We start from the raw sequence: 68,141 nt of genomic DNA on the forward strand, positions 1-68,141 counted from the left end.
TGTACACAGCAAGACTGGGAGAAATAAAAGAAAACCAGGGTATATCAAGATTGCTTGGGCTCTTAAGGAACACCTTATAATACCTGCCTGTTCCCATAATCTCAGGAGCCTGTAGAGATGAAGGCCGCTCCATTTACCCACCAGTCATCCAGATTTCAAAGGCAAACTCCACGAACAGAAGGCCCTAAACGCAAGTGCTCCGAGACACCCGACATGAATGAGCTCTCAGTACTGAAATCCATGACACAAGCAGTGAGATTCACCTTCAACAAAGAAGTTGAAGACTGAATTCTACTTATTAACAGTAATTTTCCCCTTCAGCTTCTTAGAGACAGGGGAAAAGGGGGTGGATAGCAGGATTATTTAGCATTATAGACAAGAACATGATTGTACTGAGCAGAGCAGAGTCATTTGTGGTGACAGTCAGATACACAGCTTAAAAAAGCCCACCAACATGGTGCTCTGGAGGTTCACACAGAACCAGCGTTCAAAGATTCAATGGCGTTCCTGTCCTGGAAGAAGTTTGTCCATTACATTGGGAGCACAGAATTAACTTGCTAGTATTTATTTCCAACAAATAACATACTTGTACATATTCTGATCTCAAGGAATTCTAGAATCACATGACCTATTAGTTTCCTGTTTCAAGAAATAAGGATAAGTCTCTCATTGCTCATAATTGATACAGCAAGTGGCTGGTGCTGGCCATTGGTTTTTGCAGTATGCAAAACCTTTGTTTGGCAAAGACAGGTTCTTCCAGACTAAAGAGGGTATTCAACAGGATTTAAATGCTTACAGTTCGGCTACACACCTACGACATCATCAGGTCCAGCTCCCCTACCTGAGTCACTTCAACATCAACATAAACAAGTCGAAGTCTATATAAACAGCGAGTATTCACAATGCAGTGGAATTTCAAATAGGTTCTGTGTATTTTGAGGTTAGCATCTATTTTTGAAAGCTTGAAACCTAGAGAATTATCTGTGCTCACTGGATTCCAGCTGGCACCAACAGAACATAGCTTTTAACTATCATTTTCCTCTATGAGGAATCAGAAAGCTGTCTGAATTTGGTTATTGAAGCAGCCTGAGCCAGCACGAGATAACACAGCACCTGCTACTCTACAGAGACATAACAGCCCCAGTACATTTTTCAAAGACTATCCTGTTGAGCTGAGACTGTTCTTTTGTCTTTTCATATGACCACTGTGCAAAGAATTTCCACTCACTGGAAACAATATGCTGTTTTTGCAAAAAGAGAAGGACCTGCACTTCGAGCACCGCAGATACCAGAGACTACAGAAGAGGGTGGTCAGCTCAGAGGGGCATCTCCTATTTCAGAGCAGGAAAAAGGTTTGGAGTAAACCAGCACCTGACCACAAGTACCAGAGTGTTCTGGACACTAAACATTCACGTGAACAGCTGTCAGTGTCTTAAGTCACAGATTTATCCAATTTTGTCTCAAACTTAAGACCAAAAGCTGTAAGATCTTGGGGCATTAAGGCTCCCAGGTGCTACAAAACAAGATCCTAAGATACATTAAACCAAAAGCAAGTGCTTTGCCTTTGGAATCAGTAATTTGAGCTTCAGACCACAAAACAAGAGTCTAAAGTGGTGATAATAATGTAGCACAGCAGAGTTTGACAAAACACAGCATGGGAATGAAGGAAATTACTATTTATTCTTCAACATGTATACAGCATATGCTATTTTACAGCAAGTCACCACTGGCATGGTGAAATGGAAGAGAAATACTCACTTTAGTCGATGAAAGTTGGAAGGCATTGGAGAAAAACACCACAGTTAGGACTGTTAATGACTTACACATTGTTGATACAGGACTGAATTTGAAAACATGCTTTAACATTTACCGTAATAATGAAGGTGGTTAGTGCCACATTAAAATAAAAATAGTTCTATACAATATGTTCAATTTGGTCATGTGCTATTTACAGATTTTACAAAAAACACACACGAGCTTGTTACTTCAAGTCAGGCTACCAACAGGCCAGCAGAGTAACTCCATGTATACAACTGATCATTAGTGCCCTAAGTGTAGGAAATCCAATTTCTAGCTATGCAGTGCAAGTTATTTTTCCAGGTCTCATTACAAGTTTTGATCTTAAGGGGGGGTGGGGTGGGGTGGGGGAAAAAAAAGAAAGGATCCAACACATGTAAATAAAGTATTAAAAGCCAACTTAAACCCTCTATGGAATTAAAACAGATTGTCTTTGTTAAAAAGGCTCGGGTTAGACTGAAGTAGACAGAAATACCCCTCCCTATCCCTACATAATGGGCAACTGGCAAAATAAGATCTGTTACAGTAAAATACAATAGACAAATAAATAATCTTAAAAAAACAACCCTACGTGTGTTGAGAGTATGGAAGAACCCCAGCAGGCCGCACCTGGAATGGTATTCTCTGCACGAGCAAGATTAGGCATACCTCATACAGAAACTGGTGTAAACAAGGACAGTAAAGAACCAAGAGAGAGGGAACAGGAATAGGGGAAACCAAGAAGAAATCCTGACCAAGGTAGCAGGACTCTCTACCCAGTGCAGAAAGTTCTGCTTATTAATAAAACCTGACTTTATGACAAATTAAGTTTGGATGATCATGCAGAAGACAAACAGTTACATGCTTTTTTAGTTTTAGACGACACACATTCATTCCCTAAAATCTGCTGCCAATTTAGTTTGATAGTGTCCGCTGGCTCAAAAAAAAAAAAAATCTACTTTTTTACATGATGAATAGACTATTGAACAGAACACTGTACATGCTTTTCATCTACAAAAAAATATTTGCATAAAATAGTGTTAGTTCTCTGTACATGTCAATGGACACTTTAACTGTGTATAAAAGAGGAATATATTGCCCCCACTGAAGTCAGAAAAAGCAAAAAACCAAAATCTAGATTATGAAACCTCCATCACCGGCAAATATGTTCATGTGAAAATTCAGCAGAAATAGACAGTTGCTCTAAACAATAAAAAAATTAAGTTAAACTTTTTCTTTGAATGTAAAACTTGTCACCATGTCAGTCAAGACCAGAACATATCACTAAAGTTAGTGTCTGTGCTGTAAAGCCAGATAACCAAAGGCATAGTAATGAACACAAACGGCCAGGAAACTCCTTCGGTGCATGCTGACAAAGAACATGGTTTGGTGGCAGGCCGCACACTATCTTTACCAGGTTCCAGGTAGTTACGGGCCACATATTTAAGTGTTTCATCCAGCAGAATGACAGGTAGTGAGATTTTCAATACCATCAGCCATTGCGTCACATTCAAAGGCGTGATCTGGAAGATAATCTGAAAGAGAAGCCAAGCATTACATCTTTTCTCTGACTCCATCCCTTGCCTTAAGCTCCAGACAAGTTTTTGCTCTATTTCCAATTTCAGGGATGGGTGTTCGATACATGCACTTACTGGCAGTGGTTCCACATAAAGGATAAGGAAGTGGAGTGACATGGACAAGCAAATAGCGCCCACCAGCCAGATATTTTCCCACGGGGGCATCCTCATCAAGGATTGATTTTCTGATAAACTGCAACAGAAACATGGTATGTATGTGTAAGTAAGACACCAATAGGAAATTCAGCATATCAGAAAACTAGCTGGAAAGAAAAGCAGCATGGCAACTCACAATTATCCCACTAACAAAGGAAATATATATAAACCATATCTTGGTATCTTTATGTTGCAACTTTAAACTACCTTGGAAGTCTGCTTAGCAAAGCAGTCTCAGTTCAGCCTCACATTTATTCTTGAAAGCTTTTGTGAGTTCTGCTCATTCCTGATCTAGTCTACTTATTTTGTTAAGACCCCAACATTCTCTCCATGGGGTAGAGGGGTGGGGGGTAAGGGAAAGACAGGCACAGCAGCATAAGGCAGAATCCTCCCCAGTCTGTTGTATGCCTGGAGACCTACTGCACCCTCTCCTGAAGTTCACGTAAAGACTGGCTATACAGAGGTCAAGTACTTGCACCTTCTTAATGCCTGTTCTTTAATTCTGCTCTTCCGATTCAATCTGCATTTAGGCTATGCTGTAGAAGAGGCTGAGATCCAGAACATCAGATGTAGATCAGTATCTTACTATGTAGGACTATGGCAGTACACTTGTATTTAAAGTTTATTTGTTTTTAAATTAACTGACCTCTAAGCTATTTGAAGAAAAATACCCTTGACATTGTGCTATTTAGTGGTTTCCATTTATAATCTGATATTAATTGGCTAAACCTACACTCCCTTAGGGCAGGAAAAACTATTTTCCATATCTTCAGCATTCTTATTTTAGTTCTCCTTGATATCACTTTATACCAACATAGGAGGGATAATCTGATTGATTAAGCTTAGATTAGAAATAATGGAAAATATTTCAGTTGCTCGCGCTTAGTAAAATACCAGAGTGAATTGGCAGACTTAAAAATAAAGCTTATGATAAGAGATCTCAAATGTTATCTAAGAGAGTCATTTTGTTTGCACTACCAGGATTCAGAAAGGAAATATGACTCATTCTTCATTAGTTGAGCTGTCCATACGCTAAGAAACAAATTGCACAAAAGGTGGGATTTTGGATAAGCTATGCAGAAGCTTTGCTTTCCTATTTGGATATACAAACCTGTTGAGAGCATTGCACATCTCTATGGTGACAAGTACAGAAAGAGCCATTGTCATTGGATATGGAGACTCAAAAACCACACAGTCGACACCAGAGAAGTCTGGGTTGTCTTCTTTGCACTGCAGAAAATGGCTCTAGAACAGAACAACATGAACTCACTTCCACAGCTTGTTAACTTTTAAGATGTAAAATAGGCAGTTATAAAATAAGCACTGACTATTACGAGAACTTTCTAATATGACTCCTATAAGCACTGGTTTTAAGCTTCTAAACAGTTTGAAGGACTAATTGTTGTTTTTTTCTAAAACTGGTGAAAGTTTAGGTATCCCACCTCCACACCCGAGTTTTAAGACTAATCAATCATAATCAAGTTTTACCGTAAAACAAGTCTGAAAATATAAAGTTATATAGCTTTACTGTAACCTACTGTTTTTCTACAGTCATTTCAAGTAACAAATATGAAAGAAGCATCTCCCTCCCCCCTCCCCCAAAGATATTAAACTGCGCAAATACCAGCTGATAAAAGGTAACTCTTGGACCACCATCAGCAGCGATAAACCACCAAGCAGCAGCACCCACTGTGGCAGCACCAACATAACCTTAAAGAAAACAAAGTGCTTTTTTCAGTGTTGTGAACTTCAAGCAAGAAAATCTCACTTGCCACATTTGAACTTCTAGCTCAAGATCTCCAGTACTGTAAAAAAAATAGATTGTAATTAATCTATCTCCTGTGCAAGAAATCTGCTCTACCAGTTGTAACTTAAATAACAATTAAATACTGTACTAATATCTCCTTACGGAAGTTGACAGCTAGAACTTAAGGCATACAATGAAATCATTTGGAATGATCAACCTGCAATCTTTCTTTTTACCTCTCAGAATGAAACGTGTCTGTACTTACACTAACTAATACTGAGATTTACTTACTTTAAAGATCTATGAAGTCAGGTAGGAAAATTAAGGTCACAACTTTTGGCATGAAGACAGTGTGCATTAAGTATCCATATAGATACTTATTCTAGCTTTACAGTACTATAGATTTAAACCTTAAATATAGCTATGTCTACTGCTTTCACAAACTTATATTCCTTTATTTTCCCCTATTATAGCCATGCCAGCAAACCTGCTGTGTTCTTCTACTTAAGCACAAAAACGATAGATTAGAACTACTTCTAAATCTAAAAGTGACAACTGTCATGTATCTACATATGACCTCAACAGCATGTTCACTAATTGCTGGTCTTGGTTCTTCAATCCCAGTCCCACAACATGCTCATCTTCCTAAGGCTGAGAGTTATTGCATGGACAAGCTAAAATCTGCTGTCTCAATGATTTGAGCTAAAAGCATTTCAGCCCGGAATAAGCCAAATGGGAAAAGGCAAGTAGGCAGCTTCTTGAGAACAGAGGTCAGACTCAGCCCTAAATTAACCTGTTCCTGAAGGGCTTCTCTCATAAGGACTGTTACACCATCCACTACAAGACAATTTTGAAGGCCTAATCCAGTGAATGTCACACTGATGTTATGCAACCTGTTATGGTGCCTCAGTTGCTACCAATAAAAAAAAATTAAAAAAACCTCACTTTACTGTTCTTATCGCAGCACTGCCTGCAAATGTGCAAAACAAAGTGTGAATCTTGAAACAAAATAAAGTAAGAATACCAGTTCCACAGAACATCTAGTGCTTGCTTTCAAGATTTCAGCATACAAAGAGATTAGACAAACTGCTTTCAAGTCTCAAAAAAACATACCTGCTTAAGTTTACTTAAGAAAAAAAATAAAAGAGCTATTACTACTTACATCCAATAGCTAGGTAACGGAAGAAGAGCCATCCACTGATCAGTGGCTCTTTAGGGTTGCGTGGAGGCTTATTCATGATATCAAGATCCGGAGGATTAAAGCCCAGAGCAGTAGCAGGGAGACCATCCGTCACAAGGTTTACCCATAACAGTTGGACAGGAATTAGAGCTTCAGGAAAACCCAGGGCAGCAGTCAAGAAGATACTATAAAAAAACCCCACCAATTATAAGCTTATTCTTGTGCATGTAAATAAGTCCTTTTAACACTTAAGCTTAAGCCTGCAGCATCACTTCTGTTCTTTCATACAGAGTTATCCACAAGCTGAACATTCACATTCAGAAAACTAAAACATATCCAAGAGCAAACACTTCTAACCACTGGCGTAAGTTTTGAAGCATTATTTTTCTTCTGGTAACTTCAGAAATTTAGAAGAGTTTCTGCTTTAGCCTTATTTTTTCCCCCACTCTACTTGTATGTATATATTTACCTATACAGACATGCATGCATAAAGGCTTGCAAGCCATTTTTTAAAGAGATACTAAAACTTTTACAGACATAATAGCATTTTAGCTCAAATGACTAAGCTTCATTTAGCTAGATTACTGCTAGTCCCTGCAACAATTTAATGAGCATGTAGCTTTTGTGGCTCCAAGCCTGTGTGAATAAATAGAACAAACAGGGGCTGCAGCAAGAGCCATATGAAGGACAGCTTTAAAAGTTTACAAGAAATAAGGCAAGACAATTGCTGTGTTATATTGCACTCCGGGAGAAAGTATGCTTTGATATAAGCAACTCTTAGGAGATCCATATTTACATTCTGTTACCAGAAATGCATCCTGTGGCATTGGGTCACCATTCCTTCCAAAGACACAGAAGACACATTCTTCTGTAACTTGAGGTTAAACAAACATCTAAGTTATACCTGTGGTGAAGTTATCTGAAACACCAGATCTTGTAACATTTGATTAAGGTTTTTATTTTCCTATGCTAGAGAATTATTCCAATGAGAAATAATTGTAAAGCATTTAGCCACCTACTGAGCTAGAATATTATATGCAATGCAATGTGAATCTTTGGTATTATGCTAAAATTCTCCAGTAAAGACTAGGCTAGAAGTATGCAGACTTCCAATCACAATGACCAATGACACCTGGAGAACCTGTTTCTCTGGTTTTAGTGAGAAATACTGGAAGTAATAATTAACAAAAAAGACTCCATCATCATTACTCTAGTTCAAAGAAAAAAAAATTTAAACCCACCAAACAACTTCTCCAACATTGGAAGAGATCAAGTAACGGATGAACTGTTTCATGTTGTTATAAATTGCACGTCCTTCTTCCACAGCAGCTACAATAGTTGAGAAATTATCATCTGCTAAAACCATTTCAGAAGCAGTTTTAGCCACTGCAGTACCAGAACCCATAGCAATTCCAATTTCTGCTTTCTTCAATGCAGGAGCATCATTGACACCATCACCAGTCTAAAACAACAATTTAAAGTTGGAAAAAAAATAAAAAAACAAGGTGGGCAATTACACATAGGACCATAAAGGAATTTTGCATTAAGTGAGGTTTTGGATCTCAAAAAAAAAAAAAAAAATCATTTCAGTGCAGAGCTATTCTGAGGTTTTGAGTTCAGGGAAACATAGAAGTGTTTTCCAGAACAAGGCATTAGCCTGAGAAAGCATAATTTGGGTTTAAACACAGTGTCTGCTTTTCAAACCACGTAAAAATTCAATTACTCACCATAGCTGTAATCTCATCAAAAGACTGAAGAAACTCAACAATTTTAGATTTGTGGGAAGGCTCTACACGAGCAAAGCAACGGGCATGGTGGCAAGCATCTCTTTGGGCAGCAAGTGAAAGTTCGTCAAATTCACGACCAGTAAAGGCTTTTGTAGAAACGTCTTCATCTTCCACAAAGATACCGATGCGACGGCAAATAGCTACTGCTGTGCCTTTATTATCACCAGTAATCATAATAACTCTAATACCAGCTTGTTTGCAGAGCTTTATAGATGAAGCTACTTCAATTCTTGGGGGATCCAGCATACCCACACAGCCGACGAAGGTCAAGTTAGTCTGAAACAAGATAACACCAAGTTTTTGCGCAAGATCCCATAGACTTCTCATCTGACACTAGTGAAATAATCATTCTTCCTGCATGCTAAATATGTCTCAGAGTAGTGACATTTGTCTTCACTCCTGTCCACAATATTCTGTGGTGCTACATTGAGCAATTAGGACACCAAGGCCTATGTCATCCTGCCATTTGGTAAAAACCAGTGTATTATGCATTATACACTTGCTCTTGTGTCAGTTTTTCTTTCCTGAAAGGGTTACTTCAAAGTGTTATCTGTTTCACCATATTAAGTCTTCACAGCACTTTAGCTCTGACACTGAATTCAGACAGCTAGAGAAGAACCGAAAGGTCACAAATCTATATGCACATTAACAAGTAAGAGGATGTAAATGAGAATTTTTAATGCTTTTGGAATCGCAATGCTACGTGGTACCATCTACATGATGGGCATATATATGGGAGGACGCAGTTAATTCCCAGAGTATGACCACACTCTGAAATGGGATCCTACTTTTTCAAACATATCTTGCTTCAAACACATTTAAAAGCGTGCTCTAGTTGTCAGCCTTGCAAATTCAACCTCCAAGCAGTCAAGTCTTTCTTTTTCGTAATTGGCGCCAGGAGCACAGTACACAAGCCATAAATGCTAACACAACTGTTGTCGTTTCTCCCCTCTAAATCCTCGATACAGATTTCATCGGAAAATTACAGAGTAGCCAAGATAATAATCATGGACAGAGCTTTTGCAGCTGACAGCACGGAGGAAGGGAAGTGAACTTGACCCTCAGAGCACAAAATGGCAGGTATGTTTCATCACAAAATCCCCAAAGAGGTTTTGCAGTTGAGCAATGTCAAACTGAAAATCATTGAAGTTGAAACCACAATGCAATTTTCGGAATATTTTTCAGTCAGTCTCTGAAAACAGCTTAAGGTGTTATCATCCTGAGGACCTCATGTATGTACATGAAATTATACTATTTGCAGGTGCCTGTTTTTTTTCTTACACTTTTATCCAAACAGCAGCATGTATAACAGCCACCACAAACACATATTAAGTGTTTTTCTTTTAAACCCAAAAGAATCTAGGGGAATGAAGTCGGCATGACAGGTGTTTTATCCCTTAAGTTTCTTTAAAGAGACATACAGTCTGTTCTTAAACTGGGCACTCCCTCCACACATGTGGCTAACTATTGTGTCGACATCAAAAACACCCAGAAAGAAAAAATTCTCAGACCTAACTGCCTCAAGGAAGAACCAAACATAAGGAGTCACTGTTCTCCAGCTTGGGAGAGGGAGAAGCATCTTAAAAGGGTATTTTACTAAACTTACCTCATAGCTAATGAAATTTGAGGAGTCCTCAAGATTCATTTCCTCTTTTCTGGGTGGATTGTCATGGGTCGCCAGAGCCAAGCAACGCAATGTGTCTCTACCAGTTCCCCATTCTCTAATGACAGACATTATTTTCTGCTTAATTCCTGAGGTTAATGGTATTTTAGCATTTCCAACACGCACGTGCGTACATCTGTCAATTACACCTTCAGGAGCACCCTGCAGAAGCAAAAGAAAAAAAAAAGTAATTTAGCTTAATAAAACCCTTTTCATTATAACATTTGCTCAAATTACCAAGTCCTTCCTTCATCTTCAAGCTGGAGTTAGTTGTGCTTTTTTAGTATTGTGCCACCTCTGCAGCCATTCCATAACTATACTTTCTCAAGTGAGGAACTGACCTTAACAAACATCTTACTCATGGATGTGCGGCTTGGTTTGTTCGGTGTACAATATACAGACATAGACTTCCTGTCTCTTGAGAATTCCAGAGTGAATTCTTTCTTCATGAGTTGTTTTATTACCTTTTTAAAAAAAACACACACACGTAAAAATGCATTAAGATAATACATACTACAAAACTCACTCCCCAGTTAATTCCAGATAAAAGAGTACTGACCGAGTTGCAAGCATTTGCACGTTCAATTCTAGAAAGTCCTTTCAAGTCTGTGTCAAATACATTCATCTTTTCAACCAGACAGGTAAGCGCCGTTTCTGTGGCTTCACCAACTTTTTCATATACTCCCTTAGCCTTTAGTTAACACAAAGCAAACAAAAGACACAGGAGTTTAGTTTAAGCCTCACCTGGAACCTACCAGAGACAAAAGTTCAAGTTTCATGATGGAATAAAAGCTTAAGACTTACTATGGCTTATGAAACAAGCAAAATTTTTTTTTTTTTTTAAAAAAAAAAAAGCAACTTTCCAGAGGAAAATCTCAAGCCTTTACTCTCAAGACCAGCAGAGAAGAATGTCAGTACGTTATCATCAAGCATTAAGTCATTATGAGATGCAGCAACCTTAAGGAGGTGAGGGAAAGGAAGAAAGAAGTACATTCTACACAACAGACCTCCAGCTTCCAGATTACACTTGCTGCCTAGCTTTAGTTTTCTCAGTTAATAATTAAGAGGAGCTAAATACTCTCCCCCCTTGACTAGAAGGGGATTTGCCACTAAAAGGCATAGACAGATGAGAACAAACATTTATCCTCATTCTCACACTCTCCTCTGTTCCAGGATATGTACTTACTTCATTGTAATCCAAAGAGGAATCATTACAGAGCGCACAGATCGTTGCAAGTTCCACAAGGCCATCATACTGGCTACATTTAATAAGTTTGTCATCTTTATGCCTTTCCAAAGGAAGAAAAGGGGGAGATTTAAGTTAGTTATTTAGTATTAGCATGTCACCTTTTCCCCTTCTTTAATCCCTTTACTGTATTTCCATTTAGTACAATGCTTATTAGTTATGGACTTGGAACTACGGGACCAGAAATTGTTGAGAAGAGCAGGTTTGACCAAGGTGAGTTCTAAAGTTTAGATCAAAGAGTCAGGAAAGGAATGACATGATTATCAATGAAATCACTGCCCGAGTTACAAAACCTTAATTCCTCCAGTGACAGTCATACAGCAGTGTAGAGAAGTAAAGAACTCAGTGAAGAGGTATATGAAAGCAGCATTAGAGTAAGCATAGGACTTGTGGGAGAGTTCCAAGTAGAAGAGGGATATTGTTGGGATACCTCAGGAGCTTGGCTTCCTTAGTCTTACCACATATTTTGCAGATTTACTGCCGTGCACGAAATGCACGCACTGGGCAGGCATAAAAGCAGACCTGGCCTCTTTAATTTCTTAAAAATTAATCCATACTACCCGTGAACCTCCTAAGCCAATGAAAAGCTAAGTCATTTCACAATACCAATTCCACTAGAAAAGAAATACTCTTTTCTAGTAGTTATATACACCTAATGATGAATATCTGACCTCTTTAGAAAGAGGGAAGGTACATTTTCCCCAGAGTAATGCACCATTTAGACATCACAAATAAGCAGCAACTTCTCTGCTTTCACATTTGGAAACAGACAGTAAATTAATTCATCTTCTGGATGATTAGCATACTTCTACCGTATACATAAAAGAACCAAGACAGTATTCAATACTGTTATTTCCCCCCTTATCAAGATTAGCAAGACATACCTCATATATAACACCTTTTGATTAAAGCCCTCAAGGAGGGGGAAAAAAAAAAAAACCACTGATGTCTGGTGGTACAAAGACATGGATCACTACTCCATAAAAATTCGTAACAGACTATGACATGTCCGATTACGTAAGCTTTTGTTCAGTCTCTTGTAGTACTGCAAACAAATTCCAAATGTTGTATAACACAGCATGTGAACAAAATGCATCTTAAAAATAAGCATGTTTTTAAAGTTTCATTTTGCATATAATTTTGCACAGCCATAAGCAGTGGCTTTAAACGCTGAACTCAAGTTCACAGCAGCTCTGTCACCTCCTCTGTCACAGTTAATTCCTGTTTTCACCTGTTCTGAACTCGAAGACAACTAGCATATCTGAATACCTGTAATTTGTTACACCAGGGTTTTTCCCCCTGCCTTGCCTGCATGTTCCTCATCAACAACTTCTGAAGAACAGCATGTGCCTATGGAGTCTAAGTTGCTGGGGTCAGGTCTGGATAAAGGCGGGTTTTTTTCTTTTCTTAAAACTACAGTTTTTTTGACTAAAGACCCTTGACCATTGAAGGTCAAATGCAATCTGCTAGCTTTTGCCACAGTTCTCAGTAGTTATTGTTAGTTTTACACTCCCAGTTTGCAAGTAAGCATGCACATTGCACCTGCTGAGACCTGACAAAACCACTCCAAACTGTTTGACAATCTCCTAACACCCCTGGGAAATCAATCAGTATGAAATTTTAGTTTTTCAGTAAGAAACAGTTGTAATTTTATACTCTGAATGTATCTTAGAGGAAATTTATGTATCAAATACTTTGAGAGTAAGTGAAAAATTATTGATTTATTGCAAAAACACTTAATGGTTACGAAATAGAGTAGGCTGCCTATACAGCTGTTGAAGACAACAATATCTGAAGTTAAGTACAAAGAAACATTTGTCAGAAACGGCTCATATCTAGAGCAGGTCCTGCTTTGGGGCAGTGCAATGGACTAGACTGCCTCTTAAGGTCCCCATCAAACTTTGCTTTCAGTGACAGCTGGTGAAGTCAGTCACCTTAAAACCCTTACAAAGCCACTGATTTAAAAAAAAAAAAACAACACAGAACTGTCCATAAATGCAGAAATAAGTCAGCCCTAAAGGTTTGAGAATGTAGCTATTTGTTTCCTTATGCTCCAATAACAGCCTTTCTGTGGTAATTTCCCTTTCACAGAATGTTCTCTATTCTATGTACGTGAATGCACTGCAATTAACAAGCTTGTCCACATTTCCCCAATTTCAGCAAGTAAAAAATAGAACATTAACATACATTGGTGACTGTCGTCTTATACTCGACATCTGTCACCACACTATATTTTATTATTTTGTTTAATCTAGAGTTCTTGTGAGACCAGCTAAAGCATATTAGCTGGATGCTTTACAAGATCTAGAATGTCACCTTGTCTAAGTAAACATCTCCTGAAATGAAAACACAAGCTATTGACAACAATTAGCTCTGAAACAAAAGAGAATTGGGGAATTAAGATTTCCAGCTGCTGAGAACACCATGGACTTAACTGCTATGAAAATTAAACTGAGATAATCACTATTGAGATCAGTTAAGATCGCATGGAGTCAGAGGCATGCATGTGAAACTCCACAAGGTCGAGATGTTCACAACAATTGAATCTTAATTCAACTTCATACTTGCAGAATAGAATTCTACTATGTAAAACTGAAGTGATGGGATGAAAAACACACGGAAGAATCGCCAAGTAGAAGAAGCTGTAACAAGCCAGTAAGAAGATGCTCTCCTTCCAGAAGGAGAACCCTAAAAATTCCTAAAGTAGTCAGGATGAACCAACTACCCCACTACTAGAGACTTGCAACTAATAAAGTAAACCAAACAAATCATTCCTTTCCTAAGAGAGTGAGTTTAACACCAGCTCAAATACCGAAGGCTGAGACAAACACACATCTATTCAAGGACAGATGCACCAAGCCCAATAAACTACTGAGGGCAGAGGACAGGAATTTACAGTAAGTTTAAGAATTTAAAAATCAACTCCAACATATTCATAAGATGCTTCAGAAAAAAAAAACCTCCTACCTTCTAAGGCAGGGGTATTGGAAACACTGAGTTCAGATTAACAGAGGCTCACCTGTTCAGATTTATGCAGTTTTATTAAAATAAAAAAGTAAACCTCATCTTGAAGCCTGGGATAGCTAATCTCAGTCCACTAAAATTTCAGTAAAATAAACCCTCTCCATCTACACCTAATGTATTCTTTGATTATCAAACATTGCAACAATGGAGACTATTATTTAAAGTGTCATGAAGGTTTACTTCTCTAGAATTTAACTTCCTTTTACTATTAATTACTTTCCCCCCAGCCCTTCAGTATACCTTGTCACTGGTTGAGCTTTCATTTATTAACAATCACTATTGAATGTCACGTGCATCGCTTTTCAAGCCTAAAGTAACAGTCAATGCATAAACAGACAAATATTTAACTTCAACAGAACACTTACACTTCTCCCATGGGAGCATATGTTGAACCCGTTACAGTAAATTCGTTCAGAGAACAGCTATCTCCTTCTACTCTGTCCAGGATAAACATCTGAAATTAGATTTAGAAGTGTTACTACCTTTGAACAATAATTAATGCAAGAGATTTAAACAGGCTTTAAGCAAGCAGGTATAAGAGGCAAGTTCAGGTTGAATAAACAAATTAGACAAAACCAGACACACTACTCTGGACTTTGATCCCATATATATTTGAACAGCTCCCTATACTGAAGCATGAAGTACAGAGAACAACACTTTTGCTTACCAGATTTCATTTGAAAATTAAGCTGTGGCACAAGTATATCAAAGAGTTGAAACACACGAACTATGTACACTTAATTTCAGCTGCGAAGACTACTCACATCCACTTGACAATCCTGACTATACCCAAGCTCCTCCTAGGCTTCAGACTTGTGAAAGCGTCTCCTGTCCTGGTTTTCCAGTTCTAAGTCACTTTTCCATCCAGTACACTGGTAGTTTAGAAACAGACAGCTCAACCCTCCTACTAGCACAGACTGAAATATTACTTTCAAATAAAGACACTAATTTGAAGGATACAGCTCTAACCCCATAAGACACCTGCATCTCAGTCTTTCCTTTGTTTCTGTTTCCATTCTAGGAGAGCTGCAGGCAGAACCAAATCTGGGAGGATGGAGATAAAAACACAGTGCCTGAAGCCATCATACTCTTATGACTTGCTGGAGTGGTAGTAGAGAAGAAAGTTTCTCATTGATAGACAGTATATCTTAATGGAACTTCTGACCCATTGGTTAGTATAAACCATTTTGCCATACCACATTTTAGCAATGTCTTACTTTCCCCTCATTGTGCCGCCTTATGTTTTAGGCAAGCATCTTCACAAAATACAGCCTAATAATTAGGTGTTCTTCAACTGATCTGCAGTGTCTGGAGACCCTATAATCTTTAAAGTGATTTTAAAAATCAAAAAGCTAGACAAGCTGATAAATTAAAAGTCCACAAAGCAGAGTAAGTGCATTCTCAGAGGGAGATACCACAGGAAGACATTAAACAATCCCTCAAATCTCCTCCAAAAGCAGTATCATTTCTGACTGAAACATTTTAATATAGAGTTCCTTTGGACACTCAGGAGTTACTACTTAACATGAAAACTGAATTACAAATGGAATTACTGTTGTAAATCAGACTTCTTAAAAAGCTAAGCAATCTCTCTGCTTAGAGTGAAACCAAGAATAAGCGTATTGTTTGCAGGTATTAGGATTTTGCTCTGTTTTGGAAAGTCTTGCAATTAAAGCTATTCTGTAGCTGTCAGAGGTTAACTAGGAACCAAGCTGTACTGCACAAGATCTAAAACATTTAGCCCTCTAAATATGAGTAGAGCATTTTGAGCTTTTAAATAAACACAACTTAAATGATGAGTTAACTAGGAAGCCTTCTGCTTTTGGCATCTGCATGAAGAAAAAAATCCCTGCAAAGACTAGGGCAGTTATGCAACTCTACTGCAAGTAACCTCCTCTGGAATACTGATGAGCAGCTGCTTTGTGTCTCTTAGGTATAAATACTACAATACTTAAGGAAGTAGAACAAGTCAACTACCAATTAGAAAGTAAAAGCCATCAATCACATGAGGATAAAGTGCTTAAGGCTTACAAACTTTTGCTAAAAAATACCGGTGTGTAGTGCTCAACATTTACACATTTGGAATTCTAACCCAATGTAATGACTCTGAACATTTGATGTCATAGAGTTGCTACGACACTGAACACCTACAGTGATTAAACAGGAGAACTTAACATTTTCTCCATAAAATTCCTACACAGAATATCAAGCATATGGGAAGGACAGAGAGCTGGCCATACGTTATGTTAAGTGAATAGCTACAAAAGTCCGAAATTAAACACTAGAAAGAATACTGGGGAAGGGAGGAGGGGCACATAACTTAGGCTTACCTAAGAATCTGCCATACATTGAAGATGACCCTGGCAATGCTGCAAATAGGGTCAACTGCATCTCCAAGTTGCCAGATTAGTCATATTAGTATTGCACTTGGAAAACACTACTGTGATCTACATCAGACCAGTAAGAGCTACTGAAGATAACCAAATAAAGGTGGAACCACTAGTGAAAACACCTTAAACTATCCAAGTTGCCATAGTAAATCCCGTACCTTTTCCCCATTGCTAAGTTTCTCCACCATTGTCATCTTGCTAAATTAAAGAGTGAAGTGTTTTACACTTACACCCTGCTTCCACAGTGTTACTATCCTACCTTTCTGAAACAGGGGATAAAATCATACTAAATAATCACCAGTAGAGTGAATGGCTTACAGGCAAGTCAATGGAAAGCTGCTTGCAAACAACTTTCTCTTCCATCAAGTGCGGGTGCAGCTATTTTTGGCCATGACTAAATAAGGGAAGAGATAAAAGCCTTAAACACTGCACAGTGGAAAACTGAATTAAAAGTGGAAGCTTATCTTAGGAAAATAAGGCAAAATCTTGATGATATGAGAACCAAAAGACTCGCGATCAAAAGAATTCGAGTAATGCTGACTATTCAAACAGAGTGGCTTTGGAGAAAAGAGAAAAATAGAAGCAGCTAGTTCAACGTACCCTGCAGACTGACATTTGATTTGTGGTCAGAGTACCAGTCTTGTCTGAACAAATAACTGAGGTGCAACCCAAGGTTTCCACAGAGGGAAGACTTCTAACAATAGCGTTCTTCTTGGCCATTCTCCGGGTTCCAAGAGCCAAGCAGGTGGTAATGACAGCAGGCAGACCCTCAGGAATAGCAGCAACAGCAAGAGCAACAGCAATTTTAAAGTAATAGATAGCACCTCGAATCCAGGAGCCACCGTGAACTGGATCATTGAAGTGACCAATGTTTATTATCCAAACAGCGATGCAGATAAGAGAGATGACTTTAGACAGCTGCTCTCCAAACTCATCCAGTTTCTGTTGCAGCGGGGTTCTCTCTTGTTCAGTAGCCACCATCTCATCACGAATTTTGCCAATTTCAGTGTTTACTCCTGTTGCAATAACCACTCCCATAGCTTTACCAGCAGCAATATTAGTACCCTAATGTAAATAAAGAAAAGGGAAGAGAACAGTTACAGTCAATCTATAAACAGGTTTTGGTGGTGGGTTTTTTGTTGTTGGTTTCCCCCCCACCTAAAATTAAAAACCACCTTATACAAGTCCAGACTGTTTCAGCTAGTACATGGAAAAAGGTGAAGAGGAAGAGAATGACATTCCCCCAGTATCTGTAAGAGATTACTCCAGTGTAGGATTTCTGCTTACAGAATAGGCTCAAAATGGATCGGTATTGATCTATTATATGCAGCATAGTCAAACTCAGCTTCTTAATAAGCAGTACATATTTCAACTAGAATCTTAAGCATGTTTTTCTTTTCTTTTTTAATTATGGTTATATTTTGCCAGATTTAATGTTACTTACTATGAGTAACAGATGTGTTCTGTGGGGCTCCTTGTGGTTATCTGAAATGCATTGAATGCTTCCTTTAAACAAATTTGAATAAACTGTTTCATTCTCATATAGAAAGCTAGCTCTCCATTTCAGCCACACAATATCACAATTCATGTGGGCATTTTTATCAGTCTTAAGAACTGTTACTTTAGAAATGTAGTGTAGAAGCATGTGCTCCAGCCTTCCTCATATAAACTGTTTCAACAAGCACCTTCCCTGAGGACAGCTTTTATTAAAAGCTATTTCGAATCTTTAATTTATTCGATGTACACGAAGACATCCACATAGATGTGTGTGGAGAATACAGCAAAGTCACACAGCTTTTAGGTGAAGACCTGGAATTCTGCACATTTTTGTTTATCAGCTTCAGCTTTTCATAAAAAAGTTTTGAAAATTTCAAAACAAATAACTCACAGAAAAAAGCATGTTCTTCTTGTCTTGGTTTACAGCACGAGGATCAGGCACAGGGTCAGTGTGCTTAATAACAGACACAGATTCACCTAAAATAAAGATAATAGTCTTAAGAGATTATACATGTATCATCTTGAGTCCTGTAGGGAATCAAAAAGTTACAATCCTCTGTCCTAAAATTTTCTAGGATGTCAAATTTCTTTCATCATCTCAAATGATTTTATTTAATTGCTTAAGTGAAACAGGAAATATTTCAGCTGACCAGAAAATCTGAATGCCTGGCTTTTAATGAAAATTAAAAAGGAAAGGATTTAAATTAAATTAAAAGGAAAGGATCTAAGCAAGAGAAGTGAGCAGCTGGTATCCCACTCCTCCATTTAACATAGCAAGATCTAACACATGAATCAGATTTTGCATACGTCTCGTGCAGTAACAAGCTTTTCTGTTCTCTATGCACTGGAAGAGGTATGTTCTTATTTAATTAGTTGTTACCACGGTTATGCATCCATGATGGTATACATCACAGTTACGCTGGCAGACCTTCATTTTTTATTCAAGTGTCATGCAGCCATCTGTTAGTTAACTCTTTTAGATGGAAGTCTTCAGAGAACTCTTCCATAAAGAGCTTAAATATATCAATTTCTATAAACATATCACACAGGTACAGAAAGGTTTCTTTTCTATCAAAGCAGATGTTAATTACTAAATCAGATTTCACAAGGTGGTAATTCACTGACTGAAGCTAAGAGCACACTACTTTTGGTAAGTTCAAGAGAGCCAAAGCTTCCTGCTTTCAAAAGCTTTGTTAAGTAGCACCTTAGACTTCGGTTCTACTTTTTCCGTTAGGAGACTCAAGCATCAACTTAAAATAGACTGGAAACAGAACAGGTTTTCTTTAAAAAAAAAAAAAAATAAATTGTTATTTAAACAAAGGCAAGAAATTATTCCCTTTAGACTTCTGGTGGATGATTTCTACTTGTTTCAGTTCTGATAGCTTGACAAACACGGAGTGCCTGTGTTTGCTTATGCTAAACATAAGTAAGCTTGATCAGTTAGTTCTGTGCTATTCAGGATCTATACTGAGAAACTTTGGGGCCTGTTTCAAGACAGATTTGAGGATCAAAAATAGGTTTCTTATGAATACTGTTTTAAAATTCCAGGCTAGTTAACATTAATTTATGCTACCAAAACAGGCAGACAGATCTTCATGTTCCAGCTGAGAGAAAACTGTTATAGCATGCTTGGTTGATTCCTAGCTTCTTTCCTATATTCAGAAGTACTGCTACTTTGTTTTGTTTTCAACAAATCTGAAAAGTACTCTAAATATAGCTCCTGCACTGGAGAGCCGGTATCAGAAAACACATGAATGTGCGCGCACAGAATTTCAGCAAATAAGGCTTTAGTGTACTGAGTCTTTAGTGACAGCAGTTTAAAAGCTGCCTGAATTTCAAAAGTTTTTCTCCCTTGTGAGAGAAAATGGATAACTTATGGAAGACGTTTAGTAAGATTTCCATACTTTTCATATTTGACTAGTAAAAAAGATCTTCAAACCTAGAAGACTGCAGAAAATAGATTAAGAATTCTTAACTTTATTTTAGTTTCCCCACAAGTTACTGGTGTGTCTCTAGGGGGGCTGGTGGTGTGTGTATGCCAAAAAAGCATTACAAGTCTCAGTAAGAATGTCCATCCCACTAAAGCAAACGTGTAAAGCCAACAATGAAGCAACACATTCAGCCACTCTAGAAGTTAAGTTACCAGATCAAAAATTCACTGCACTTGAATGCAACATAGTACTTGATAGCTACAGGCTTGTTTCTAATGGATTATTCTAAACATATGGTGAAGAGGCAGTTTCAAATTATGCACATAATTATCTAAAATTCACAGAAATTATACCTGTGAGAATTGACTGGTCTACCCTTAGAGTTGTAGATTTGATAGAAGTAATTCTTATATCAGCAGGAACCTTGTCTCCAACTACAAAGAAATAAACAAGACAAAATTAGAATTTTGTTATTTGAGAGATTTCTAACCAAGCGTACTATTACCTCTATCAGCCAGGAAAATGATTTTCCAGTAACTGTTCAGATGACTACGATTACTAACAGCTTATTACTGCTTTTGTGGTTTGCAATACTCTGGTTTTCTGAGTAGCCAATATACTTTGGCAATTTACATTTGCCTTCAAGATGTCCACCCCTACCTAACCTCAAAGAAAGAAGTTGTAAATCACTGGATTTTTTTTCTAATCATATGACTACCACTTGACAGCAAAAGCAAAACATCTCAAGAGAGAGATGATCAATTTCAGAATATGTATTTACAAGCAACCAAAGCCAGTAGCTAAGGTGAATCAAGTTTCCTTTTCAGAACAACTGTCCCGGAAAGTGTTCTAGTTTTCTCTATGCCCAAAGTCAGACCTGCTCTCCAACGATCTGAATGTTATCCACATTTATTTATTTAGAAACTAAAAGAAGCTGTACTTTCCTTTTCTTTGGCACCAATTGTGAGAATAATATGCTTCTGCAAATCTGCCCTTCTAACATTATACTTTGAATGCTGCCAGCTGTTTCAGAGTTGGAAGTTGATTTCAGTACACTAGCTTTATTTCTCAGTAATGCTACTGTATTAAATATACCACAATCCATATCGCAGTTAAAATTTTCGCAGGACTCTATGTGATGTTTATCTTGTCATATATATTTCTACTTCGTAGAAGACAACAGCAGAGGAGGAAAAACCCAAACCAACTCACAAACCAAAACCTCCACTAGGAAGTGTTCAAGACACCAAGGCAGCAGAGAATACAAGTTAACAGCACCCTCCTAAAGACAGCAGGGAGCCATGAAGTCAGGTCCCAGAGCTGTGTGGCCAGCTTAGCTCCAGCATCTCTATCATCCCAGAATTAATTCTTCCACCTTCCTACTTTCTCTAGCTTTTCCTAGTTTTGAAGAAAGAAAAGCTCCACCATTTTGTGACTACTGAAAATAAATGGCTGCATGCAAATTAACGTGCTAAAGCATATTAATGAGAGTCACGTTTCTGACTCATATGGGGGGGTGTGCGGTTCTACGTTCTGCAGGTCAATATTGCTAATGAATGCATATAATCAAGCATTCCTAATGTAATTTAGCACCACAAGTATTCAAGTGTCAACTTCCTTTTTATTATAAAATAATGCAAAGAAACAAAGCAGGGAGAATCTAGCTAAAGAGAGCTGCTCTTCTCAGTAGATGGACCCTGTGTCCCTGCAGTAAAATTAAAACAAGCTGCAATTCCTGCAGGAGCTGCTTATGCAACTAACAGCAATAATGCAACTTAACAAACAATACCATGAAAAACTCTGCAGTGGTGTTACAGCCTTAGAACACACAACCAGCCACTCACACAGGAAAACTACGGAACAAAAAGCTGAAGAGAAGAATTAAGTGCTGCTTCAAACATTAAGTAAACTTGCACCACGTGACTTTAAGGTCAAAGAAACCCTGTCCTGGTTAAAATCAGCAAAAGACTGTGTAGTTTTGCTTGTGGACTTACATGTGTTTTTGTAAGCATGCATATATGAAGGGATCCAGTAAGTAGCCACAAATTCCCTTTTTGTATCCTTACAGCATGTGAAAACTAATTTAAGCCACAATGCCCTTGAGCAGCAAGAGAAAATAGCCTTAGACAAATGGTGACCTAGGCCAAAAATGGCAAAACTATTCAATATGCTCTCCTGATGTCGTGAAGAGGTTTATATGCAGACATGTAGTAGCAGCTGGCTTTCAGATATCACCGAACAACAGGCAAATGCCTCAGTGCAGCGTGGTGTAACGCCTGTCAATCTGCATGAACATTTTCAAAGTACTTAAAGCAGCTGGAAAACTACAGCCAACTCAAGCTACCGCCTTTGACAACACTGTTAAAGACTTAATCACTCCTTAACACAAAAAAGAAGCTGTTAAAAAAAAAAAAAAGTATCTTAAAATATTCAAGTAACCGGACAGAACATATGGCAAAGTTTACAAGTAATTTTCCAACCTACTTCTTCTGAACAGCTCTAAGTTGTTCATATTCAAACACAATATTCACAAGATCTAAAGTACCAGGAGTGACTCCTGCCCTGGGAGACTATTGATATTGGAGCATCAGTATTTCCATGAAAACTACTACCGTCATTATCAATTGCCTGAATCACCAGAATTTGAAGTGTTAAACTAAAAAAGCTGCAGTATCATAATAAATTTATCTCAACGATTTAAGATAACACACATTATTCGCTCGCCCTCTCCGTTTGGGAAGGCTGTAGTAAAATATTCAAGGCATTTCCAAAAGGCAGGAAAGCTGTACATCAGGGTCAATTACAGAACTATTTTAAGCAGCTTTTTGCAAAATAACAGCTACGACACCAAGTCATTTATAGTCTTGAATATACTTTCATGAACACAGCTGAAACTGAATACAGATAGGAAATCATCCTATGATAGATAGGAACCCACAGGAAATTTTTAGTGAGCAGTCTAGTGCAGATTTCATCTGAAGTAGACGGCTTTTTGCACATGCAAACAAATTAGGCTTTTTTCTTTTTTTTTTGGGGGGGGGAAGGAGGCTTTTTAAATTAAATTACATTTCAGTCCACATAATCAGTAGAATTATTACCCAAGGCTTGAAACACAAGAAATTAGAATGGGAATGTGTATTTGCACTGCCCAGTACAAAACTGCTACAGTCTAAATGGATATAATCCCATAGTTTCACATCTAAAATTAGTTGCAGAAGTATTTTCATCCATTATTTTAACCAGTTTTTAATCCTAGTCACTTGATTTCTACAACAGCGCTGAAGAAATCAAATAAGCTACTTTCAAAACTGCCCAGATACATGTCCTTAAAGCACAGTCTAGCCAAGTACATTAACTACTGATTAAAACACCCCTTCTAACTATAAAATTGACTGCTTCTTGGAAGAGCAAGAGCAGAATTCCGTTCATATCATTACAGCTTTATTCACAGAATCCTTTTATTCATGCACAGAATACTATTTTAAAATTTTAATACTAATTTCAGCACACAATAAAGGAATCTATTTAAAAACAACTTGGCCCCTCTAGAGGGGTAAAAAACCCAAACATCTCTTTTTATTTAACTGCCCGTGAGTCTGTATTGAGGCAGACAAGTTACAGTTTCCACTCCTTGATAGGAGCTGGTGTGGCATTTAGTTGCGATATGAATTTAAACTTTACGTCAATTGTTTTAAACAAGCCATATGCCTTCACTGAAAATACAGACAATTTAATATCCAAAAATACAGGGTTCTTCAGCTACTGACAAGGAACTAGCAATGCTATCTTGCCAAGACTCCCACTGATTATACCTAGCCTTTCTTCTCACGTTCAAAGCTCCTCACATGTTATCTTACTCCTCCCAGTGTTGTGGCAATGTTATAGGTCAGTTTCCACTCTATATGTAGTCATTTACATATATGTTTGATTGTAAGCACAGTACAACCCTACTTATCAACAGAACACACCAAGCAAACCAGCTGCATTTGCAGAAATGATTGCAGCTCTCCACGAAGGGGCATCTTCATGAACAAGTCTTTAGAGGACAATCAAGCATACAGACTGCCCTATTCAATTTGCAAAGTTACTTTGAAAGAGATGATGATCCAAGTCTCCAAACCAACTTCAAATATAGAATATATTAATCAATGACAGCCCCAATTTAATACTTGGTGGTAAATAAGTCCTAGACTGAAGCGATCAAGTCATTAGGTATTTCATTTGAGCACTGATATCCCTTTTACTTTACCAGTTCCCAAGATAGCAACAAACAAACACTTAACTTCAGAATTCTGTCAGAATATAGTTTGAAACACTCGCTGGGAGACCTCTACAGCCAAAACACACTATTAGCATGTTACAGGCGAGATCAGCCTGTGGTTTAAGCAGCCCAGGAAGACAGCCAGAAGTGATGGCATACATGTTCTATGAACAATGGAGCTGGAGGGAAAATAAACTATTAAACATGCATGGATTTTAATCCCTGTTATATTTTCAGCTACATCTGGGTATGAACAAAGAACTTTAGACTGCAACAGGACCGTACTTATCTTCCAAGTCTCAAATGATACTCTAGATCTTCTAACCAAAATCGTCAGTGGCAGTAGGCTCAGGAAGCAGTATTAACTTTACCTCCAAAAAGCCACAATGATATACAGGCATTCTCAAAACAAAACTACTCCTTTAAATGTGTACTTTGAACACCATTATCAGCTCTGTCAACTGCCTCTGATTGCTCCCACAACTGAAGACTTGCCAAAAGGACATTTACAGGCAGGTATGTTATAGAAAGTGAAAAGTTTTGCTTCATTTTTATGTTAATGTGTGTTACAAGAACAATGCATCGTTAGCAAAGAAAGTGATCTGCTTGCAAAAAGCCCATCTAAGTGATCACAGTAGGTGAAAGTAATTTCTCCTGTAGAAGTCAGAATGGTTCTTCATATGCAACACAGACTTAACGCTTTCTTATTTATGTTTATCATTAACCAAAGCTAGTGTCAACCTCTATCTGCTATCAGCAGGTTGGGTTTGGAACTGAACTTCTGCAATAAAGATTATCAGCACAGCTCTAAACTATTTTGCCACTGTTGTCTGAGTTAGTAACAATTTTTTTAGGCAAGTTCTGAAGAACTGGGACACTATTTCAACATATGGTTGATCAACTCAGGAACACAAACAACAGTTCCTGAAATGGAGTAAAAACATCCCCAAAACAACTGCAATAAAACAACAAAAAAGAACACCAACAACCAACCCACATTGTGTTGTTTCCCCCTTTAAAGTGTCTTAATAGATTAAGGTTCATTGTTGACACATTCCATATATTTTGATTTTTAAGACACTATAGTCTTTCTCTTATTAGGATGCTCTAATTCCATCAGGTTAGGGTAGAAATCAAATTCCTACCACACTGCTATTAAAACATCTGATTCAAAATACACTATGTATGGGTTTTTACCATCAAAGGGGAAAACTAGTAAGTATTAATTCTTTAACCAAAAAAACCCAGTAAGAGTTAGCAACTATTTTCTTTAACTGTTTCAACATTACATATTATTACTGGTTAGTTATTTAAGCCACTTTTCCTATCGAGATCTTCAGCCTCTTAAAGGGTCAGTTATTTCAAAGTCCCCTCTCTTGCCCCAAAATAAGTTTCTTATCCTTGTAAATTAGAGGACATTGTGTGATTATTTACTAATAAACTCAGGCAACTGAAACTTCCTTCATGAAGTATGGGTATCACCTTAAGGTTTAAGAATTGGAATGAGTACACTTAAAATAACACGTATGGGATGCTACACACTTTGATCAACCAGAACCAAGTACTGTTTCTGCTGGGGGACAGTAATAATTAAAACTTACACCCAAACAGAATGGATTGCTTCTACTTAGAAGTATAGCTGTTGCAGCACAATTGTTTTTCATATTAAACTTCCTTAGCACAAGCTTAGCTGAGCTCCTCTTCCCCCCTTGCATACAATCTAGTCTTCCTATTGTGTTTGATTTCCTTAGATCATGAGAAACTTAATTTTTCTTCCGTATTAACAGGTTTTAAGTATTTAACACTTCCTGAACAGGGTATAATAAAATGCTACCAAAAATCAGAAGCTTTACAAAACAGGAAGACTAAGTAAATCTATGCTTTCATTCAAGGCCAAGAGTGTCAAAATTAGAAAACTGACTACGAAATAGATTTTAAGTCTGAGTTTCCACTTCAAACCTGTAAGACAGTTTTATTTTCCAGCAAGACAAAGATTATAATAGCACTCATCCGCTCAGTTTTAACCATACTAGTAAAACGACATTTTCTTTTACTGCCAAGATGACAGAACAATACATTTGAATGCATTCGTTGTTTGTATTTAGGATGCATGATCAGACAATGTTAATGAAATAGCATTCTCTATCACATGTTGTTCTGTATTCTGGACAGACAGAAAATATCCAGAGCTTACTGTGCAGCATATGCAGAAGCATGATTATCCCAACTTAAGAACTGTTAGAGGTAGAAGTTAAAAAAAAAATAAATAAATCAGACAACATACAGATTGCATTACCAATGAAAACCAGAAATACAGAAGCAGCTTAGCTTTCTGGGAGCAAAATATTATTTTAAAATAATCAGAATTGAGGGTTATATTGAGAAAAACTGACATGCTGTATTAAACAGTACATAACACTTGAATCATTCCAATTTTATTTCTTCTTGTTCTGTAGAAACATACTTCTAAGTGTCATTCTCTCTGAAGACATCACCAGAACATTAAATAAGATGTACCAATGGACAGGTACTCCACCTATAAAAATATCTAATAGCAGAAAGAACAAACTGGTAAGTTAAGCTTCAACTTTTGCCTGATCAGGTAGAGATCACACCAAAGCTGAAGCCCTGTTTCCCAGTTAGGCTGCATTTGATTAACACAAACAAACAGTAAGAATTCTGAAGTGCAGCATAGCTCCAAGTGCAATTTTTCTTTAGTCTTAAAAAATGCTTGCTTTGCCAGGGTGATATGGTATTAACATTATCTTGATGTTCAAGTATTTTGTTCAGTATTGTTTGTGCTTATAATAAAACCCTACTGCAGTATCAGTTCTAATCAGAGAATAGAACATGAGATATGATCTGAATTCAAACAATCAAAACAGAATTAGTTTCACTATTTTTACCTAACAGTTTGGCAACTGGAGGAAAATGCTACAATTGGGAAAAAAATTGGAGATGTGTTTAGTTAGTTTTCAAATGAGTGTTGAAACTGACACAAGTTTAGGCTGTGCCCTGCCTTGAACCTCACATAACTCCAGACTTCAGTATGGAACGGACTATGCACTGTGTCCGGTTATCTCAAAGCTGCCTCAGGTGTGTTGAAGAGTTTGACAGCCAAAATGCTCAATGAAGCACAGATTTATGCACTACTTGTACATGTATTTATTAATCACTGATCGATCTTTCGTATTTTTTCTCATTCAAATGCAGTACTTCATGGGGAGAAAAAAGCAAAATACATGCTTGATCTTTAAAAAAAAAAAAAAAAACAAACAACAATTTGCACTAGGTAAAAAAACCAAACTCAAACAAAGACAACTTGCAGTCAACTTTTTTCCATATCAAGAGATGCTCTCAGCAGTATGTGTATGACCTTAGGACAGTTTCCAGTAAGTCACCATTCTGGACTTAAATCTTACTACATTTTTTTTTTTCCCCTCCAATCTCAATGCTTTTCCAAAAAAGTAAACCTGCATCTCTAGCACCGAGTCTGAAAATCAACTGTAGTTATTAGAAAAGTAACACAGGCACAAGGACGCAGATGTTTTGGAGTAAGATCTGCAACATTAATGTTTATTACTTATACTGTCAGGGAGAACCTGTAGCTCTTCATAACCACATTGGAATTTGACATAATTCACTTTATGAATCTTCCTTCCCAATCTGCTTCACCCCCAAATTTATCTTCCCTTAATTATAGGGTATCTATGCTGTAGGAAGAGTCTTGAAGTGCTCTGCAGTTAGAATTAAAAGCTTCAGAAAGTAGTTCTTGCATACTTTATGCTAGGTATAAACGTAAAGCTAAGTCTTTTGGAATACACACTAATTTAATAAGCAACAGCTTCTGGGAACTCTGTGTTTATTTTTAAGCTGTTGAGTACTTACAGATATAATAACAGATGACAAGAATCATCATTCAGCACTTCAGGGAAAAGAGGAACTACTGTAACTCCAGTTTGGTCACTTACAGATTGCAACTAACGAACATTCATTTATTAAATTACAGAAAGTCAGAGATGCTGTATCTCAAATAGAACATTTTAGACAGGAAAATACAATGGAAGCGAATAAAGATAATTTCTGTTTCCAAATGTGCTTCTTTAAAAATAAATTACTTGCAACCAATTTATCCCAATTTGTCAGACTGGACTTCATACAAAACTTCAAACAGCATGGCCTTAGTTCTTAAAGTAACATTTTAAAGAGAAACTTCTAACAGAGGTAAACAAAAACTTAACTAAAACAAAGGACATCTTTAATCTAGTAAGACATCCACTAGTTACAAAATTAGAGTGTATCCTCCAATAAGCTTTTATAGTAGCGCGATAACCCATTTTAAGACAGGCAAACTGAAAAGCCATTTGAGGACAGCATCAGGATTTTTTTTTTTTTTCAGTTCATCAGTTCTAAGAAACAAACAGTGTAGCTTAGTAACCCTTATACACTACAGTTCTGAGAACTATGCCCACCAGAGGTCTGCAAGCAAGTTTAAGGCATACATCCCAAACCCGTAACCTCAACTTCATCCCAAAGAGTTCCTGTTGATTGTACAGTATCCTTTCTACCATCTCTCCCTAAGTTGATATGGAAGAAAGCCTTCCTAACACACACAGTTAAGAAATTCATATCTGCACAGTCTCTGAGCGAATATGGACTACAGCATCTACTAGTACACCTGCAAAATTTTAGTGTAGGATTTATGTTGAATTTGTTAGCTACTACGCATAAAGACCAGTAATTGCTCAAGTGTTCTGCAGTACCTATATGCACACTGATCCACATGAGACACATAAGACAGTAGGTTATCGACCACTTGAGGGATAATCTAATTCAAGTTACTCCATATTTATTACAAGGCGGCAACGCAGACCTGCAGTTACCCCCTGTTACTTCAAGTCAAAAAAACAGCACCAATTTCTTCTGTTGACAGATCAGTTAAAGAAAATCTCTTCCAGAAGCTTTATTTTAGAAGGCCACGAGGCAGCCTGAATAGTCTATATAATGAACACAGTCAAATTCTACAAATAGGCTAAGAAGCCAAAATAAAAAGTAATAGTATAAACCATTATTGCACTGTCTTTGGGTTACGCTAAGCCAACCAGGTTATCTTTAACAGCTTCAGAATTACTGAAAATACCACATGATTTTGGAAATTGTTCCGTGCTACTTATTCTCAGGGAACTCTTGCAATGTAAAAAGGCAAACGTTCCCCCGTTTCCCCTGACCTGTAATATCCATCTTTCAGTTCCTACAAGGAAGGGTTCTCTGTGTCGGACACACATATAGCTACTTCAAATTAACAGAGCTGTTACAGCATCAAATACAAGTTATTTTGTAATAGAAGACCTATAGAAAGTTGTTCAAAATTAGGTATTAGCACAGGGGAGAAACCTATCACCTGGTTATTTATGCCACTTGGTTGAAAGATATTTGCCTGGACACACAAATGTCATTGGCATTTTGCCTAGAATTCCATACCCAGATATGTATCCTAGTATGAAGTGCTCTGTCACTTCCCTACATGGTCATCTTTTTGCAAACACCATGTCAAAGGCCATCGCAGTACTCTTACACTTGAGGCACCGGCATGCACACAGTCTCTCTCACCTCCAGTTCTTGACACTAACGCTGGTACATAGTGTATTGCTCTTCTCTACTTGCTCACTAGCTTTTCTCAGTTTGATTACCATTAAAATTTCATCATTGTCCATCTACAAGTTAGAATTTATTATTTCAGTATCAGAGTTCATATTACACTGAAGCACATATTTCTGTATTAAACATTCACATGATTTACACTTAGTTACATTCACTTGAAGCCACAGTTGATGATACTTGCTAATATAAATACGGTGAGTGCTTAAGACTAGCTTGAGACTGTTTCACCCACCAGTTTAAGCAAGTATTTTAAACAGCATGAGCTTCTACAGTCAGTCAACAAGCCAGACCACCTATCCTAAAGGACAGTCACAGAAGTTGGATAATTTTTGTTTCTCTATATAAGCATACTAGTTTTTAAGTTTGTCCTTTTAAAAAAAAAAAAAAAAAAAAAAATCAGTTCTACAATAGGATACAACATTTGTTAAAGACAGCCTGCTGTTATAGGTATGCTAGTCAGAAACTTATTTCCAATTGGTTCTCTCCTTCAGATATAAGCCTTTTAAAGAGATGTCTCAAGGCACAAGAAATTGATTTCATTGATACTGACAACATACAGCAAGATAAGTAAAAGCCCCTGGGTGTTTCACATACATATAGCTTTGTCTTTTTCTGCAAGATGAAAATACAATCTCTATCTCTTCCAAAATCGCAAAGAATCAAGCGGGAAGTTCTCTGTGCTCCAGACACCTGGCAGAGCAGCAAAATACAGTTTTTTTCCTTAGTGAGATAGTCCAAACCAGTACAAAATACATAGTCATCAATTTGCAATTCTACCAATACTGCTTTAAACTACCAAAAACCACAACCCCAGTGTATTCCCACAACATAAACTGCTTCCAAAGCTACCCATTTTATTGCTGGATAAAGATTTGGACTACACATCTACTGCAGAATCTAATTTATACAGGTCTGTTTGCCTCAAAAGGATGCAGAAAACCTCAGCTGCTTAAACAAAATCTCATTGCAAAACTCATGGATTTGACTGTACAGTGCAGTAACAGTGAGTGAAAACAGCAGAGTAAGCGACAAGGTATCATAATTCACCCTTTATTTCAGCTATCAGCACTTTGTATTTGTACTTGTTCTTCACCGACAAATGCTAAGAGGAAACTAGCTTCAGCCTTCATGATATTCACACTCACTCTGAATTACCCTAGTCAGGGCTGCTGCAGCTGAATCATCCTATGCACAAAACGGAGGCTCAAGACAGGGCTCAGCGAATGTTAAAGTTTCACAAGGAATGAAAGCTGGGCAGCCAGCCAACACCAACTTAATTTTGAGTGCACACTCTCTCTGCCTGCTAATTAAAATAGGAGGATAGTCAAGTTTAAGAGTATATATTTATCTCCTCCTGAGACCGCTACCACATCTAAAAGCAAAGTGACACTAGTAGAAAGAAAAAGTTGGATGTACACCCTAAATTGTTCCCAAAGGAACAATCACTCAGTTAACAGTTGATAATGACCTACAAAGTATGAGTACGCAATTACTCCTGACACTTAAGAACCACCTAGTTTTATCTGGAAAAGAATCGGAAACACTGAAGTCACTCACAAGTCCAGTTTAGCGAAAAAGTTATTGGTGCGGCATTTTCACCAAAATGAAGGAGTCTTATATGTAAGTATCCAACACTTGTATCTTTGCACTCCTTCCAAATAAAGATACGCCTTTTAGGGCAAATCTAAGTTATTAGAAAGCTTGATGCAAAAGTCCAATCTTAACACTGGTACTTCAAATGCTTACACTGCAGAAATAGGCAGCTCTGCTTTGTACAGTTATCTATTTACAGTCTCCTATACAGCGGTAGACAAAAGAAGCAATAAAGTATGAAAGGAAGAAAACAATGAGGTCACATGCCCATCATACTAACTGAGAGGACAGAGGAAGACATTCGTAAAGAGAAGTTGAAAGGTACTGCTGCTGCAAGTGTATGAGTTGGAAAAAGCCTTCAGATGAAAATAGCTTTCCTTCGATAAAGGACAGAGCGTGACTTAAAAAAAAAAAAAAAAAAAAAAGATCTCTGCATTCCAGAACCTAAGGAAACCGAACAAACTAAAAACCAAGGGAAAAAGCATTTGTGACAGAAAACAGACAAGTTATAAGACACTCTGAAACCAGATTTTAGAAAACAAAATTTTAGAGTCATGACAAGTGTTAAGATGCTTTGCTTTTAGACCTACCAATTAAACTAAGCGGTAATTTGAAAAACAATCCCCTCCAGTGCAAACACACATTTAAGGTAATTACAGACGAACAGAAGCAAGATTGTTCTTAAGCAAAGCATATACTTAGGCGTCTTTGAAAACTCCCCCCAGGGCCTCAAATCATTAAGAAAAGGCCCCCACAATAATTTTACAATAATATGCTAATACATGTACATACTACATAAACGAGCCTTACCTGCTACTTCTACAATATCACCTGGGACAATATCTCTTGCTTTAATCCTCTGTACGCTTTTTCGGTCTTGTCGATATACTTTGCCCATTTCTGGTTCATATTCTTTAAGAGCTTCAATAGCATTTTCAGCATTTCTTTCCTAAAACAAAAATGCAAAAATGTGTAATTTTAAAAGCCCTCACTCAAGGAAAAATACATATGTCAGATCTGATTTATCAAATGCATTATCATATGAATACTACTGACTCATCTCAACTACATTTATTCATACAGAAAATTGTGACCTCTGCCCTTATGAGGTTGCTGACTGAAAATCATTACAACATAATTCACATATTAGTGGGCATTTAGAACATACAAGTTGCTTATTCGAGCTCCACAGCATTTCCCACCAAGAATACCCACTGCATATTGTTACAAGGAGGCTACACAAAGTTCTCTGCAACATATGGATGTTTTTGACATAAGAAAAAGCACTAAGCAGAATCAAGACTCACGGATGTAGTCCTGTCTCAGCTGTACCCTACCAGCTGGAGCAGCTTAGGCGCAGATTGGAACACACTAGCACTACTGAATTTCACTTACTGATAGAAATCAAGGGTCAAGTTAAGACAAAGCTCAAACAGCCTATTACCAACTTCGTTTCAGCAAATCAAGTCACACTGAAGTGAAATTAAAGCATACAGACTAGAAACTTCTCCAGAGTCTCTAACAGTTCCTGAAATTAGATTAATCCCCACATGACAACCTTTTTATTTCCACTAAAGCTAGCAGAATAGCTTTCCTATCTCAAGTGCAGTTCTTTCAGATAAGCAGTACCAGAGATTGATATCAACATCATGATGCCACCTGGATAAAGGACAACATAAGAAACCAACAGGAGGACAGTCAGTCCTCCTTCTCTGGCTCTTGGAGAAGTAACTTATTTTCCAGCCTATTGACAAGTACAAACATCACATAGGCCTGATGATTAATAGGTAATGGTAGGGGTACACATAGTCTTTAGGATGTCTGCCCTTCAAATATATACCAGCCTTTCCAAATAATAACAACTTCCTCCTGCATGCATCAAAGCAGAAACCTCATCTTGAGAAATTCAAAGGTTGAGCTACAAGGTACTTCCACGTAACAATGCGGCCAAAAACCAGCACTACTAAAACTACCTTCAAGGACTAACTTTTACACAGCACAGCTCAGTACCAAGCAGTGCAGAAACACCAGGACATACTAGAAAAAGCTAGAATTAATACTAGCCTTATATTCCACCAAGTAAATTAATTCTGCTCCTCAGCACAATAATGCTGATACTACTTTTCTGTGGATTAACTAAGAGTTAACATTAGGCAAAACCTTAAAGGCACAAAAGAAAATCCCAACAAATGGAAGGTTAAACAGAATTTTTCCTTCAAAAAGAAGAAATAAGAAAGAATTAAACATGATTCAGCTAGGACAGGCAGCTCAGTGTGTACGGATCTATGTTTTTGTTCCCAGTTTGCTTGAAGTTACAGTAGTTAGACTATCTTGCCAGCCAGTGAAGTACTAGCAGATGGCACTTTGGGAAAAGGGCACGTGAGAGGAAAGGTTGAGGAGGGCAGAGCTAAGGCAATGACTCAGTTGCTCACGTTGAGTACCTGTAGAAACAGATACGTTTATAGGTGGAGACTATGTACTGTGACTTATTTTCCATGCCCATTAAAACAAGGGAGTGAGTCATTTAATCTATACAGCAATTCTGTTCCACACTTAAGTTCACTGCTTGTAGAGAGAGATATACATATAGGTATTCTTTGCACACTATCACATTCAAAAAACAATTGGTTATTTCCTAGACCAGGGTAAGCAAGTACACAAGAAAATCCCCAAACTATACAGATAGCTTTACATTTCATACTTACAATTACTACGTGCAAAAGTTAAAGATTCATTTTTGCACAATTGCTTTAAGATTTGAATAGAAAAATGACACTTAAGGGGGCAATGCTATCATTCCTTGATCAATTTTACCTCTTCTCTCCCTACCAGCTTTAGCAGTTATGCAGCAAGCTGGGTACTACTAAAAACTTAACTTTTCAAGTGTTAGGCTTCATGCAGCTTACTTGGGCTAGCACAAAGCAGAGCACAGGAATATGCAGCAATGCCACTGAATGACACTTCTGGTGCCTTCCAGTGTGTTGACTCTTCTCTAACATGTTTTAATCTGTTAATAGGTCTCCTCCTCTCAATTTTTGTTGTCATTTTGGACAGTTTTGCAGGTTTGTTTTGTTTTTAAAAGCAAGAAACCTAATTACTTGCTATCTTAGCAAGTTATTATGTCACATTAATACCACCCCATTTAAAAACAACCAACCTTAAAAAGAACTTGTATTACCCTAAAAATCCTAGGATACTTTTTAGCTGCAGAAAAGCAGTTCTAATAAAACATGCCCTGTCTGAAGTGATCAAATTAGTAAACCAAAGTTATATGGACTATTTTGTTTTGACATTTCAAGAAGTGTTAGAATATGCTACTGAAGTTACTGCCGATATGATTTATAAAAAGCCAACTAATTCATCTGACAGCTGATAATGTAGGAAAAAGTTTCATAGTATTCAGATGTTTTCAGAAGAAACTTCTGCCTTTTGACAGACATGCCGTCTTTAGATTTAAAGATCTAAAAAAAAAAATCTGGACTTAATAGGTACTATAGTAATTGAATAGGAAGAATACTGTATTAAATGTATTAATAACTGTACAGTTATTAAATGTATTAATAACTGTACTAAAACATAGCCTTTGTCTCAACAGGAAACAAGCAAGAAACTAGTTTACGTGTTCCATCCTTTGTTCCTTAGTTGGGACAAGACCTCTTTTTTTGCAAGCCGATCCTTGATTTCATTTTAGCTTTGCAATATTTGATTTATCTCCTGAATCCAGGCCCTCCTTCTGGAAGGAGGTGCCACACTAATGGGCACTTTGCCTTTTTGGCAATACTTCCGAAGCTTTCATTTTACCTTTAAGTCAACACTTCTGTCCAGAAGTTTTATGGTATGTTGACTCTTAGGAATCTAAGGTTAGCAACACCTTAGTTGCATTGTATGAACCACCTTGCACTACACAGTCCTTCCTCTTAAACAAAGAGAAAACCCCAAACATTTGTGATTTGATGTTGTAAAAGTATCACATACCTGCCACACTCCCACAATTGCATTGGCTACTAATATAAGTAAGATTACAAAAGGCTCTACAAATGCTGTAATTGTTTCTTCACCTTCTTCAAACCAGGCCAGGACCTGTAAAAGAAACACAATGATTTAAATTACTGAATTACACAGGCACCTTGCGAGCTTAAGACCCAGTAAGTTTCAGCTTGAGGTTCAACTGCTTAGACGTGAGCAATTTTTGAAACCCCTCAATCTTCCAAGGCGTAATTTTGTAGTTCATGAATGAGTTGGCAATATGCAATGGAAAAGGAGAAAATCTTTACTGAAGTAGTACAAAGTTCATTTCCAAGGCTGCTCTTCTTTTAAAGGGGCAAGCTATTCATTTAGGAAACATTGCAACTTTTGCTTCACAAATGAAAGCAGAAGTTGTGAAAACAGCTACAGCAGTGCAAAGTTTCAAAAAAAAAAAAAATAAAAATGTTTCACTACTGTCTAAAACAGGATGCTGACAGAATAGTTTGACTACTTAGTTAAGCTTTGGCAGAATTGGAATTTTAACCAAGTTAGTTGTTCTTTACCATTAACTTAGACACACAAATGAAGACAGCTTTAGAAGTTTTCAGTGAGTAGAAACAAAAAGTAACCATCTACTTATTTAAATACAAGTAGCATCTTATTAAAGCATCTAAGTGAATTCTATAGTTACATCTGAAGCTGAATTCTGAGCTGAGTAGCTGATAAAACTCAAATGAACACTTTTTTTTTTTAAAGTAAATCAGCTTGAGGCCTCGCATAAAAGGCTCCACATAGATTTTCCTTTAATTCATTTGCTTTAGAATTACACTCTAGTTTTAGGCTTCTGCCATTCACTTGACTTGAGCGGGTATATGTCAGGGCCTCTGCAGAGTTCTGTAGTTACTCAAGAAAAGTCAAGCTAACACGACCAGAGAGGAAGAACTTTTTCGTCAACATGTTGAGCAACAGGAAGCCTGGAAAGTGACAGTAAATAGGAACAACGTGTTGAGATAATTAGGACTGGTAGTCAGGCAACAGCACTGAATCACTAGAAGACTGCAGCGAGCAAACCGTTACTAAAGCAAGCGCCATAATTCCACCAACATGCTCCTCAGAGCTATTGCTCAATTGTGAAACACTCCAGGATGTTAAAAGGAAGGAGCAGCAGCATGAAAGCCTCAAGCAGAAAACAGACTGTCAAGCAAATCCAATGCAACAACAATTTTTTATTACAAAAGGATAAACTTATACGATCCAGGTTATGATTAATAACACTGAAACACTCCAACTGGCAACACATTTTGAGGGTCTGTGTAATCCCTCTGGAGAAGAGATTTAGTTAGGATCTCTTACACTCTCTACATGTCTCTATTTCTTACTGTTGAGAGATACTAGTTGTTTAGCTTAAATAAGTACCTTTTAATTAGAATAAATTACTTAGGGTTATAATATGGTGTGATTTATACTGCTTGCTTAGCTTTACTTAGCATGAGTGGCTAAATTTGCTGAAGCCTTTAGGCCACTATAGAGTCAGTTTTCTTTGTAATTTTCCTAGCAGCTGGTACAATGCTGCGTTTAGGCTTTTAGCATGAGGAAAATGTCCATAACACACTGGTGTTTTGGTAGTGGTTTTTTCCTAACTCTGGGACTTTTCAGTTTCCCATGTTGTGCCAGCGAGCGCAAGCACACAAGAAGCATAAACCAGAAGATAAGGAGGCTACAACCCTCAGCAGAGACTGCAACTCAAGAAGGTAAGAGCAGTCAACAGCCTGCCTGCCGGGACACAGAAAAAGAATCCAGTAAGGTGTTCAAAGACCCCAGACCAAAAATCACCATTGGAATAAAAGAAGTGTGAAGAGCACATGAGGGCCGGGTGTATAGATCAGAGAATCCCTGTAATTGTCCAGGTATTTCTTCGTTTCTTATTTCTGGAGGCACCCAGCCTGGTCTCACTCTGCTGCTGTTCTTTTCCATTAAATTATTTATTTTTATGAAATCCAATGCCTGACACACTGCTGCGGGAAACCTAGGGTCGAGCCTGAAGAAGGAGGGAGCGTGCCCCATGAATGTGTGAGGAGTGGAAAGGGGCACCCATTGGCCCACTGAGTCGCCCGCTGCGAAGGGACCCTGGTCCTGGCAGTTAAAGACTCGGGTGGTGTGTGTGCGCGACTCCTTGAACGGTGTGTGAATGCTCGGGCAGCGGCTTCTCCTTTAACACTCCCCTCCTCCCACACCACTAATCTCCAATCCCCAGTAACAACTTCTGCCATTTGACCTGCCCGAGCAGTCACACAGTGCATTGTCTTCACTCCATGCATTACCCTTGGACAGCTTTTACTCTGCACCAGCGCTGTTGCCTCCAGTGGAGCGATAGAAACGGCTGATGGTACATATCCAGTTTTCTTAGCATATACAAGATCACATGCTGCCATCAAAAAAGCTGCTTAGTATCTGTTTCTGCCCCCCCTTTTTTAATTGGAATTCCATAGAGCCCATTCTGCCTCCAACAAAGCAAGTAAAATTCAATTATTTTGTGATGTTCTTAACAGAGCAGGCACCTACAAAGTTAACTGGAATAAAATGTCTGCTTTACACAATGTTAAACCATGATCTTTTCAGATTGAAGACCATGCATGTCATAAAATAGCACTAAGAAAGCCTGCAACTTTAAGAGGTAAGGGAAGTTGCTACAAGAAAAGCAAGATCCAAGTATGGAAAGGAGAATCAGAACTAAGTTTTCAAGGAATCTTTTCTTTCGATAAGCCATTATTTCAAAAAGAGCACATGAACTCAGATTAGAGATCCTGACAATATAGATCTGACGATTTACATTTTCTAACAGCATTAGATTACTAACAATGAAAGATAAATAACAGAATACATTGTGAGTTCTTGTGTTTGTTATAGCAGACTACAGCTGTATTAACACTCCATTTAGGAGACTTGTGATACACAACACATTGCAGTAACAGATCAGATTTATTATTTGATAGTAGCCTGAAGATCATATGCTGAAGCCTGGTAGAGACTAGATAATTCTTGTCCAAGGCATTGAGTCCCTGTCAAAAAGTTTCCGTTAGCACACTTAAGACCCTGGAGAGATTTTCAGTGAGAGATCTTATTTGACTGCTACTCAAAAGGGCCCCACCATATTTTAGCCCTAATCACATTAAGACTCACATGTAGAACAGCTTAATTTCCAGGTCATTGATCTCCAATGTACTGTTCAGGCAGTATGGTCAATAAGTAAAGTTACCATGTATTTAAGAAGCTTAAAAGAGTAGGAAAAGAGAGTAAGGTAATTGCTCAAGAGAAATGCAAGTCTGAAAATATAAGGGAAATTAATAGTAAGACTCAAAAGTCCATAACAACATCTAACATAGAAAGCTTAAAGGACAACTTTCATTCAGCATATTTGCTTTAGGGCTGCTAGAGCTACGGCTTGCAGAAGTCTATTTTAATCAAAGCCTAATGGGATGGACCTGCAGGACACTAAGCCAAAAAATACACAGTGACAGGCGAATAGCACTTAGCTTGCATGGTTATTTGTAAAAAGGGGGCAGAGGTGCAATGCGGAATTCAGACAGCAATGAGGTGACTACCAATAAAAGCAACCAGAAGAACAGCTTTCTGGATTTCTACAAGTTAAGAAACTCTGTATTGACAGACAAGTTGTGGATGCAAGTTGTCTCAGATGACTATTTATCATTAAGTAACAAAAACAGAATTAAAGAATGGAAGTTTCAAGATAGAATTCTGTTGCCCAGCAGGCTGTACCCACTTACCATTAACGGAGGAAAAGCAAACAGTTTGTTGTCAGCAACCTAACAAGGTTTTTTGTTTGTTTTTCATTTTGACAATGGAAACTTAGAAGCAAGCTGGGAGAGTAAGATTTCATCCTAACAAAAAGAAGCCCTGGACTAATTGAAGCAGGTCATGTAAAACTACGGACTGCTTTAAGAGAGCTTTCTTCTCATAGGATACTGTAAATTAAGATTTAGCATATTTCAGACAAAGTACTCGCTACTGCTCAGAAAACCCTCTTTTAGCGATTTCTCTTTCCAATACAAATTTGCTTAAAATTAAGCAGATGCAAACTCTTTTAGTAGTCCTGATACTTGTTCCATGTCAGTTATACTGAGCACTAGGAAATACTAAAGAAAAATCTCCCAGTTTTAGTTCTATTATTCAGTAGAGATTTTTATTGGATACCCAAGGAGAGAAGAAAAAAAAAAAGCTACCACCGAACAACCCACCCCAACAGATCTTGACCACACATGAGTACAAAATTAAGAATTTTGCTGGGTTAGCAGATTGTAAGCACCCATCAGATACACTAGTCTGTATTTCTGAAAATAAACACATTCCTGTGTTTAGTGTAGCAATAAGAAAAAAAAAAAAAGACACATGGCACCCACCATTTCATTTCTACAAAGTAAAATGGAATCACAATTACTTCTCACGGTTTTATCACCCCTACCCATCAGCTGGTATCTCAGGTGCTATTGAGTAATCTGAGTTTAGCTAAAAGCATTTCAGTGTGATGTTCTACAGCAATCCTTATCTTGTGCCACTTACTCACTGCTACTGACCTTACCAGGTAGCTTTTGGGGTGATTTCAGGGCAAAGCCTGCAACATTTTTACTGGCACATCTTACTTCCCCAAGAGTAGCTTTGCTCACCTTTCAACACAGATTAGGTTATACTCATGCTAATTCACAGGCTATAATCATCTCTGGACTAAATCACAATATATTGTTTTAATCTAAACATCAATATCCCCTATTAGAAAACATCCCCAGAACGTTCACTTCTAAATCAGCTTAGGAATCAAAGAAGTGGGGGGAGGGCAGGAAAATGCTCTTTGGTTGCTGTATTAATACTTAAGTTTTTGGTAGAGTTTATGCTCCATCTTGTAGAAGAAAACTCACTGTAAGTGTGATGCAAAGGTAAGATTGCATGGTTAAGCATACATCACTATTTAAAGCGTATCTTGCAACTTGTCCAAGTTCTTTTATGTAAATACTGTAGATCTGAGTACATGCTACACACGTAACAAGAATTAAAAGCCATAGTTCATGGAAGATTAAACACCCCCTTACTTGCACCTAGAAAGTCAGGTTATGAAGGCCCTTGAACTGCTGAGACACACTCTACAGGTTTATTTCTGCATAGGCTTCACAGATTCAACAGAATATACCAAACAAGGTCCAGGGCTATACCTAGATCCATTTACTCACCATCAGAAATTACTTATATTGTTTCTTTTCAAAAGCCATACTTAAGACCAATATAAACATTGAAGAAAAAACAGTGTAAGATTTAAGCTGTTACTAACTAGGCACATCTCAAAGCAGTTCTGACTTGGAACGTAGGACATAGTATCTACAGCCAACATACAGGCAGCATATGACCCCTACAATCTGCTATGGTGACACAGATTCAGCTGTTGGTCTGATTTATTTTACTGACACATAACTGACAGGGGGTGTGAGAGTAGAGGACACAAAAGGCACTGTATGTAAAAGGAGATATTTCTGCACAAAAATCTAATGCAGATCTCAATGTTAAAGACAGCTGTTTCCATGCAGTCACAACAGTAATCTAATATGATTTATGATCACAACATAATCGCCAGAAAAGCTTCTGCAACACAAAACAATAATCTATATACTTCAAGATCCTCTCTCTCATACCTGAATCTTCAACATTTTTAAATTGATGATGTAGAGCTGGTGAAGAACACTGCTACATTCACTGCTCTAACAGCACCTATATGCCTTTCCTGAAAGCACACATTGTAAATCTGCTGCCATTAGCACAAAGTACATACTCCATTTGATCATCAGAAAAACCAAATTCAAACTAGAGTTTAGCCTAGAGTGTTTTCAGTGACACACTTAAACAACAACAAACCACACACACAAATTAAGTCAATGCTATATACTCATGCCCAATTCCAACACTCGGCCCCCCACTAGTAACTCCAAGACTTGGGGGCTTTTGTGATCATTTATTTCCTTAAGTCCTTGGTAAGCCACCTTTTCCCATCCCTTGTCATTCAAAGGAAACAACCTATTTAAGCATCTTGATGAAAATTCCCTTTTGGACACACAGCAGGCCTAGAAGCCTTCAGCTGAAAGTTATTTCAAACAGGAGCCACTCTCCAACCTTAATTCTGTTGGTACACTATACAATGTCCTACTTTCTACTCAAGTGCTACAATTTACGGTCTATCTAACAATAAACCATAGTAAAAAGCAGTCACTGAAGTGAGAATCAGCACTTCACTGAGTTCCACAGTATGATTCTGTGGTGTCTGACACTGAAAGCCAGAAGTCTTGACTCATTAAAGAGCAACTCTCAACAGTATTACTCAACATCCAAAACCAACGCAAATTTAACTGACTCCATTTTAAGTATAATTATCCATTTCAAGATCTCTAAGGTACTGGGAGTTTTGCATGCCTTGCAACACTACAAATGGAAAAACTGAATTTCTAAGGCTTGTAAAAGATAGCATTATAAACACACTGAAGTTCAGCTCTAGCATTAAGTTGTTCTATCAGAAGAATGACTTAGCATATTTTGTAATCTCAGCATTATGTATAATTTTAGTTTTTAATGTAGTATTTTCAAGTGTTCTTATGGAACAACTGCTATCCACAAGCCTAACACAGCTACACACTCCATTCAAACATTTTCAGGAACACCAGAATTTGCGTGATGTCAATCACATCCAATTTCTGCAGCAATACAGTCTTTACATCAACATACTCAACAGTTCTTTACAGCTACCACAAAAGTCTCCAATACGCTTTCACCAAGAAAAAGCCTTAAAACTTAAGAAAAACAGACAACAGATGGTCACCACCTGAGCAGGTAAAAAGCCAGAAACAAAGGGGAAGTGCTTTTAAAGTACCAAAACTATAACATATCTAGTTTTTTCTTTTACATTTCATCAGAAAGAAAATTTTTACTAACATTAATTCATAGTGGGTACCCACAACTCTTAAATAGGAGACAGACAAGGCAGAGCAGTAGTCCAAGGTCATAAACCATGCCAGCTGCACAGCAGCAGAGAACCCAGATCTATCCACACTCCATTAGACTACAGTCTCCTCTTAATTAGATAGGAAAATTAAGCATACTGAAAAAAGAAACTGAATCCAGACACTAATCAAGTTTTCAAGGAGGTCTTGGCAGTCTATGTTCTATGACCTCTGCCAGGCTGGTATCATACTTTCTCAGATTCAGCAATGAAAGCTTACAGTTTGGTGAATTTGATTTTTCACTTATTTGGTTATAATAAAAACAAATAGTGTACCTTGGCACAAAGGCTAACAAATTTCTGTACTATCATTTATCTCATGAGACGAGAGAAACACTCCTGACTTTTCAAGACAAAAAATACATCCCCTTCTCACCCTCTGGGTGGAGAAAATGGGAAAAAGTAGTGACTGGTTCATTCAGTTTTCTATAGCCAGCTTGATTTCCTCAAGGAACCAGAAGAGTAAAGCACATCTGTCTCCACGGTCAAGATCAATGCCATCAATCACTGCCCAGCTGGCAACGGTATATTCACACCAAAACCCAAAGCACTATGAAAGGCGTCAGTGTGGGGATAGCTGAAGCCTCTCTTGGTGGAGGATCAGCAGCACAGTATATACTGCAGCAGCCACAACAGGGCTATCCTCCTCCCATCAAACAGAACAGCTTCAGAGGACATTCTCCTCTGCCCATCCTAATTAGCTTGCCCTTAGCTAAAGAGTCACCACAATTTCCACCCACCACCACCCCCCCTGCCCAAGAGCTGCAGCTTTTTTTTTTAAGTAGTTAATCACGACTCCAGGGCAAAGTCTACTATAAACTTTAACTCCTACCTAAAAATTTAATGTTCTGCACAGTTTTGTTTTTGTTGTTCAGCTCCCCAAGACATACCACCTTTGTCTTCCTTCTATACTTAGCCCTTCCTCAGTTGTCCAGTTTTTCAGCAAACAATACCCTTCACCCATTATGTAAAAAGACTGTCTAAATATGCTTTTTTAAAAAAAAAATTAAGTTAAAAATGTTATTGTTCTTTTAATCCTGGATGCAAAGCAAGATGTCCATTTAATGACTAGACTATCCAAAGGTCAGTTACCAAATTTGGTCAACAATGGTGCCATCAGAGCCGTCATCATTCTTGTCACTGTCAAAAGCAACAACTGTCACCTTGCTATTATCAGGAAGGGAAGGCAACTGGAATATTCGCCATGTAAATTCTATTTACAGTCTGCATTGCATCCAAAAATGTCTTCCAATGATTATACATTGAGCTTGATAACGATTAACTCAAAGGCAAGAAGAATGTCCAGTTAAACACTTACGTACTCAAGGTTAGTTTTCAAAGCCAACAAAAGCATTGGGAAATCCCACCTCAAATAAGCAAACTGGGTTGAATGAGAAGCACTTTTAAAAATACCTGTCTAGTGTAGTTACATATTTATGACTCATGCAATGGAAGTTTCTCTGGAATTTTGTTTTCTAGCATACAGAAACCTCTTCACAAGACAACTAATGTAAGAGAGCAATTTACTGCACATCTTATACTGCTACCTTTTGAGAAAGACAGTAAGGTCAGTATGTACACTTCCTATACATTGGAACATCTGTCATTCTGCGGTACAGAAGCCTATGAAATAAAAAAAAAAATAATCATACTTACGAAAGATATGCAAGCTGCCAGCAACAAAATTCTAACTAGTAAGTCTTCGAACTGCTCAATCACAAGCTCGAGTAAGGTTTTTCCTGCAATATGTAACAAAGCCATTTAGTTATGCACATTAAAAAAAATGATGAATTATCAACAAGAATCAGCAGATGATTTAATGAACATGCTTACCTTCCTCAGCCGGTAACTCTGTCAGTGGAAGGTTTTTCCAGGAAGCATGTCAAAGAAAAGAAATCATTGAAGAAACACATTAGAGCATTATAAGGCATCCACCAGATACCGTTCCTGAATTGCACGCTGAACTGGGTTGGATTTGATAGACATACTGGAAGCTCCATTAAGGCGGCTCTTTTCATTACAGCATCTGAATAGGCCCGATAGTTTTGCATTTTAAGACACATACAGGTTAGCTGGAGCGTGCTAAGGGTTGTAATTCAGCCAAGTCATCACTCCAGCCAGCTGTGGGACTTCTGCTGTTGCTGCACACAAAGGGTCAAAGGCTCAAAATGCTGTTCAAACGCTCTCTGACAAAGGTTTTCCTTCACACTCACTTAAAAGGAACAAACCACAAAACCTGGTTCAAAATATTTCAAATTCTTTCCTCCATTTTATGGATATTTTCTCATTTCTGCTCTCTCTTTTACTACCCCGCAACTAGATTTAGTAATTCGAGAGGCATAAAAGCACCGTTCAAGCTAAAAAAACCAAACCTCACCGTATAATCTTCTCGCAGCTTTTCATTTTTACACAACGGCACGGGAATTCAAAAGGGACTAGGAAGGCCAAGCAATAAGGATTAAAAAAAAAAAGAAACACCTTATTGGCAGAATCCTGTGCCCCAACTCGAGAGAAGAATGTAAAAAAAGGGACAGAAAGGCACTGAAAAGCAGGGAAAAATGAAGGTCAAGACGGACAAAAAAAAAAAAAAAAGCAACCAAAAAACCAACAACCAAAACCCACAGCGCTTGGTTGCAGAATGGAAGAAGATTTCCCACCGTTAAGGTGAAAGGAAAGGGAGGTGACATCCTCCTTTCCAAAGCAGCCCTGCGAGCTCGGGGTATGAAAGAAACCCACGAGGTGGAGTTCAAGTCAGCCATCTTCTCTCCCTCGCTCCTATTCCGGGTCCTGCAAGAGATGCCGGCTTTGCACACACACGCACACACACACACCCCGTTAGGCCTTGCAAACAGGGCCCGGAGAAGGATGAGGGAAAAAGAGAAAGGGGTGGAAAAGGGAGAAAGTTGGGGGGGGGGGGGGGGGGGGGGGGGGGGGGGAGGGGGGCGACGAGTGGCAGCGACAGCATCCCCGCGGCGGCGGGCGGCGCGGGGCCGGTTCACCTACCGTTGGAGCCCCATTTCTCCTTCAGCTTCTTGACTTGCTCCAGGCTGAGCCCGGTGCTTTCGTTGACGCCGAAATAAGCCAAAACTTCCTCCACAGTCTTTGTGTGCGCGTTCTCCATGGCTGGGGCAGGGAGCAGCAAATGGTGCCTCGCCTCTTTCTTCTTCTTCTTCTTCCTCCTCCTCCTCCTCCTCAGCGGCGGCGGGCGCGGCGGCGAGCCCCCTCCTCAGCCCCTCGCTCTCTCCCCCACCGCCCCCGTGCTATCACCATAGACCCCTCCCGCGACAGAGAGGAACCCCCGAAGCCCACCTCAGTGCCTCACTCTTCCCGAAAGAGGCGGGAGGGGGAGAAAAAAAAAAAAAAAAGTAAAAAAAAAATTTAAAGAAAAGAAGCGAAAGCCGCCAGCAAAAAAAAAAAAAAAAGCCCCCGCCCCCCTCCCACCCCACACGCCCTCCGAGGGAGCCGAGCCGCCTCTCCGGCGGGGATGAGCGGGGCTTCAGGCGTCCCCCGGCCCCGGGCGGGCGGCTGAAGAGAGGGAGGAGAGAGTCGCGGACCCCCGGAGCCGCTGTCGCCTCAGGGGCGCGGGAGGGGGCAGAACACGACTCGGCGGCGCCGGCTGCGGGGCGCGGCGGGTGCTTGCGCGGGGACGGGCCGCGTCCAGGTGGCCGAGCGGCCTCTCCGTTCGCCTCAGCAGGCTCCGAGCCGCCCTCGCGGAGGGCGATAACGGCACGCCTCGCCCCGCTCGCCTACCAGAGGCGTGGTAAGCAAAAAGCGCAGTTGCCCCGCTGCCCGCCTCGCCTCCGCCGGGAAGGGTCGGAATGGCCCCCTCCCCTCTAGCAGCCCGATCCTCCCCTCGCCTGCCCAGGCCGCTGGTCGCCGTCACGGCTTAGGGCTCGCTCGCCCGCCCGGCCGGCCTCGCCGCTGGCTCCCGCTCGCTCCGGTAGCGCACCGGCGGCGGCTGCTCTAATGTAACTTACGGCAGCTGGGCCGCCCGGGCCCCTCTCGCCGCCGCGGCATGTGGACACCGCTCATTGGCGGGCGGCGCGGCGCGGGGCGGGGGGAAGGCACGGCCCCGCCCACCGCGCTGAGGCGGCGGCAGCGGCGGAGCCTGGCGCGGCCCTTCGCGGTGCGACCGCCTGCCCGCCCGCCCGCCCTCGGCCCGGAGGAGGTGGAGGCGGGTGATGCAGGCCTCATGCGGCGGCGGGAGCGCTTCCGCTCCGCCGCTGGGGGGGAGAGGCCCGCAGGTGGGGTGGCCGCTTTCCCGCCCCCCTGCCCCGGCGTGAACCGCCGCGGCCGCCCTCTGTCCCGGCCTCAACCCGCGCCTGATGGCTGAGGGGGAGCGGGGCTGCCCCGCCGGCAGCGCGGGCGCGCGGCGCCTGAGGGGAGCTGCCCGGCGCCCGCAGCGCGCGCGCTGTCGCGATAGGCGCCTTAGCGACGGGGCTTGGCGCGGAGCTGCCCCGGAGTGTATCGTGACAGGAATGTCAGCCTGCCTTTGTGGGCCGCCCTCAAAGGGTGAGTGTGGGGTTGCCCCCAGCTCGGTCGTGACACAAGCCTCATCCAGCCAAAGGGGGAGTGTGGGGCTGCCCCCAGCTCGGTCGTGACAGGAGCCTCATCCAGCCATGAGCACACCAGAGGTGGGGGAGAGAAGCGAGGGCTGTGTGCCTCCATGCTGGAGCTGAGGGGGTTCGTTCCCCAGAGGCCCAGCCCCTGCTCTGAGGCCTGCCCTGACACCCGGCAATGTCTTTTGCACAACTTCCCGAATTCCCCTTGCAGCCGTCGCGCGCTGCCCCGCCAGCATAACAGTGACACGCACACTCAGCCCTGGCTCGCACGGAGATAACGTAAGGAGGTATAAACTGCACAGTGTGATTTCAGCAGCGTGTGTGGTGTGAGATACCAGCTTTCCTCAGCGCGGCATCTCGATAACTGACACAGACTCGCAAACCAATATAGAACACAGAAAACAGACTGATTTAGCCATCCCACCCAATAATTCACAGGAAGTTCAATGAACGCAGTACAAACTGTGAGAGAGACCAAGTGACATTAATGACACCTGCAATACATACACAACGCATTGCAAGCGATGCGATACACAATATAATTACCTTCCTTTAAAAGCACTTGGTGCCAAGCAATGTTCTTGTATATGCATGTGCAAATATAAAAGCTGATCTCCACATGTGTGCTGGCTTACATAAATGCAGAGCCTACATACAATCTGCATAGCCATCGGTGTTACAAACCACCCGCAGTACCACGCTATAAGAAACTGTATGCCTGATCTGGAAGGAAAATATCTTAGTCTTACCTCTGTATTAGCAAAAGGAGTAAGGAGAGGGGACAGCCAATATAAAATTAGAATGTTTGAGGGTATGCGTGGCCCTATATCCTGTCTAGCAAAAGTAAAGCTCCCTGACAGAGACTCTGTAATGAGCCAATGTCCAGGTAAGGGTAACTTGACAGCATGTCTACACTTTGTAGGGCAGTTCTGAATAAAAAATTGTGAGTGAGATCTGATGATCTAGTTCAGGTATGACAATTACTTATTCCATGCCTTGCCTGTATTAATATTGTCTTGCTTATCAGCAGGATTCATCAGCATGGCCAAATCTTGCTTGAATACAGTTATGTTGCTTCTCATACCACTGCCTCACACTGCATGTATATAGACATACCCTAACTGTTAGACACGTAAAGAATGTCAATAGTTTTTACAGTTTATATAGTTTACTATATGTTTCTTACCTAGTTTTAATACTTTTCTTGATACTGTATGAACACATGATCCCATCATCCCCAAAACATAACTGAAGTCGCAAGGTGCAGATGCATGTGAAAGTAATATTCTTACAAAATTATGTCTTTGAATATACGCACTTGATGCCAACGGAACTGCTGTCACAGGCCCACCTCACCCACACCGAAGTTTTCAGTATCCTTTAACACACATGTACATATGCACCTCTGTCTTCAGACACCTCTGCATGATAGACTCAATATCAGTCCCCGTATTATGTGCATATGCAATGTTAAAAAATACATAATTTCCACAATCATTATATACGTAATAACACCAGCTACTTGAATTAACATATTTCACTGACTAACAGCACAGTATGTCTAAATGAGTAGTTTCTTTCCTTCTACCATGTTAACACAGCCTGCATTTTATGTAAGCTTTTTGTAAAAATACATTTACCACAGCAAAGTTCTTACACACAAGCATATTTTACTAGCCTTCATATACAAGAGCATCTGTAAAGGACTTGGAAGTCCTGCATTTCATTTTCTTTCTATTTTTAAGTACTGCTTTTAAATGTTGTAAAAGAGCAATACAATTAAGTATCAGTAGCAATTTTCAAAACAAACTGGTATTAGAAAGAAACCCGAGTCATATTCAATATTATTTTTCCCTGTCATATACTTTGTATGTCATTGTTGGTTTCCTTTTTGTGCCTGTTTCCAAAAAGGCTTATGGAAAAATTATTTTAAGCATACCAGAACCATGGCATGTGCAATTAGAGCTTGGCAGAGTGTATAATAAAGTAGATACGGTGTCCTTTCAGTCTAACTTGTTAACAGGCGGAAATGCTGCTAGGAAAGCGAACAGAGTTTGCATTCTAGCGAATCCTGGGGAACTCTTGGCATTCTCTGGGATTCACTAGTTCAGCTACAGTTTGACAACTCCACTTCCATTGTTTGTCTCTCATCCATTACGAACAGAGGATTTGATTCCTCTCCCCTTTTTTCCATCTTTTGAACATAGACCTTGCATAAAATCTGGAAAGAACACGAAAGCATAGTCCTCTGCCTGTGTTTATTTCTGTCCTGTGTTCTGTTATGGCTCAGTGAATTTTGAGAGAAGAATGACTGAATTAAGGACTGTTCAATAGGTCTTTCTCTTCCAGAGCAGAATAAACTCTGCATTTCCTTCACGATTGCTTCCCTGTCTTTCCACAGATGTGCAAGACTGATGCTAGCTGACCAGTGAAGATTTCTTTGTGGGTGATACCCTCCAAATCATTAGAGATCTTCTGACAGCTGCACATTTGAAAAACATTTGCAGATACAATGCTTGGTCGAGTCAGTATAGCGCAGAATGAACTACAAATACCCATGTAGATACTGCAGCAGAAGCAGTACCTGCTAATTTTGGCATCACTTGATATCCTACAAATTTAGAATTGTGAATTGAAATCAGTGTTATTTCCTATTGCTATGCAAGGATTCATAAAGTTTCCCATGAAATTTGTCTTGTCTCTTAAAGAAGATGGTTATCTTGAGCCAAATCAGAATGACGGCACCTCAGCTTTGCCTTAAGCAGTGCAAGCCCATTAAAGTCTCCAGGTGATTAATACTTCCAGAGCGTGCAGATAGCTTTACATTCTCCATCTTTAAGGAAGAAGGAAACTGATTCATTTTGCTGCTGCAAAGTGAAGTTGAGGTTTGTTTTAAAGGTGGAACCCCTTAGAGCCACCCCTTAGAAACACGACAAAATGGGCCAGCTTTGGACTTGATGAAATTCCATTCACATAATGGACGTATACCATTCATACATTTGGCCTACTGTCTTTTTTCACTGTAATATATTAGAAGAAGCAGCCAACACATCAGGCAGCAGCAGTAAAACGGTTCCTGTAATGCTTACTAATTGAAGTAAATGGGAATTTGGCCCGAGAGAGGACTGCAGGATGCTTTCCTTCAAATTGCAATAACATTGAGTCACCCCTATTGCTGCAAAGCAGATTCACAGTAGAGTTACTGGTCATAATATGAAATGTCTCTTGCTGTACACAAACCCATATGTTTTGTAGCTCAATTTTCAAAGCAGATTGATAGCTTTTACTAGAGCTAAACGTGGCACAGAAGGGCATTACACAAAATGCCTCTTTGTTGAGCCAATACACCTGAGTGCTGACCTGCAATAGCCTTCCTATTTCAGGCCTGGATCTCTTTCAGTGGACATAGACAAAGTTATACCATTCTGCTTAACTGTGCCAAGTTATGTCATGATTTTTGCAGACTGGCTAATTGCCTAATGGGGCTTAGGTTGAGACCACCAAACTCATTGCTCTTATTACCTCAGCTGATTTCAAATATAAGTCTTCATGACTGACAAATGGGGGCATTGTTTCTTCCTCCTACGGTACTATTTTATTCCTCTTAAATTACGGTTATTAAAATGTTTCAGCCACTTGAAACCTACTAAGATATATTAAAATACTGCAAAAGTGCTGTATCAAAGTGGAAAGGTTTTAAAACTGCAGTTCTGTCATAGGATAATGCAGTTTAAATATAGTAACTGTTTTTTCCAGTCAGCTTGCTCTTTGATTTCATGGTATTATGTCAAGGTTTTTTTTCTTCCCCCTCTACTCCCTCTAAGAAGCTTATAGCTTAAACAGCACAATGCAAAAAATACTGAGATGAAACAGTTACACAAACCCAGTAGAAAAATCAGTGATAAAATATGAGTTTGAATTTTGATAATTAGGATAATCTGAGTTTGTTCTAAATAATTTTTATTCCTAGGCAATGTGTGTTCCTGTATCAGCAGCAGGTAGAATTTGACTTCCACCGAGACCGAGAGACTGAATACAAAGGATAGTGTTGCTGCTGGGAGATTTCTAGAACTGGATCACTGTTCCTGCACAAAGCGGCTGCTTGCTGCCTTCGTAGTGAAAAAGAGATGGTGAGACAGATTCTGATCTCAGTGACAGTAGCTATAAGAGATCACAGTTTAGCTTGGTAGATTTCTTCTTTTATTTCTGTGTCCTATTGATAGTCACTTGGTTTGTCACTGAAGACTCCATTAGAGTATTTGCCACAATAATCTCCATTTCCCTGTTTGGAAAAATCTTTCTATTTATCCTAATGCTGATGTCAATAGGAGATCTAGAAGTATGGGAGACAGCAACATTGTATCAGAACCAAGGTCCATCATGCATCTCTGAAAAAATAATTTATCCTTATTTGATGGCCAAGTCATTTCTCTTAAAGGGAAATCAGCTTGACTGCTATTTTAAAAATGCACAACAACTTTAGAAATAAAGCACTGGTCGGTGCCCATGAGATTTGAATTCTTATCTCATCCTGACCTGAATTTTCTATCTAATTAAGGTCTAATTCTGATTAATTTGGCAGCTGGCTGCCATTTTTTCCTGTGTAAACATCCCTTGTGTGCTTCTGCATCTCAATTTTGCTCTCTGTAGAAGGGGCTAGGGATACTACCAAGCTTGTAAGGGGGCTGTGTGACCATGCACAATATTTGTAAAATGACAGTTTGTTGTTTGTAAGGTGTTATAAAATTGCTTGATGTTTTTATCTGTAACGAATTGATGGCTAATTGGGATGTCACAGCTGTGATCATACTAGCGCTTACCTGTAGAACTTAATAGTGCAATGAAAGTTGAATTACTTTGCTGTAGGTGATGGGCCACCACTTCCTGAGCAAAAAAGTTGCTTCAGTTTTGAATCTATCAGTCTATGGTCACTGAAAGCAGAAGAGTGGATTGTACTCATCCACAGTGCTCGATCCTGCCTGTGATAGGATGGATGAAGGAAAGGATGTCCAAGAAAAGTACACAAACAGCTACACTTTTCATATGTTTGTATTAGTCTGTACATATTGATGCCTATATTGGTCTGAAAACAGTGACAACCAGAAGGTAGCTCAGAGATGCCAGATTTTTATCTTTTCACCTTTTATTTACTCAGACTTTGTATTGTAACTTTTCGGTTAAAGCGAACCATCTGAATTACTTGTTTTTAAAACTTCTTTTTTCATCTCTTGACCCTATCAGAGGCTGTAATCAAGGGGGTATAAACAATATATATATTTCCTTTTTTTCAGTGTTATAGTACTGTACCATGAACAGTTCTACCATGTAACGGGTGTCTGTCATTTTGTATATTTACTGAATCAAAATGAAAAGTCATGCTCTCTGACTTTTCAAGATTGAAAGGAAGACATTGAGATGCACTCCTTGTAGGTGAGTAGCAATAATGTAAGATTGAAAAGGTTTTCTTAGTCATGGAGATTACTTCATTTTCAGCCGTTGTTTGTGACTAATGTCACATGACTACCACTTTTATTAGACTTGTGACATTTTGTGATATGACACAAGCTGAAGTTACTTTCTGTGTTTCTTGTGGAGGATTTCCTCCAAACTCATAGACAGTTATTAGTAACATATTGAAGTAACACACTAGTTTTCAGACATTTTATTGGTTATGTGGTATATTAAATAGAATTTCCAAAATTCTATTTAATATAAAATTATTTTATGTTGAATTTTTTTCCCTCATGAAATAAGGCAAAACTAGGGGTTGAAACCAAATGCTCTGTTAAGTTTAACAGTCAAATTCTTCCAGTCTGAACCATCAGAAATCTGTGTAACCCACAATCCACATGGGGTTTACTTTTTAAAAGGCAATATTTCTGTGGTAAGATTAATGGGTGCAATTACACTGTGTTTGTCACCTTCCCCTACCTTTCTTCAGGTCTTCAAACCTGCTTCCTAACATAGGCTGTTCAGGAGAAAAAGAGAAACTGCTGGACTGCCTTCATTCTCTATTAATGTGACTCTAATCAAATCTGAACACATTTTCCTTTAGTGGAATAAATGCGATATCGATCGTCGATGTTTCTGCTTCCTCACCTCATTTCTACCATTCAATACAATCTATATAGGTATTTCAAATAATGATAGATTTTTGAAGGGGCTTTAACCTCCCAAATTACCCATGGTAGTATTTGGTCACTCACAGAACAAAAATTCTTACAATTAATGTCAGAGCTCAAGGCTTTCAATATAAGACATCTGTTTTCAAACGTAGATTTCTTATATGTAAACGGTGTTGCATGTGAACTCAAATTATCCTGACCTACAATACTTGTGCTATTTCAAGGATCTGGGTTTCTAAAAGATTGTTTGACTCCTGGGTGGTTTGGATTTTTTTTTCCCCAGTTCTGTTAGAAAAAGAAAACTTGTCCTGAGTCATATTTTAAAAATACTTTAAAGCTCTTAAAATCTCTCTGGAGAGGAGATTTAGTTAGGATCTCTTACACTCTCTACATGTCTCTATTTCTTACTGTTGAGAGGTACTAGTTGTTTAGCTTAAATAAGTACCTTTTAATTAGAATAAATTACTTAGGGTTATAATATGGTGTGATTGCTTAGCTTTACTTAGCATGAGTGGCTAGATTTGCTGAAGCCTTTAGGCCACTATAGAGTCAGTTTTCTTTGTAATTTTCCTAGCAGCTGGTACAATGCTGTGTTTAGGCTTTTAGCATGAGGAAAATGTCCATAACACACTGGTGTTTTGGTAGTGTCTTTTTCCTAACTCTGGGACTTTTCAGTTTCCCATGTTGTGCCAGCGAGCGCAAGCACACAAGAAGCATAAACCAGAAGATAAGGAGGCTACAACCCTCAGCAGAGACTCCAACTCAAGAAGATAAGAGCAGTCAACGGCCTGCCTGCCGGGACACAGAAAAAGAATCCAGTAAGGTGTTCAAAGACCCCAGACCAAAAATCACCATTGGAATAAAAGAAGTGTGAAGAGCACATGAGGGCCGGGTGTATAGATCAGAGAATCCCTGTAATTGTCCAGGTATTTCTTTGTTTCTTATTTCTGGAGGCACCCAGCCCGGTCTCACTCTGCTGCTGTTCCTTTCCATTAAATTATTTATTTTTATGAGATCCAATGCCTGACACACTGCTGCGGGAAACCTAGGGTCGAGCCTGAAGAAGGAAGGAGTGCGCCTGAAAGTGAGTGTGTGTGTGTGAGGAGTGGAAAGGGGCACCCATTGGCCCACTGAGTCGCCCGCTGTGAAGGGACCCTGGTCCTGGCAGTTAAAGACTCGGGTGGTGTGTGTGCGCGACTCCTTGAACGGTGTGTGAATGCTCGGGCAGCGGCTTCTGCTTTAACACAGTCTATAGCAGAACTAGAAATAGAAATAGTCTCCTGGCTCCCAGTCCTCTTTCTTCTCCCGTCACCCTTAAATAGTTTCTAGTGTAGTTTTGTAAGACATTTATCACATGATTTTCAAAAATCTTGTCCTCTTTGTTAAGGAAACTAAAAAAAAAAACCAAAAAAGTTAAGAAGTGGTAAAAAAGGAGACTACCTATTTTTTGAATGATGTTGCTGAAATGATTCCAGCTGTTTCATGGGCAATGCCATCCAAGTTTCATGAGTTAATCCTGACCCTATGTACACCTAAAATAGATATCTTTGCCTCCAGCTAATCAACAGGCTTACTAAGATTGACTAAATAATTTATGTATAACCAACTAGTGGAAACTAGATCTTCTGTGATTTCCCTAGATACATATTCTTCATGTATCATGTATATCCTTGCCTATTTCTGATACTCATTTGAAATGCAGTTGGGACATTTCAGAACACTTTGGTAATCCAGGTGTATAGCTCTAAGAAAAATCCAGCTGGAGGCATAATACAGTATCTGAACTGGGCAAAATAATGTTTTACATCCAAGTGTATAGCAGATAAATATTCTGAATTTTTTGTTAATGAACAGTAGATTAGAATTTAAAAAAACATAGTTCTAACTCTAACACTGGCCCATGATGATAAGCATTTTGTCTCTGTGTGCCCTATTTGTACAATAAAAATAATGGCATTTAGCAAGAACATTCAAAGGCAATATAGTGATATGCAGACAAAGAGGTAAATATGATGTATGAGAGGATGAATAAATAAAATGAAAAGTGAAATAATCTAATTTTCTTGTTTATAGCACAGGAAATGTGAAAAACATACAGTACCAAATTGTGCTTTTTGGACACATTTGTGTTATGTTGCCTTCAATGAAGTAGTGAAATGAAGCTTAGATTAAAACTTGCTCCACTGTGGAGAAGGCAGACTCTCTTTTCCAGTGTCTGCAAACAGAAAGCAAAAGCATTAGTCCTACCTTGTTCTGACTGCAAATTCAAGAATCTGCTTCGCATCTGTAGCTGAAATGGAAGGTACAGTGCAAACTGTCTATCTGGAGTCCAGAATTCATAACTGGAAAATATATTCTGTCTCTTTTGGGTAGCAACTGCTTAAAGACAATTCTTGCTCATGTCTGCTCCGCTGTGCCAGGAATGCTTTGGAGTGTTTACTGTACTTGTTGAGACTAGCTGCAAAATTAGGGCCAGGCTGTAGATTCAATCAGCCATGCAGGAGGTGGAGGAGGAGCACCGGGTACTCCAGGAATAATTTAGGTGTGGCAGCCAGAATTTTGCAGCAGTCACTGAAAGAATACAGCAAACACTGCTGCTACCCCACATTGGCTCAACTGTACTGCTTGGTGCTGCCTTCATTTGGGGAGTTTACGGCAGCACTGAAGCAGAACAATGCTTGTGAAGTTCTTTATACTTGTGCAAAAGGAGCGTGAAGCACTATCGTTCCCAAACATATCATTTTACATGCATCTCTACCTCCCCATCCTGTTTTTATCAACCCAATAATGCCCATCTATTCTCACAGTTAGCAATGTCGCCATGTTCCTCGTATTTCTGTCTTCGCGTATTCCATCTCTGCACAGTTGAAATTCCTTCAGGCCTGAGCCTCAGGGCAGTATGCTGAGTTCATGTACCATTCCCAAATGTGAACTTGATTACCTTGCACATACAAGAGTTTTCGCATCTCAAATGTCACAGAAAGGACCAAGAAGAAAGACGAATGAAAATATCATTGAGAATGGTAAAGACATTAATTGTTTCTGGCCTGTGTTCATGTAGCACCTGTTTAAGACAACTGTAGGGAGGGATAAGTGGATTTGCTAATTCATATTTGCTGTGCAGAACTCCATGTTGCTCTGCAAAGCTGGAAGATCTCTGGTGCTTAGACTGACCTTTAAAGGCACTTTTTTCAAAATGTCTACACTCACCAAGCTGTGGTAATCTGGCAGGTATTCTGTCAAAACCTGTGGATGCTCATCATCCATAAGAAAACTTGGAGCATTCAATATCCTTGTATCTTGAGAGAAGTTTAGAGTGATTCTACATTGTGACACCTGTTAAGGCTTCAAAATATTAAAATTGGGCATTTCATAGCCATTTTATGCTGCATATGATGTGCTGGAGCCATTAACAACTTCTATTGCTTCTGTGTTTCCTTTTTTTTTGTAGAGACATCTTGGTTGATGGGAAAGAGAAAGACCTATACATTTCCACACAGCTAGGTATATATGCAACTTGTCTTAACTCTTGCTAAATGCTATGTCCAGCTTTTTGATTAAAGCTCTTATCTCCTATTCATTTATAAGTTTTGCTTGAGAAGCTGTGATCACCACCTGAAACCATGATTGTCCGGTTAATCCTTTTGTTTGATCCTGGCTGACACATATGAGATTGTCATTTATTACTGATTTTGTACATTTTAATTCCTCCTGGGTCATCCAAAAAAGAGGCCTGAAGGCAATGGTAAACCAAAGCAGTACCAGTAGGGTTTTTTTTTGCTGTTTTGGCTCAAAGAATTAATCCAATTATTCTGATTAGGAAAGAGTCTCAGTTAAATTCATTCTCACTTCAGTTTGGTGAGAGGACATTCTTCCTTTCCTGAGTATGATGAAATAAAAAGCAGACACTGAAGAGATTTTTTTATGAAGGAAATATAAAAATCTCAGGCTATAAATTCACCGTGACAGTAAAAATATGTATCAGATTTTTTGATGGGTTGGCTTTGTGCCAGTCAGCAGTCTTTACACTAGATCCTGTGTTGTCTACATGAACCTTTTCTATTTTATGCGGCTATAATCTTTATGTGTCTGTCCTCTCACAAGCTGAATAAATGTCATGTAGTACATTCTGTCCCATTTGTCACAAGTGCTATTGTGTGTCTACCCTGGATCCATATTGGATTAGTATTGATGAGAGATCCCGGGTACTTTATACAAGGAGAGTATCAAGAGGATGTATAGAAAATAGAGACAGGAAAACAAAACTCAAGTGCTCAGTTCAGGAAGTAGCTGCATTAAAACAGTCTGCTGCAACATATTTTGGAAGGTCATTCTCTTATTTCAGAGATTTTGGGGAGAGGTTCGACATTTTTATTAGTAATGTTTATTCTTTGAGGTGTAAACCAGCTGTTGTGGCTTTCACAAGACTACCTATATAAGTATCTGAGATAAAACTTCTAAGTAATGTGCTTTCAGAAACTTCTAGAAAAAGCTGTACTATACATAGAAATGCCACAATCTCAGATTCTCCCAGACCAAAAAGGAAATGATACCTAACTGGCAAGATAGGAATCTCCCTTTTCTAAAGGCATAAAGTTTCCGCATTTAGCTCTGGAGTTTCATGGCCTTCCACCTGCCACTGGGCCAGAAGGATGACCATTTGTTGGGTTGCAGGGCAGTGTCACTTCAGAAAGAAATTCCACTTGAAATGGAGAAAGTGAAGATTTTTGTGAGGTATATATTCAGTTACTTACATGACAGCTGTTTGAAGAAAGAAGCCAAGCACTTACAAGAATGATTTTAAATAGGCAGAAATTCTCAACAAACCATTCAGCTTTCTTTTAACTGGATTCACACAGAAGGAGCAAATAATCAATTGAGGCCAAAATACGTGTCATACTGAGTTTTCATGAGCTGGAAGGTTTGGAAATAATTAAGAGCAAAACTGTTAATACTCCATTTAAATCGCTGCTGCCTATCTGTCCAGTATGAAAGCCCAATCTGTTGTATTCAATCAGCTTTCAGCTGCTACTTGCCAGCAGCCTAATTCCCCAGTCTTGTCTCTGTGCTGTGCTTGTGCATTCCACTACCTGCTAAGTTAAACCCTGCTGTCCTGTTTTCTGCGTGGAGATTTCTAGTGCTATTCAAACTATCCACACTGGTTCAGAATATAGCCCCCAAACCTGTGGACTGTGATGAGTATCCATATAAATACGCCTGGTTTCAGTGGAGCACCCCGTGGGTGAAAAGGGAAGTCAGCAGCTGTGTAGTTTAGCTCACAGGATTAGGACTGTGTTCATTCATAGCATTCTCTGTGCATTTATGCCATTTTGACAAGCTGTTGACCTGCAACATTTCCTCCTTAGGTCCTCTTTTTTTAGTGGTGCAATTAACAATGCAGAGTAAGTTGCTCATCCAGACTGCTATTAACCATGGTCACACTTCAGATGATAGCCTATCTCAGTTTTCCTAGATCTCTTTGCCTTTGTGTTTCAGTTTCAATACGTTGGCTAATCATTTATTAAGATTAAAAAAAAATCAATAATTGAACTTCTTATGTGCTTAGCTTGTGCTAGGTTCTGTGCAAATTTTGAACGAACACTGCAGTGAAGTCTCTGCTTAGATCTGACAGTTATAAAGCTGTATGGGTAGTGTTAGAAATACATTGCGATGAAAGGTGTTTTCAGGTTGAGAGGCATTCTAAGCCTCAAACCTGTACCACCAGTTCTCTGCTGAGAAATCTGTATTAAAAATGGCAAAGTTCATTGCACAGGCATTTGGAAGGAACTACAGAGTAATTCATTGACCTTTGCAGATTAAGTAATGCATATTGTCATAAGGAAGTGATATTTGAGTAACAAACAGCAAATGTACACAATTATCTTTCATTAACCTCTCAATGGAGGCAATCAGGATTTCCTGATCCTAACATGTGTAGTGTTCTTGGCATCTTGAATATATGTTTTGTGTGGTCTGTGGACACATTAGTTCACTAAGCGTGTCAGAGGATGCTTGGTACATTGCCTGCCTTTTTTTTTTTCCTGAAAGTGTACATACGTGGGAAAGAAGGAAGAAGGCTAAGGAATGGGTGTGCAGATGGAATACTGAAGGCTCTGCGCTCTGCTCTCAGATTTAACAGAAGCCTCAGCACCTGACTCTGTGCCTCAGTTTTCACTGAATTAAATGGGACTGAAGTGTTTGCGTAATACACAGAGAAACTTACTTCCACTTAAAGGATTTTGAGATAATGAACAGTAAAAGAGCAACAAAGAACAGTTTCACTGCTTTTGCAGAACATTTATGTTACAGAACGAGGACACAAATGAAAATGAACCACATATATAATTCAAAATTTGAATGCAATAAAAGTTAAATGTGTTCCTTTTTCTTTTATAATGTATTAACTCAAATGATTTTACGAAAATTTATGGGAAAAAGTCTATAGGAAACATTTTTTTTGCTCTCTTCTGGAGAACAAAATAATCTGTTTGAGGGCAAATGAATACGTCACATTCTTATATGATTTGCAAGAAGATGAATTAGTGGGTCTTCTCCAGTCTTCCTTCTACTTTTCTAACTCTACATGAAGATTATTTACACATTTATTGTGTTGGTCTTTATGTGACTTGTTGCACACTGAAATAAATTGGCAATGCTCTTGCTAAAGCAGTGTTTTTGAAGCTACTTATTTTATGTATAAATTCTTGGTACAGCATTACATATTTTGAAAAACTAAATTAGTGAAATAGAGAAAAAAATCTGTTCATCAGTCTTAACATTTAAGCTCATAATTGTGTGGCAGATGAAGCTAAAAAAAAATAAAATTGGAGCAATCCAGAGCCCCTGGACAAGAGAATCACTTTACCACAGGACACTGAGATAATTTATCTGGGTGGCTTAGAAAAAATACTAGATAAGGCTGAAATTTGGAGAGGCTGAGCACATCCAGGCTCAGCCTTTGGGTTATCAAGAATCCGGCAACTGGCATTTGAATATGTTAATGCTGTAGATTCTATCATGGAAACAGGAAACTCTATTTATGAGGCAAAAATATATCAGAGATTAATTCAGTTCTATATATAATATATACATTTTACATATACAAAATCTTTGCCAAAATATGAATAATTTGCAAGCACCCTGAAGTTAGAAAATGCCAGAATAAAGGTTGCCTTTCCATGTATATGCCCTAAAGTAATCTTTAATTACATGATTCCTGGGTTCTTTTTCTAACCCTGAAATTTTCTAATTTCAGTGTGTGCTTGATTTTGCAGTCTTAATATTTTCTCTTTTAAATAAAGACTTTTGGGCTGTACTTCCCCAGGTTTTCAAAAAAGCATTTAAAAACAATGCTATTCCATCCTACTAACATCCAGATGGGTCATCATCAGATTGTAACCTTTATCTGTCATCCTAGAAGACCCCTGCGTGGCTATTGCTGATGTTGGTGTGATGTTGAAGTCTGAGCAATGATGCCGTGTGTCTTCCGTCATGTGGCATAAAGCTATGGGAGTCAGACAAGAGGACTGTAAGGTAAGGGAGCACCCGAACAGAGTTTTAAATAAGTTACTTATTATTGCTCTCTCTCATCCTTTTCTGTTCATTAATGCTCTGTATTGTGCAACCATTAACAACATTGCTTAGACAGCAGTCACGTAAACTTCATTGACCTGATTCCGTACTGCCTTGTACCATATGCATGGTCATTTCTACTCATCCAAAATGAAAGTAAAATGTTGATTTCTGATTTGCTAACATTTTAAAACCACTTTGCACTTAGTTTATGCAGCTGTGAACGGTAGCACATAATGCTACAGCATGCAAATCCAGGGCCCATATGCTGAGGAGGGTTATACTTTAAGCTGATTTTTTCACCATGGTCGTAAGAGTACAGAGTAGTGACACCGACAGCACAGAAACTGGATCCAGCGTGCTAGATCATTATTCCTGGTCTACTTCTTCCTGTTGTGGATTGAAAAGTCTTGATCAATAGCGGCAGCATGCCAAGCCTCATAAAAATTGTTCATTTCCTAAAATCTATTTCCATGTTTAGGCTTTTAGTCTTTTGTATTGATAACTGAAAGAGTAATATTTCAAATCTCTCTCTGTGCACAACAGAAATGCTCCAAAACTAGTATTCACCTCTGCTGCACTGAGAAGGCTGTGCAGTCCCAAATTCTAAATTGTCACAGAAGAGGAGGTTTCAGGACTGAGGAACCTGACTAATGAGGTAGCATAGAGGTAGAAAAAGATGCTACCTGTGAAGATTCAGACAGGGTGTGAAAAGGTTAAGTACTTACTGTAAGCTACTTTTTCGTTGATTAATTTAAGCCAGGACTACACATCTAGTACTGAAACTGCAAACTGAAACTTCTCTGTAAGATCTGGAAACAGCAACAGGCCGGCTTCCATAAATAATACTGGAAGTTAAACAGTGATTTCACAAGGTCCAGGACAGAGTATAAATAAGAAAGCAGAAAAATCCAGGAAATCCTAAGTTAACAAATGTTTTGTTTTAAACATTATATGCTTTTCTTGATCTCGGAGAATCAGCTTCACAGTAGACACTAAACTGAGGGAAGTAAAAAAATTTTTCTCTGACTCAGGCAACATATTTTGACATACTGAAAGCATCGTTTGTTCTCAAACTTTTCAGAGTTAATCCAAAAGCTCATAGACCTGGCGGAAGGTAAGAAGCCAATGAAATACTCTATTAACAAGAGACCAAGCTTGTGTCAAAAAATCTAAAATGCTGCATGCTGATACCAAACATTGCAGCATTTGGCAACTGCAGGTGATTGGATTAGTGCAATATTTGAACTGAACAATCCCAAAGGATGTTATAGGCATGTTGGGCCAAATTTAGCCAGGAGGTAACTGTATCGATTTTAGTGGATTTACACACAGAGGAATTTGGTCCTTTTTGTTGTGGCCACAATGGAATGCTCAGCTGTACCAAAGTTATGACTTCTTTTTTAAAGACATAATTTTAAAAGTAATCCAGTTATTTCAGGTAAGCACGGGTACTACTTCAGATAATTGATTCTGCTGTTTTCATCTTTGGCTTCTAGAGCAAACTGGGTTGCTGAAAAGTGAAAAGGAGGGAAATGGGAGCAATTTTGAGAAAGTTTTGCCACTTATGGTATACACTGATATTTGCTGTTTCTGTGCCCCGATTATCCTCAGTCCACCCCATTCTAGATTCAGGACCTGTTTAGGTCACAAGTGTTCCCATTCTGTCTAAAGCATCATCTCTGTCTGGTATTTATTACATAGTCCAGTGGACTGAACGACCTGTGAGTGGGCCAAATGCCAGAGGAAAACATGCACAGGCTGGAGGCAGCCAAAAAACTACTGGACAGTCATTGAGAAGCTATGAGGGGTTTTGTCCTGTTTTGCTTTGTTTATGTTTTTTCGTATCTATGTGGTTTTTGAAAACCACAAACTGTAGTCTGGAAAATAGATATTTTGGCTTAGTACAGGTTTCTATATTCTGTTCAGCCCACTCAGTAGTATATTAACTTTTGTCATATGATTTGTTGTTTCTCTCGCTGTCTTCATGGGAAAATAGTGTTGGAACTGTACTCCTTGTTGTGTGGTGTTTAGGTTTATTATTTCTATGTTTGCCTTACATGCAAATGAGGAACTAACTACATCTTTCTCTGGAGGGAAAGGTAGCCATCAGTTCCCCAGCAAGTTCGGGAAAACTGGTGCTTGTATAGACCTGGTGTAAAAAGTGTGGCAGTGGGTAACTGTTCGGTATCAAAGGGAAGGATTTTCCTTATCCTGTCTCAGAGCAGTAGGGAGGCATTTCAGCAGCCATTACAATAATTTCTGTATCTCGGGAGGCTCAGAGTTGCTGTAGCAACCTTTTGCTAGATAGGAATTTGGCTGGTGAAGCCCCACAGGAATCTACTCCCACTCTTGACTAACCTCTCACATCACCGGTCTCAACTGCCAGGGAGAAACCCCAGCTGCAAATCAGGCGGGGTGAGGGACCTCTTTCCACAGGTTCCTCATAAAACCTTCCCCTAATTACTGGGATCAGATGCTTTTTGGCATTTTTCCATGGAGACAGAGCTTTGCTATGTGTACAGTGTTCTCTGCCTGAACCCAAATTGTAAAAATGGTCATAGTAAATTTTGTGCATACAAACAAGCCCTTATTCATGCACTTGCAGATACAGAAGCTGAATATGCAAAAGCAGGGAGTGCAGTTTTAGAGACCAGTCTGGGAAATTTGACTGGGAGGCAGCAGTAGTTGGGGTGACACAAAAGAAGTATTATAAAGTCACGGAGGGGATCAGGCAGATGGGAAAAGGCTTGAGTAGGAAGGAATACAGACAAGGTCCCCAAAGCCTGTTACTTAGATTCAGATAAAAAATGAAGTGTGAAGTTGGTCAGAGCATGAGGGGATGCATCACTGCTAAACCAGTTCCTTCAAAAGTGCGAAGTAGTTTCTAGAGTAATGACAGTTTTTTGGCCTTCCAAGCTGCTGTATGGTTAAGAATAATATTTGGAAGATTTTATTTATAGATAATATTGTCCGATGTTTATAGAGAAAAGATAGGTTTTTTTGACTCTTGGCTTTCTAATTTCTAATTCTACAGGTGATTGGCATTGTCAAACCACAGGACCCTGTATGTAAAGCCTAGAAAACAAGTAGTAATATCATAATTAAAACAAAACTTGGACATAATACTTAGTTCAACAAACAAGCTGCCTCAAATCTGGTACTTATGTCAAAAAAAGAAGTCGTGCTCCCACCTTACACACCTTGCTACTGGTTTCCATCCCCGTATCCTCTGTCATAGTATGGGTACAGGCACTGGAAAATTATCCAGGGAATAAAAAGTTGGTTTTAACCAGGTAGATTCAGTGTTCAGCCCTACAAGTAGTTTTACCAGTACAGCTGACAGACAGGTCAGTCACACTGTGAACTGAACGGTGAATGAGGCTGGCTGAACTTTTTTTCCCTGCATTACTTTCCAGGTGAACAGCTCTGCAATGTGGCTTGCAGTTCTGCTGCATGAGCTCTGGTGCCAACAGGACTGAGGGATGGCACAGCTGCACAGGGGCAGGGACAGCAGGAGCAGGGAACTGACAGCAGTGCCTTAAACCCAGACTGAGATTTCAGGACGCCAGCTATAGCCTCGGTCTTCAGAAGGTTCAGTTAAGCAAGCGTGCTCAGGGCTTATCTGGCAGCTGTCAGATACGACTGGGTCTGCCTAGGACTGTGTGCTGCCTTCTGTTGTAACTCTGTTGGAGGAGGAGATGGCATAACTATTATTTTCTTTTTCTATATTGCTTAGTGATTATTGCGTTGGAGTGTAGGGCCAGTTGCTTCCCTGGTTTCCAGTTCCTACTCCCAGGTCTGCTTCTGTAATTCATTAATAGCCTGCTTAGACTAAAATATCAAACAGTCATGGTGCAGGTACCATAATCAGTGGTGGTTTGAATTAGTATGCCAAACTGGAAAACTAGATGGCTGAGGAGGCAGCCCACACTGATTCTTGCCAAATGTGTTGCAGGGCAGCTGCATCTAGCAAGCAGACAGCTTGGGAACTTAAATTTAAAATTGTCCAACAAGGATGAGCAAAGCTAGCCTTGAAGCACTCTGAAGCTCTCTCTATACTAGAGATGTACCAGCTTAACAAAATGGATTGTGAGTCTGTGAGGTTAAACCAGGTCGAATCCTTAATGCTAATGCAAGATTTAAGTCTTGCAGATATTATTCTAAGTTGTACAGACAGGTCACTAAATACAACAAACTATGAAAGAGATAGTTAAACAAATTTTGATTTGTGTATGTAATGATTTTCCCTGGTTTAAAGCACAGGTAAAGCAGGATGAACTCCAGAAGAAGACAACCTCTGTATTGTTTTGTTTGCTTGTTTTTTTTTTTTAAACGAAGTACCTTATATTCTGAAGCACTTTTAAATTATGCAAAGATGAGAAAAATATATACCGGTAGGTTTCTTAGGCTGCAGACAGATGTTAGGTCTCCGACAGAAAGTGGACCCATGTATGGTCATAGTCAGCTAGATGTGTCGCTGAGTGGCAGTAAGAAAGGCGAGTGGGCTTTGGAAAGCTGTCTGATCTCAGTGCACTAGCAAAGTAATCAAAACTGAATACGGACTGTGCCCTAGTTAGACTTATTCTGACTATTCAAAGCTGTGTGTCATTTCATGCAATTTGGGATACAGCCTGAGCTCTGTTTCGGGGGTGTGTGTGTATGTTTTTTACTGTATATTTTTAAAAAGAGCACCCAGTTCTGAGGAATCTATTCCCAGCTAAAGCACACAAGCTCTGGAAAGGTCAGAGAGAGGCATCTCTAGCTTTGGTAAATAAACAAATCTCTTCTCTGTGGCTGGGATGTTGTATTAATAGCAATAGATTTGGTTTCGCATTGTGGAGCTCCTCCTGTTTCATTGCTATTGAAGATAAGAGAACACAAAATGTTCTGTCACCCTCCCCATGAGAAAACAAGCCAACAGGCAGAGACTATTATGTTTAAAGATATTACTGAGGCAAAGACTTGGAGAATGCAAACAGTCAGGTTTATATTCAGTAACTACTGGATACCATAGCTGGCACACCAGTAACGTGACATTAAATAATGTCTTACATGAAAGAGTTTGCAAGACAAAATCCCTACTGTAGAAATAACCTAAAAATAAGGGTTGAGCCTTAAGCAAATGGAAGTTGATTTTTCCCTTTTGCATTTTTCTTAGTGATTCCATTGCAGCAAAAAGTAACGGGTCTTTTCTGCTTCTTAACCTATTCACCAGTCCGCTACAATCTGTTCTACTTCAGTTTGCAACCTGGAGTTATTCAGACCTTCATTACAGGATACTGGGATTGGAAAAGTTTCTCCAAACAGTTCCTGAAAGGAAAAGATTTCTTGCAAAATTGTAAAGCCCTCAAACTTGGCAGTAAGCATGTGTATAATGAATTAACCGAGCTGTACCCTAGAGCTTCTCTACACAAGTTTTTTGGGAATAATTAATTCCAAAATTCCGCATGTGGAATATTTTACTTTGGAATATGTACTCCTGAGTGGAAGGCAGATTTAGCCTATGTTAGCTAGTGGGTAAGAAGCGTGATGAAGCATAAATTAAGAATTTATCCTTAACTAGTTAACATATATGACACGTACAATTGCTTTTACAACACTAGGCACCTATTATATTAGCTAATACATGCTTAAGACATACCTCTTGCCCTTAGTGGCACCTTTTCTCCAGATCGGGCATCAGTCCAAAAAGGAGACGGTCTTCTTTTCTGCAAATAAGCATCTTCTGTTGGAGACCAGATTGCTAGATATAAGTAAAAATAAACATGAACCAAATCAGATCATTCTCCTCTGAACAGTTGTTTTCCTTGCCCTTGACTTGTCATCAGCTACAGATTTATTTCTTTCCTTGATGCTCAGGTAGAGAATCTGTTCAGAGGGGAGTTCTTCCTGCCTGCAGAATGCATTTTGTAAAACTACACCTCTACATAGGCTACATAAACAAAGCAAATGACTCAACTGAAAAAAAGTTATGTGCAGTGAGATCTTTTCCTCTAGGGATAGTTTTACTGCAAGAAAATAAAAATATTGGCAGAAGACAAAGACAATGAAATCACCAAAATTGTTCTCTCCCCAGTGTGAGTCCGACTGGTCTGGAATTTAATTTTTGGATGTGGTGCCTGATGTGGCCCTAAGGTAGGAGTCCACCTTTCTGTCTGTCGTGGGAAAAATAAAGAGTCTCCGCTGAGGTTAAGATGCTGCTTACATCTAAGTGTTTGTAAGTGAATATCACTTCCCATCTGCTATATTCATTGCATTTTACAAAAAAAAAGTTTAGTTATTTCTTCTAGATCAGTACATACGCAACTTCCTCTAAAAAATTCATAAGAAATTCTGGGCAGAGACAATGGACTTATTTGACAGCTACAATGACTCTTTTAGATTATTATAAATGTTCAGAGAAAGTAACAGTCTTTGTAGTTAGGAATAAAAAAAAAAAGGTAATTGTTCCATATTGTGGCTTCCTTACCATTTGAGAACAAACCCAAATTTAATTCTGCCATCACAGGAATTTTGGCTGAGTTAAATGTGAGAAAAGATTTCAATTTTGAGCATGAAATTTCTTTTAACTGTGATTTCTGATACAACATATGCCACAGAAATGAGGAAAAAAACACTGCAGTTCGTGTGAGGGCCTTCTGATCTTTCTGAAGTATCCTATGGGTCTCAGTATGTTAGTGCTTGAAAGTATTCAATATAGGTGGTTTTGGAAAGGAATGAGTTTTATTTGTACCTGATACCAATAAGGTTTTCTTTTTCCAACATGTTTAATATTCATCAGAGCTGTGCTGTGAATAAGATATTCTAAATAAAATTAAAATTTTTGCACATGACATTTTTATTATGTCATAAGCTACTAAAATTGAAATACTTATTTTTACTTTAAGAGATACCATTGTGAAATTTCAAAGCCGTATGTAACCCACTACATTTAAGTACTGACCGCTGCAAAAGTAGTGCTAGAAACAGAGCGTACCAATTTGAATTATTCCAAGACTATCATGTTCTTAAAAGTCAATAGACATTAAATACCCAATACATAAGAATCATACAGAAATCCATTCTGTTATAACTTCAGTATTGATCCATTTTTTTGTCTTTCTAAACAAGAAATCATGTAAAGAATGTCTTTGAAGCTGAGCTTTTGTGTAGTGATTTTGGCAGATTGAACCTGATATTAAGAACTTCAGTCTATTTGAACAGCACCTGAATTTTCCTGCAAGGTATAATAAAAGGCAGCAAGCAGACCCCCAATTATACAAGCAATAATATAACTGCTACTCTGCTTGACAAGGTCATAATCAGATTTCTGGTTATATATTAACAGCAACAAATTAAAGTACTTCCAAGAAGATGGATATCCAACATCATTA

The 68,141-nt window shown here is 39.0% G+C and overlaps 1 protein-coding gene across 1 annotated transcript; it reads right to left on the minus strand.

Annotated features, from left to right (window-relative positions):
- Positions 1 to 1,643: 1,643 nt before the first annotated feature.
- ATP2A2 (ATPase sarcoplasmic/endoplasmic reticulum Ca2+ transporting 2) lies at positions 1,644 to 45,631 on the minus strand. Its single transcript, XM_082491426.1, has 20 exons — positions 45,510 to 45,631; positions 44,340 to 44,357; positions 44,163 to 44,245; positions 35,465 to 35,569; positions 32,300 to 32,438; positions 20,328 to 20,408; positions 18,435 to 18,520; positions 17,147 to 17,611; positions 14,522 to 14,610; positions 11,073 to 11,175; positions 10,446 to 10,577; positions 10,228 to 10,350; positions 9,830 to 10,048; positions 8,164 to 8,499; positions 7,678 to 7,898; positions 6,419 to 6,621; positions 5,134 to 5,219; positions 4,621 to 4,754; positions 3,429 to 3,546; positions 1,644 to 3,311 (listed from the first exon to the last, which is right to left on the minus strand). Exons 1-20 carry the CDS (start codon positions 45,625 to 45,627, stop codon positions 3,042 to 3,044), a joined length of 3,129 nt encoding a protein of 1,042 aa, XP_082347552.1. The 5' UTR covers positions 45,628 to 45,631; the 3' UTR covers positions 1,644 to 3,041.
- Positions 45,632 to 68,141: the final 22,510 nt, after the last annotated feature.

This window comes from Vanellus vanellus, assembly GCF_965231255.1.
Source record: "Vanellus vanellus genome assembly, chromosome: 16".
NCBI classification, from domain to species: domain Eukaryota; kingdom Metazoa; phylum Chordata; class Aves; order Charadriiformes; family Charadriidae; genus Vanellus; species Vanellus vanellus.

Excerpts from the sequence above, each read along its gene's own strand:
- ATP2A2 (XM_082491426.1), bottom strand. The coding sequence starts at position 45,627 with ATGGAGAACGCGCACACAAAGACTGTGGAGGAAGTTTTGGCTTATTTC. Across the intron at positions 35,570-44,162 it reads TGGCAGCTTGCATATCTTTC|GTCCTGGCCTGGTTTGAAGA; the intron begins GTAAGTATGATT and ends TTTCTTTTACAG. Across the intron at positions 7,899-8,163 it reads TTGATGAGATTACAGCTATG|ACTGGTGATGGTGTCAATGA; the intron begins GTGAGTAATTGA and ends TTGTTGTTTTAG.